The 60,236-nt window shown below is 44.0% G+C and overlaps 1 pseudogene; it reads right to left on the reverse strand.

Annotated features, from left to right (window-relative positions):
• Positions 1-33,721: 33,721 nt before the first annotated feature.
• Positions 33,722-33,974, reverse strand: LOC129069831 (cytochrome c oxidase subunit 6B1-like; annotated as a pseudogene).
• Between the last annotated feature and the right edge of the window lie 26,262 nt (positions 33,975-60,236).

Raw genomic sequence — 60,236 nt, forward strand, 5'->3', positions numbered from 1 at the left:
ATAGCTCCAGATACAGCAATCATTCAAACAGCTTATAGGAGAAACTAAAGTCAAGATTTTGAATTTTAAAAAACCCTATTCAGGGACTTTCTAAATGTCTGACTCTAGGATCATCTGACAGATGATAGAGATTGTAACCTTATAGCATTTGTCTCAAATATAGCTGAAATGAAGGCCTCTTAATCTGACCAAGGATGCTTCACTTCCTAGAGACCCATTTTGACATGTTATTGATGAGCTGCAGAGTGCCCAGGAGGCTCATATTTGATTTTCTAAATCCCTGGTCCTGGATCACAAAGGTTGTTAGCTCCTAGCCCAATGCCTGTGCATTCTGGACATCCTCAGAAATGCTTCCAAGGGTACATATGTGTCCTCCTGTTATAATAATAAACTTTATGAGGCCCTTTGATCTAATCAGTCAGTATTTATTGAGTGCCTAATAAGAACAAGGTGTCACTCCTGTGGTGGGCGTAGAATTGAGGTAGAGTACAGCATAACCCTTGCCCTCGGGGTCCTTGGGAGACTTTCTTGTGGTTGGGGATTTAGGCCATAACAGAGCAAGCAGTTAAGTGCCAGGTATTATCTGAACATTCCAATTATAAATATCATGAGGGTGTCAGAGATGTCTTCCTGGAAGAAGTGGTCCTTGTTTGAGCTTAGGGGAAGGTATGATTTTGAAAGGGGATCATGGCAGAAACGCTATTCCTGGCGCTTGGTTGTGTGTGCTGCTTTTACGGAAGGGATCAGAGCTTCCTCCAGCCTATTATTCCCCAGAAGCTTTGACCAAATGCCTGTGGGAAGATAGGGGGAGGGAGGACAGCAACCCTCTGCCAGCATGTATCTAGCAAACTTGAGGCATCAAAGGTACACACAATAGTTACACAGTCTCCTGGAAGCAACACCCTGGGGAGTTATGCACAGGAACCAGATGCGCTTATAACATGGAGCAGATATTGATGATGGCGTCAGGATTTGGGAGGAGAAGAAAGCTTACCCACTCCTGATCCTGCACATAGGGAAAACTGGCCTTTGAATGTGTTATTTTTCAGATCCCATTTCCTATAAGCAGCATGTATCTGTTGGAGAACAACTGCTTTGCAGAGACAGGGTTTAAATCCCGCCTTGCCATGTACTGGCTTTTTCCACAAACAAGTTACTTAACCTCCCTGAGCCTGTTTCTTCATCTGTGAAGAGACCATAATGCCTATGCCAAGGGCAGTGGAAGAATTAAGTGAGATAATGCACACGTGGCCAACTGAACTTCTCAAATATGGTGTAAACATATCTCCCATCCCACATGCGCTGAGAACCTTTCCCCCATCCCATCAAGACGTGGTGCCTAATTCCCCTGTTTTTAAATCTGGATGGGCTTGTAACCCACAGAACGTGGAGGAAATGATGCGATTTGACTTTGGAGTCTGGGTTATAAAACAATGAAGCTTTTGCTTTGTGAACCTAAAGTGCCACGTAAGAAGTCCTAGTAGCTTGAAGCCACCATTCTGTGAGGAAGCCCAGCCTTTGGTGGACAAACTCCGCTGAGATCCCAGCCAAGAGCCAGCACCAACCAATAGTCATGTGAGTGGTGTCCCCACATGATTCCAGCTCCCAGCTGTCAAGTCACCACCAGCGATCAAATCTTCCCAGCTGAGGCCCTGGACATTACGGAGCAGAGAAAAGCCAACCCCATGATCCCGTGCCCAAATTCCTGACCCACAGAACATGTATGCATAATAAAATGGTTGTTTTAAACAGCTAAGTTTTGGGGTGCTTTGTCACATGGCAGAGTATGGGGAATCGGGCTTTTGGTGCTTAACACAGAACTGGCACAAATTTAGCACTCAGCAGGTGCTAATGGATTCCACACCCATAATACTGAGTGCTTTTGGGTTGCACTCTACCTTTATTGTCTTAATATAATTCATTGCCACTTTCTTTTTAAAGGCCCTCTCCTGTTTTCAATACCTTATTAACATTCTTACTCTGTGCCAGGCACTGTGCCAAGATCAGGGATGCAGAGATTAAAGACTTCAACTCTGCCTTATTTGTTTTCATAGGCACACTGACTCTTCAAGTTAACGAACCCACTCTAATTTGGCTAAAATCTGAGACCCAGAGATGTGAAGCAAGTGGGGTGAGTTGGGCTGCAATCTGAGTGTCCTGACACTCGGTCGAGTCCATGGTCCATAAAATGGTGCTACCCTTCAAAACCTCCCTCTTCATTTCAAACCTGGGATTGTGGATGGGGAGAGAGATGAGGAGTGAGGAGATGGACTGAGAAAATAAATTTTAAAAAGACAAAAGAGAAGGACAGATAGGTAGGGTCCACTTTTGCAGAAACTGACTAGTTTTTTCTGTGAGTTGCCCCATCTCCCTATATCCCTCATCGAGCCTATACTGTATCACTCTGTCTCCTCTCCAGCCATGGTGATTGGATCTGGAGTGAACTCCTGATCCAGGTGTTCAACCCAGAGGCTGGGCTAGGCTCAGCCTGTACCAGTTCAGTTCTCCCTCCTGGATACTTAGCATCAGAATAGCAGAGGCTGTGTATTAGCCATAGGCACCCAATTTGTAAGGTGATGATCTTAAATCGGGTTCTCTTGAAGCAGCAGGATTTACTAAGGGAGTGCCATCTCTACACCTGAGAGGTAGTGAGAGGAGCAAAAGGCAGGGGAAGATGCTACACAAAGATGCCACTTGGAAGTCTGCCTTCAGTCTGCCCCCATGGGGAACTCGCGAGCATGATTTGTACCACAGAGCATATCCTGCCTTGAGGCAATGAGGATGGACTCTAATAGCCCCCATCTTATAGTCAATATCCAGAAAGTGTGAGGTATGACCTCTCAGGCATCTTCAGCAGGGAAGGTTCCAGTTGGCTAAGGGCAATGCTCCACGGAAGGGTGCACACCTGAGCTGTTATTTACTAGCACCCATGTCAGCTGCAGGATGAGTACATCAGCCTAGCAAAGGACATGTGGGTGGGACACCAACAGCATAAGCCACAGTGACGGGGACTGAAGAGCTGAAGACACAATTCTGGAGCAGCCATGATGGTCCATGTACCAGAAGAGCAGAGAAAGTTGGTCTCAAAAGCGAGAAGAGAATGAAGTAGAAGCTCAGAAAAAAGTCTGAGGGAAGGAAGAAAAGTGAGAGAAGGGAGGGGATAAATGGGGTAAGAAAAGGGAGAGGGAGGGAAGGAAAAAAGAGAGAGGAAAAGGAACCCAGGGAGGGAGGGTGGAGGAGAGGTACAGTGTCTCAGGTAGGGTCACCTGAGAACCAGACTCTGAGAAGTTAATGTTCAAAACTTTATTAGGTAGTATTCTTGAGAGCAACACCTGGAAGGGAGGAGAAAGAAGAATTTGGCAGAAAGAAGCTGAGCTGTGATGCAGTTCCCATCAAAGCAACCCGGTAAAGAGCTCTAGAACTGAGATGTCTCTTCCTAGTTGTCCCAGGTTGGAGCAAGGGGCCAGGCTTCTATATCTCCATATTGGTAAGTCATTGGATGTGGGCTGTCCTCGGAAGAAAGTGAGGCCATAGGTGAGGCTGGTTTTTTAGCCAAGACAATCCCCAAAGAGGGCAGACAGCAGAAGGCCATTTTCTGGCCACAGCTGGACAATAAGCCCTTTATTCCTGAATGAGGATCTGAGTAGTGCAACACAGCTTCCATTGCAGAGGGAAAGAGAGAGAAAGAAGGGTGGGAGAGAGATGGGGGGTGGGGAGAGGCAGCTTTGATTCCATCTCCTGTGCCATCCCCCATTAGATCCAATGACACTTCCTGCCTTTGAATTCCTTGAAGTGTTTCTGTAGCCTCCTAAAAAAACCTTCCCCCCTGCCTCACACATTTTATTTTATTTTAGGTTAGTTTGAGTGGCTTTGTGTATTTGCCATAAAATGATCTTCAACTAAGTCAGAATATTTAGGCACAATGTACCAGATATTTCCATCTCTTTTCTCTCTGCTATTCAGACTGTATAACTTCTATTAATCTATCCTCAAGTTCATCAATTCTTTCCTCTGTCATCTCCAGCTTCAAATTTCTTGAAAAAGTAATATTATTTCAACTAGATCAGTGCTTTTCAACTTTAAGAAAAATGCCAGCATTTAAAAAAGCTTGGACCACAGAGACTTAAAAATCTCCAGTGTATTTCCACTTTTATTGTGGACCAATATTTTTGGAAATTAGAATAAAAATGAATTACTAGAAAAATGATCACATGCTTGGTTATTGTGGCATGTCAAATTACTAGAAAAATTTCTAAATGTTTCCTCTCAAGTTCTGTATAATCTCATCCCAGATTGATTCTAAACTTTCCCTAGACTGGCGCTGGTCCTAGTACCACATCTGTGAATACACTGAACTACTCAATGAGAGCTCAACTCATTCACCTCAGCTCTTACAGTTAAACATCAGTCATAAAGTGGGATGTATATGCATTTTAATGTGATAGCTATCAAGGGCATGGGGAATCCAGGGATACAATAAGCCCTTCAACAGCCCATGAAAGTCCTAAAGGTGGAATTCAAAATCTAGCCCACCTTCTCCTCCCACTCCAGTTACCCATACAACTTGATGAGCCCTATTTATCGAAGCACAACCTTCTAGGCCCAGGCTATTCCAACCACCTGCAATGCTCTTTCCCCATTCTTCCACCTTTAAAAATCTTAGTCCTTCTCCTCCAGTGGGTTGGATTTCTCCTTTCTCTGGCTTTCTCAGCCCATAGCTTTACCGTGAGCAAGGCTCATAATTCGCTCTGCCTTGCGTTACAGTTCACTGTTATATCCATCTCTTACACCAGGTCAGGACTGTGTCTTGGGCATCTGGCATTCTTTCTTCTATCCCACTCCACCCTTCATCCCCTAGAACAGTCTTACTTCACAGAAAATCCATAAAGTTAGCGGAAATGAAATATCTTAAAGCAGCTTCAGTCTTCCTGTTCGCTTATCGGAGAAGCAGCCACATGCCTTACTGAGAATTTCCAGCCCTACAAAGAATCCTGGCTATTGATTAAGCCAAAAGAATAGCCCTGCCCATGCCTACCTGCTTCCCAGGGGTAATGGGTGGGGGAGGGGCTGGAAAATGAAAGAGACAAAATATATTTCCTGAGTAAATCCTCATTAAAACTGTAGGCCCTGGCCAGGTAGCTCAGGTGGTTAGAGCATCATACCAATACACCAAAGTTGCAAGTTCCATTCCAGGTCAGGACACATACAAGAATCAACCAATGAATGCATCAGTAAGTGGAACAACAAATCTCTCTCACTCTCTCCCGCCCCCTTGCTCCTTTGTCTCAAAAAAATAAAAAATCAATAAAAAATAAAATAAAGTAAATGATGATAAATCTACCTGGTCCACAGAACTAAAGAATGGGAACTAAATTAATTAATCCATGGAGACGTAAAGGGCAAGAAGCTTGATACTTTCTGAAAGTCGATGCCCTTTGAAATTTTTATCCCTAGAGAAGGATTTCTATCCATGGTCAACACCGTTCAGAGATGTCCCAGAGGGAGAATCTTCCCCAGCTAAAGCTTTTAACAATAATTCCCAGCAAAACTGCGTCCCAGAAATCAGTCCTCTTAACAGTGCCAGATCCTAGAACAGCTGTCCTTTGTACCTCAGTCCTCTTGATCCTGTATACCCACACATATTAAAAAATTCTTAAAAAAAAAAAACACCCAGAACTTTAATATGGAAATATTCTTTAATATTTTAATTTAATTATAATAATAGGTGGCGTTTACTAAGCATTTACTGTGAGCCAGGCACTATACTAAGTGCTTTATCTATATTATCATTCCATCTTCCGTATTGTTTTACAAATGAGAAAGCTGAATCTTAGAAAAGCTAAGTAACTTGTGTACAGTCAAGACCAAGAGAGTGTCCAGCAGAGGCACCATGCTATGAAGTGCTTAAAGACCTGAGAATATATTAAAAATTGAGAACTCTGTAACCTGTCAGATGGATACCCCACTTAGCAGCCTGCAGTGTCCCCAGTAGCCTAAGGCTACTGATTGGTATTTATACCTATGGATACAATGAGCTCAATTTCATTGAAGGTGCTTACTGAACACTTACTATGTTCAAAGCATTATGGTAGATGATACAAAGAAAACAAAAATGAGCAAGTTGTCCCTACGCTTAAAGGATTTACATGCCAGCAGGGCTTATTTCTAAATTTCTTATCTGCATCATGCAAAAATAAGTAAATAAATAAATAAAAGAGACAAAGTAAGCTCTATAGGGATCTGTAGGAGAAGTGAAACATGATCCATATTTTCCTGCTCTGAAGGTCTATCGTGTTGGTGCCTACAATATTTCTCTCTTTGGGACAATGGACATAGTGCTTAACAGCCTGTGTTTTAGACTCAGGCAAACCTGGATTTGCATCTCAATGTGGCTACCTACTAGATCCATGACCTTGGGCAAATAAATCAATTTCATCTGTAAAATGTGAATAATGATCATCATACAGCAGGATCATAGACTTAATATAAACTTTCCAACCATGTCAGGAGAAGGTTACTATTAATACCCACATTTTACTGATGAGGTTAGGAACTTGCCCACATACACACAGCCACCAAGCCTGACCTGGGGGCCTGTACCTCACCATTCCATTCTGCTAAGTTCGGGAGTATTGCAGGAAGTGGTATACTGTTGTGTGAGAGCTGTAATCATTGATCAGGTTAAGAAGAGGACTCCTATGCACCTTCACATCCTTCTCTGTGAGAACTGAGGTTGTCTGTAGACTTCTGGAAGAGCTGAGACAAAAATCCAGGTGATCCTGCCATAGAGGCAGCTGAGCCCACTAAGAGAGCGGCAGACAGATGGCCAGAGTGAAGTGAGCAGATCAGCCCAGCAGCATCCCCAGCTCCAGCATAAACAATAGCAGGGTCATGCATTCTCACTGAGGAACATTGAGGGACTTTGGCCCCTAGGAAATTACCTATGTTTTCATAAAATTTGCTCTTGTTAAAATGTGGTCAATATTTATATCAGTGGAGGGAACATTGTGTGAAAAGTGTTCCAAGTTCTGTCTGGCTTTTGTGTCACTAAAAGCCAATTATCCCTGAATGATAAAATGAGGCAATTTCACCCACACTGTCAGCAAAATCATATTAAGTGAGGAAACACTGTGGGTGTAAGTTACTGAAATTTGACTAAATTAGTTTAAACACAAAAATGCACCAAACTTCAGAAATACCTGGGCCAGATACTCAGGTGATATTTTCTTAATTTTTCTCTGATTGTTAGCTCTATTTTCCTCTACAATGACTTTTTTGTAAGTGAGCCTCTCATTTCACAGTGGAGAGATTCCCACCAGCAGCTCCACCAACATTATATCTTGCCAGTTTAGAAATGGAGTGTCTCCCTCCCAGTAGATCTAGCAAAAGTTCAGGGCTGATGCTCTTGGCCCAGTGCCTGACCCTGAGACAATCGTTTCGGCAAAGGCTAGAAGGATCTGATCCGCCCAGCTTGGGTTCTGTGCCCACCCCTGAAACCCTTAAATGAGAACCACAAGGAGTGAGAGTAAGCAAGGCTGATTCCCTAAAGTAAAGTTGGAGTGCTATTTAAAAAATGAAAAGGCTGCCGGACAAAAAAACAATAGTAATCATCAGCAGTAGGTGTGGTCTCTATTGAGAACCTCTACTAAGAGTCAGTTACTGAGGGAGAGGCCACACCCTCAGATATGTCTAGAATCCCTTCACTAAAAGGTTTTAAAAAGCCCTTCCAGCTCTTATTTTCCAAAACTTGACAAAATATAATTTCCCATCTTTGTCTATTATTTATGATGATTCACTGTTACAATTCTTATATACATTTTGTATTGGTGTTCTCTTAAATACTCTGTTTTAAAATATTTAAATTGATAGCCTTTGTTTCAAAATTATATTCTCCCAAGTGAAGTTAAGCTGCAAATTCTGAGTCATTGGTGTGACCCATGCGTGGGAGGTGAGGCCAGGGGTTCCTAGGTCACTTTCTATTCTTGTAGATGTGTGTCTGTGATAAGGGCAAGATGACTTGGGAGGAGCAGCCTAGCCAGAGACCCCTCCCAGGTTAACTGTTAATCATTGCTTATCTGTTCCTGTAGCCCGTTTTCACATCCCTTCCCCCGCCTGGGTAGCACATCAATCTCATCAATCTCCCACCTGAATGCTAATCCCTTCCCCCACCTGGGAAGCCCATCCGTTTCCCGCCCGGAATGCTAGGGCTTATAAACCCCTATCTAACCCCGATTCGGGGCTCAGAATTTGGAGACTGCCTCCTCTGAGCCCGCGCGTGTGAATAAAGGCTTACTCCGTTCCCTGAATCGTGTCTTGAGTCTGGCTTTCCGTAACATTTGGTTCCCTGACCGGGAAACGACTCACACGAGCAGGCCGTTTGCCTCCGGTGAAGATGGCTGGGGTCGGCCGGGTGAGCCCGGACTCCAGAGGGAAGCACGTGCCCCGGTGATTTCGGGTCCCAAGGGGCTGGGCTCCCCTTGGCCCCGACCTCAGGCCGTTCCATAACCCGGGCACTCGGGGAGCGGACCCAAGCCTACCTGAAGGCGCCAGACTGGTAAGTGCCCCGGGGACCAGACCCAAATCAGACCCACCTATAAGTGGTGGAAGGGGAGGCTGATCACCTCTCAGGCCTACCGGCCTCTGGCATGGTTTCCCTGTCGGGAGGGAAAGTGTTAACCTCTGTGTGATTGAGTGAGTGACTGACTGTGTGGCTCCACAGGCCAGCGGTGTTCCCCCGAGCCTACGGAGTCTGAGTGAGCCCTAACCTGCGGGTCCTCGGTCTGTCATACGGCATAACGGTTGGGAAGCTAACCCGGACTCTACTCGGGCAGCCTTAGCTAAGACAGACCCAAGTCCCTCGCGAGAGGAGAGGCCAGGCGGGCGAAAGTGAAAGTATCCCTGTTGCCCCCGTTTGTCTGCGCCGTTTCGGGAGGGATCATGGGGGGCAGTCTACTGTCTTAGATTGCATGTTAAGGAATTTCGACCGGTTCCGGGGCCAGCAGCCCGATATGGATCCGGGGCAATTAGAAATTTTCTGTTCCGCTGAGTGGCCCAGGTTCGGGGTAGGCTGGCCTCCTGAGGGAACCCTTGACCTAGACATAATTAGGGCTGTCCATCTCATAGTCACAGGAAGCCCAGGACACCCGAACCAACTCCTCTACATAGAAAAGTGGCAGGAGCTAGCGCAAGAGATGCCCGACTGGCTCCGGAAGTGTGCGGGGGTCAAACCTCGTCACCTAGGCGCTACGGGAGGGCGAGCCAGGGGAGCCCGGAACTGTTGCTCCCGATCAAAGGAAAGGGATGTAACCCGCATCCTAGTTGCCAAACCAGTGGAGAGACCCCCTATCTATCAGGGCCCGCCAGAGGAAGACCCCCCGGTGCAGCCTCCCCCTTACCCAGCTAGGAACTTGGGAGGTCAGGCAGAGGCGCCTGAAACACCACCCCCTTCAGTCTCGCTCCCGCAGCCCGAGGCAGCAGCGCCCCCAGAATCTCCTATCGCCTCCCGCTTAAGACACCACCAGTCCCTCCAGATGCCACTGTGGGAGACCCAGGGCCCGCCACGAACGGGGCCTGATGGGACCTTATACCCGGGACCGGTCGTGTTTTACTATCAGCCCTTACCACGACTGACCTCTTGAACTGGAAACACCACACACCCTCATATTCGGAGAAGCCCCAGGCACTCATAGACCTAATGGAGTCCATTATGCAAACTCACCGGCCAACGTGGCACGATTGCCGCCAATTGCTCCTAACCCTTTTTAACACGGAAGAGAGGCGCAGAGTCTTCCAGGAGGCCCAGAGATATCTAGAAGCCAACGCTCCAGTGGGCACAATAGACCCAGCTCAGTACGCTCGGGTGGCAGCCCCAGAGACCCAACCCGACTGGGATCACAACACCGAACAGGGAAGAGCAGCCCTGGACCGGTACAGGGAAGCCATCCTCCAGGGGGTCAGAGCTGGGGCCAGAAAACCGACCAATATGTCAAAGGTGGCCAGTGTTGTCCAACGGCCAGATGAATGTCCCGGGGACTTCTTAGAAAGGCTCCTAGAGGCCTACCGGATATACACCCCCTTCAACCCAGAAAGCCCAGATACACGGCTAATGGTAAACACTGCTTTTGTCTCCCAATCGGCCCCTGACATCCGCAAAAAGCTCCAGAAGCTAGAGGGCTTTGCAGGCATGAACATCAGTCAGCTGGTTGAGGTAGCAAATAAAGTCTACAATAACCGGGAGGAGGCCGCTGAGAAGGCAGCCCAGAAAAGATTAGAGAAAAAGGCCGCACTGCTAGCAGCCGCCTCAGTCAGCCGGCAGCAAAAGGCAAAGGGGGACCGAAAGACCAGAATGGGCACGCCAAGGTAGAGAGAGACCAATGTGCCTATTGTAAGGAAAGAGGACATTGGAAAAGAGAATGCCCGCACCGGAAAAAGAAGGCTGGTCCGGGGCCCTCTGAGCGGCGCCCACCATCCTTAGCCTGGCGGGCCTAGACTCAGAATGAGGAAGACCGGGCTCCCTGAATCTAGGCCCCCATGAGCCCATGGTCGAAGCGATTGTTGGGGGCCAGACTCTCTCTTTCTTGGTAGATACCGGGGCAGAGCACTCGGTCGTCACCACCCCTGTAGCTCCCCCATCCGGACGAGAAGTCACCATCGTAGGGGCCACTGGTCAGCCAAGTAGCCCAAAACGCTTCTGCCAGGCCCAAATTGTTGATCTGGGAGGCCACCGGATTAGAAATGAGTTCTTATACCTACCTGAATGCCCTGTCCCACTGTTAGGGCGAGACCTCTTATCAAAGCTGGGAGCTCGAATCACCTTCCAGCAGTCAGGGGAGGCCTCACTGCAAGTGGACGGCCCTAGGCTCATGGCCCTCATTTTGCCACGAGAGGAAGAATACCAGTTGTATTCTGGGGAATCTGGTGACCATGGCCCCAGACCTGAGGCTAGAGACAACCTGCTGCAGGAATTCCCCACGGTCTGGGCTGAGGACAATCCCCCTGGACTAGCCAGAAACCAGGTCCCAGTAATAATTGAACTCAAACCGGGGGCTAAACCGTGCCGCCAGCGACAGTACCCTATCTCAAGGGAGGCCCGCCTAGGAATATCGGAGGTCATCCGAAAGCACCTCCAAGAGGGTATATTGGTCCCCTGTCAATCAACGTGGAATACCCCGCTCCTGCCAATCAAGAAACCTGACGGAACGGGGTACCGTCCAGTGCAGGACCTCCGGGTGGTAAACGAAGCCGTCGTCACACTGCACCCGGTAGTCCCGAACCCATACACCCTACTGAGCCGACTCCCGCCAACCGCCGCCTGGTACACATGCCTAGACTTAAAGGACGCCTTCTTCTGCATCCCGGTAGCTCCAGCCAGCCAACCTATCTTTGCCTTTGAATGGGAAGACCCGCATACGGCGGTAAAGACACAGTTGACATGGACCCGGTTGCCACAGGGATTTAAGAACTCCCCCACGTTATTCGGCGAAGCGCTAGCCCGGAACCTGCAATCTTTCTCAGACGAGGGAAAGGATTTAACTCTACTCCAATATGTTGATGACCTCCTCTTAGCTGCCCCCGACCAGAGCCGATGCCTAGAGGGGACAAGAGTTCTCCTAAAACTGCTAACCCAACAAGGGTACCGAGTCTCACGGAAAAAGGCACAAATCTGCCAACAAGAAGTCAAATATTTAGGGTTCCTAATTTCCCAAGGCAAAAGATCCCTAAATACAGACCGGAAAATGGTCATTACCTGTTTCCCAGCCCCGAGCGGACGAAGACAATTACGTGAGTTCCTGGGAGCAGCCGGCTTTTGCAGAATTTGGATCCCGGGGGTTCGCAGCCAGAGCAAGGCCACTCTACCAGGCCCTGCGTGGGCCAGACACCTTACCCCTGGCATGGGGAAAAGAACAGGAACAGGCCTTTGCTCAAATAAAGGACCTCCTTAGTAAAGCCCCAGCTCTGGGCCTACCAGACCCCAGCCGGCCCTTCTATCTACATGTGCATGAGAAGGACAAGGTTGCTCTGGGGGTCTTAACTCAATCAGCCAGACCTTGGGAGCGCCCAGTGGCTTACCTGTCTAAGCAACTGGATAACGTTGCGGCCGGGTGGCCCCCTTGCTTGAGGGCAGTTGCAGCCGCGGTATCCCTGCTACAAGAAGCGGACAAATTAACTTTGGGGCAGGAGACCACTCTATTCGTTCCCCATAGCATCCATAGCCTCCTGGCAGGACAGGGGCACTGATGGCTGTCCAACCCCAGACTGACACAATATCAGGGCATACTCCAAGAGAATCCTCGGGTCCAGGTAAAGACTGTAAAAAGATTAAACCCTGCAGCCTTCCTGCCGACCGAACTAGGGGACCCAGACCACTGCTGCCTAGAGGTTACTGAGGAGGTCTATGCCAGCCGACCGGACCTGCGGGACCAGCCTCTGCCCAATGCTGACGTGACCTATTTCACAGATGGCAGCAGTTATATGAGAGAAGGGGTCCGAGTGGCAGGGTACGCAGTAACCACGCTTGACCAGGTGGTAGAAGCCAAAGCCTTGCCCTCTGGATGGTCGGCCCAGAGAGCGGAACTCTGGGCCTTAATAAGAGCACTGGAGTTGGCCCGGGACCGGAAAGTCAATATCTACACTGACTCCAAGTACGCCTACGCCACCCTGTACATCCACGGGGCCATCTACCGAGAACGCGGGCTGCTGACAGCAGAAGGAAAGGAAATTAAAAACAAGACAGAAATCCTGCGTCTCCTCGAAGCAGTGTGGGCCCCAACTGCGGTGTCCATCATCCACTGCAAAGGCCATTCCAAACAAGACACCATACCGGCCCGCGGGAACCAGAAGGCGGACTTGACAGCAAAGGCTGCCGCAGTATGTGGTGAGATGGCAGAAGTACAGCCCTCCCTTCTCGGACCCCTGCTGGGGAACCCCATTAACCGTCGGGACTATGAGCCAGCAGAAATGAAATGGGCCCAACAGGCCGGAGGACAAGAAACCCCTGAGGGAACTTGGAGGTTACCTGATGGGCGCGTATATGTGCCCCAGAGCCAGGCCAGCAATTTAGTCAGAAACTGCCACCATCTGACCCACCTGGGTAAGACCTCCCTGGAAAACTTGCTCAAAAGGTATTTCTATTTCCCCAACCTGTCAACCCTGTGCTCAACAGCCTCGGCTCAATGCGTTACCTGCGCAAGGAACAATGCAGCCCCGCATCAAGGAGCCCCACCGGGAGTCCAACACAAGGGGTCCCAGCCCTTCGAGGACCTCCAGATTGACTTTACAGAAGTCAAGACCAGCCGAGGATTTAAGTATCTCCTGGTCCTGATCTGCACCTTTTCGGGTTGGGTAGAAGCCTTCCCCACCAAAACTGAGAAAGCTCGGGAAGTAACCCGAATCCTACTCAGGGAAATTATACCCAGATATGGGCTCCCACTCACCATTGGTAGTGACAATGGCCCGGCGTTCATCGCCCAGGTGGTTCAGGAGGTCGCCCGGCTCCTGCGCATCGACTGGAAGCTACACACGGCCTATCGGCCCCAAAGATCTGGTAAAGTGGAACGAATGAACCGAACTCTCAAGGAAACCCTAGCTAAGTTCCATCAAGAAACCGGCCTGCCATGGACAGACCTGTTACCACTAGCCCTGCTACGGGTTAGGAATGCCCCGAACCCCTCGGGGTATACTCCCTATGAGTTAGTTTTTGGAAGACCCCCACCTATAACTAGAATAGGAAGTCCCAATGACCTTCGACAGAAGGGGGAGTTACAGCAGACCCAGTACTTACAACAGTTGGGTAAGACCCTAGACAGGATCTATGGGACCCAATTGGGCCAGGAACCCAAACCCCGAGGGAGGCCAGCACACCCCTTCCGTCCAGGCCAGTATGTATGGGTAAAGGATTGGAAAAAGGAACCACTCCAACCCATTTGGACGGGCCCATATCTAGTACTATTAACCACCCCTACTGCCCTTAAAGTTACAGGAATAACCCCCTGGATCCACCACACTCGGGCCAAGGCAGCGGCAGATCCAGACGAGCCAGGACTTCGGAGCCACCGAACCTCCACCTCGAAGGGAGCCCCCACAGTCCGGCTGAAGAGAACTGAAGGACAGTGGGCCGTCTACCCAAGGAACCAGAGACCTGATCCCACCCCAGAGTAGTGACCAACCATCTTAGTCGGCAACCAAGGCATGATCCCTGCAGAAGAGGCGAGCCCTAGATCTCCTCACAGCAGAAAAAGGGGGGACTTGCCTATTCCTAGGCTGGAATCTTAACCCAGAAGGTTAAGGAGCTGAAAGATGGTGCGAAGCGCTACCGAGAGTCAGGGCAAGGGACATGGAGCTTAGATACCCAAATCTGGCTCCGCTGGCTGGCTCCATTCCTAGGCCCCCTGATATTACTCCTCTTAGGAATAAGTCTAGGACCCTGGCTGCTGCGCACCCTCATTAATAACCTAGAGACCGCAGTCACCAGACGAGCCGCTGCTCGAGTGCTGCTCCTCCAGCATCACCGATACCAAATACTCCCGACCCAACCCCAACAGAGTGACCACCATGGCTTGTGTGATGATGCTAAGACTCAGGCCAATCTCGTCTAGCATAAAAGGGGGGAATGATAAGGGCAAGATGACTTGGGAGGAGCAGCCTAGCCAGAGACCCCTCCCAGGTTAACTGTTAATCATTGCTTATCTGTTCCTGTAGCCCGTTTTCACATCCCTTCCCCCGCCTGGGTAGCACATCAATCTCATCAATCTCCCACCTGAATGCTAATCCCTTCCCCCACCTGGGAAGCCCATCCGTTTCCCGCCCGGAATGCTAGGGCTTATAAACCCCTATCTAACCCCGATTCGGGGCTCAGAATTTGGAGACTGCCTCCTCTGAGCCCGCGCATGTGAATAAAGGCTTACTCCGTTCCCTGAATCGTGTCTTGAGTCTGGCTTTCCGTAACATCTGTTTCAGATCAATCTCCACCTGGCAAGGGCACCTCTCTCCTTGCTCTAATCACCTTGAGGTTGGCTTTGCAGATTAAAATCTTAGAAGCTCCTTAGTGGCCCAGGACTTTTCCTGACTTAGCTTTCCAGCAAATATCTAGCCATTAGCTGAAGAATCTGGCTGTCCCCTAGAATCACCTAAAGAGCAAACTAACTACACAGATTCCTGAGATCCTCACCTTGGACCTACTGAAACTGAATCTTCAAAGAATGGGACATGGGAAGTTTTATTTTTAAACATCCTTTAGGTGATTGTGGTATTGATAGCCCATCGCCAGTCCACTGACAGGGATTTGGGTGCTCCTGCTCTAAACAAGCACACTAGACTAACCAGCAGAATGTCAAGGGCACCAAGTTTATGGTGAGAAAAGTTGGTCCAAAGCTCTGGAATATGCAAGTGTTAAGTATTACCCTGGGCAAGACAGTTGAGGTTTTTTGGCCTCAGTTTTCTTTGTAAGATTGGAACTGGATTAGGTCATCCTAAAGGTTCTTTCAGTTCTGAAAATTGTGTAACTCTCTTTCCTACTTCTGTTATAATAGGAAAAAAAAATTAGCTTGGAAGTTTGGAGATCATGGCCCAGTACAACCACCTTTATAGCTTTGTGACCTTGAAAAGGCACTTTCACTCCCTGAGCCACTATTTCCTTTCTTTAAAAATGGGTACATTGGAGGACATGATTTCTTTATTTTTATAATCCTAAAATAGCTCTAAGATAGCAATTAAGCCTTAGCTAATTACTTCATAAGAATCTGTTGAGATGTGAAGTCTGAACAAGCTGAGGATGATCACAATTTCCTGTTGACTTAGGTTTGCTGGTTTGAGGATCTGCCAGCAGCATTTGGTATGTTGGTGTTTAGTGGATATGACATTTCATATACCAAATGGGAATAAAATATTTTTAGCACAGAATCCACCAGGGTTCAGTAAAGAGGGCTTATTCTCTGAATGGAGTGTGAACAGCAGAGATACTATTTTAAAAGACCAAATATAAAAACTCCTTCACCTCACTATCACAAAATAGTCATATGTGCACTTACTTCTTCACAAAGCTTAAAGAATTTAACCCCTTTCCATGTCTTCTAAAAGACAGCATTCCATCTACTTTAATAACTGCTGGCTCACACACATGGCCTATCTTTACATGGCCTGCATACTTAAGTTCAATAAGGCAAAAACAATGTTAATCATTAAAAACAATAATAACAGCTACTATTTATTGAGCACTTACTATGCACAGGATATGTGCTGAATATCTTACACTTATTTAGTCCTTTAACCCTTGCAATGATACTATTATTACCATTATATTCTAGAGAAGGAACTGAAGTTGAGGGAGATTCAGAGTCTACCCGCAGCATGTTGCTAATAGATGGCAGAGCCAGGATTCAAACCCAAGCCTGTCTGAAATCAGTGCCCTAGAAATTGACTACTATATTTACATTGATTGTATCAGTCAAAATAGGGTTATTTGGTAACCCTTTGGTAGTGCTCAAAAATCACCGGTTTAAAAGAACAAAGACGTATTTCCTATTTGTGCTACGGGAAGCACCGTTCCAAAGTCATCATATTCTTAAGACACTGATGTCTGCATTGATGGACTATCCACTATATGGGACATTCCTAAGTAACTATATCAGAAGGGAAAAGGGCCAGGACAAAGCACACACTGGCTGCTACTATTATTTTTATTAGAATTCCTTTAGTTGATTTTTTAACTTGGGTAACTTTTTAAAGGAAAGTTTCCCCCAAAATGGAGATTAAAAAGGACTTAACTCTCACCCCACCCCACACAAGTCATCTTGGAGATGTCACTGTTTGATAAGGATTTTCCTGTCTCATCCTTCTAATCTGAAGCCAATATGCCCTGTAGTCATTAATGACATGAGCCAGATGTTTGTGTTTATAATACTTAGACTGTTGGTGGGAAAGTGAAGACCACTTTTAAGCACATGCATTTGCTAAAAGGCTCTTCCATGGCAAAGAAGAAAGCCTACAAAGGAGGTGGACCTTCCCAAAAGTACATCTCAGACACGGTAGTGCCAGCCTGCATCATTGTGCTGTCAAGGGCCAGAGGGGCCAGCCCAACTCTGAGGAGTTACAAAATAAAGTTTGGCATATATTAATGGTCCCTAATAACCCTGCATGTTGGGGTATATAAACCTAGCCTCTTTTATCTCCATGATATCTGATTTCACCTCCATCAGCATCTTTCTAAATCTCTCCTTTGCTTTCAGTTTAAAAGGTTAACCTAATGCTGATATTTGAGATTTCTGCAATGCTCAGCTACCACCTCAAGGACGCTGTAGCTGATGAATCATAGCAATAATTATTATTATGCTATAGCTAGTGGCTTTTTTTTTAGAGGCCCCCAAATAGGACTATCACAATATGTGGAGGCAAGGACAAGAGATATAATTATCTGACAACAAATCAAATGAGAGTCAGAACATAGTTGATGAGCTCAGACATTTTCTGGCCATATTTGAGGGCCCTTCCCAGAAATAACCCATTATTTATTGCCATAGGTGCCAGAATCATTCACCCAAGTATGTTTGATAAACACTACCTGGAAGATGCATCATGGCCTCATGCCCTGGTCCTTAATAGGAGGGTTTGGTGCCTGCTAAGGGCTGCTGAGGAGTGATAGGGGATGAGAACTGCAGCCTTTTGGGGAGGGAGACATGACCCAATGGATAACAGACTGAACAAGCCCATAGTGGCCAGCAGAGGGCAGCAGAACCATGCTGCCACTGTAGAGAGCTCGGTGACTGACGACGTGGCAGCAGCAATGGACAACCGCGCTGCAGGAGACCAGGATCCCAAACCGTCATCTATAGAAAAGGTACAGCTAAAGTGGAAAAGGGGGTTTGGAGAAAAGAGATGTCCTTCCCAGAGCGTGGCCAGTGAGGCTGCTCTGGACATTCCAAGAATAGAGTCCAAGGGCTACCGAAGTTCAAGAACTGTAATGATGATTCAGGTTTTGCTGAATAAGCTTTGCCAAAGTCCTGCTTCCACTAGATGAGCAAGACGGCAGGGGCCAGAGGAAGCGTGTGAATCTGAGGAAAATATTCAGTAATAGCATTCTGCTTTGGTATTCTAAATAGACTTTCCCAGTGGGAAAGCAGTACTCAAAAACTATCCCTCTTGAAGACTGTGTTCTTTCCCGAAATCAGTCCACTGGCCTAACTCCTGAGAGATTAGACTAATCCTTCAAAGACTGGTCATCCTAAAAGGAGCAGTCAGAATATCAGTTTGAATCATGCAAAGCTGAACATTAGAACAGAGACTCCTAATGACTCAACCAAGATACAAACGATTAATTAAATCCAGCCTGAAACAACCATCCCTCTTTCCCTGCACGCAGCAGATTCCCTCTTTCCCAGAAGATTTACCATGGGGTTGCCTGGGTCACATATGTCTGCCACCCCCACAACAAAGGAAGGGTAACAGAAACACTTCCCTCTCATCTTCCCAATAGATCTTCTGCCCTGCGTCCCCTCCTCTGGAAGATCAGTGTTCTCCCTCGGGTGATGGTGAGCATGGCAAGGGTGGTGCACACAGAGAGGGTCTGCTTCACACCAGCGCAAACTGCCTGCCTTTCTTCTTCGGTTAAATCAGAGATGGTTTTAGTTGAATTTTACTGCCCTTGACAACAGCAAGACTCATTGAGCTACGTGTGTAGGGTAGAATAATGAGTACCACTCAGTTATTGCTAGTTGAAATGACTATCTTAACAGGTCTGGGCAAATACTCAAAGTTATCAAACTTTGTTCTAAAAGAAAAATAATGTAAGTGTAGCCAGGCAAAATTGTTGCTGCCAGTGTATTTCTAGCCCTTCCCCTGGCCCTATACACGAAAGAAGGTTCTACTCTTATCTACTCAGTTTCTTCCATTCCCACTGTCCTCCCAGCAGAGTCCTGTTTGGGGAACTCTCATGAAGCAAAATTGGGAGGAAAGTAATACAAAGAAACTCAGAGAATTAGGCTGACAAAAGCTGTCTCAATATGTGTTTTTGAAGAGAGAGGCCCGGAAGTAGCTGTGGAAGGCAAAAGGGTGGGCGGGGACATGGGGCCTCTAAGAGGTGTTTCTGTGGGTGACAGTTCATGACATTTTTTAAAAATCTTGCTTGACTGTATTCATTTGATGCATGTCACCTTTGAGAATGGACCCCATAAATTATAGTTTCAACAGAATTATAGAGGAGACTAACATAATTCTGCTTCTTCCTTTGAATATTTGCATAATTTGAGTAGGTTATCCTGTAGCTCATGTGGAGCACGGAAAAGTATGTAACTCACAGAACCTTGAGTTACCAAAAACCAAGCAAACCACAAACCAAATATTTATCAAAACTCTGCTGTTCTTGCTCTTTGGTTCCATGTTATTGTACCTAAAGCTTTCTGGAATCATTTTTGCTGCTTTAAAATTGTTGGAGTCCTTTCCACTCCACCTCTCTTAGAAAGTCACTTCTTCTGGGGACCTTTGGCTTTAACACCTCACTACATGGCTTTAGCCTGTTGAAGGGAGAAGAGTTTGCCACCCCAATATATGCTTATTGGGAAATTGATTATTTTAATCTGGTTATTTTTAGGAAAGGAAATATCTAAGGAAAAAAAAACCTTTGACTTTCCTCCTAACTGCCTAAAAGGAATTCAGATAGACGACCTGCTCCAGGAAGGGAGATGCTTTCATAAATAACCATAGTTTAATATAAACTAGTACGTGACAGACAGGGAGGAACCCAGCAAGGCTCTTTGGTGTAAGTCTTCTCTGTGGTCCATTGTTAAAGATGGCTGGGCAAACATTTATTTACCAAGCAATTGCTTTCTTGTCTGCCTGTGAATTGCCTTCCTGCTCTTTGAAATCCCAAACTACAAGCCCCCTTCTCCTTAGCTCCAGAATGGCACATAAACTGCCCAATGTGTCTTTCGGTTGTATCTTAGGGCACTCCCCACGCCCGCATGTACATCCATAATAAATGTTGAACATTTTCTCTTGTTAATCTGTCTCTATGAACTGGATTATTAGCCCAGCCAGAAGAACTCAAAACAGTGAAAGGAAAATTATTTTTTGCACCCCCACACTGTCCTCTAAACCTCTCACTGTGGCTCAGACTCTTCAGGATGATGTTTTCTAAGACGGTGTCTCCCTCACGTGACAGGGCTGCTGTTCTTCATTCAATTCTTTTTACAGTTCCAAAGGGACCCTTTTCAATCCCAGAATTGGAGAGATTTAAAGAAGAAAACACTTGCTCACTGTTATTACAGCCACAAGGCCAAAGGGCGCCTTGTTAATCGTTGAACGTGGATTCAGGTTGACACCAGAGTAGGAGGCATGGAGTCAGGAATGGCTTTCTTAAAGAAGAGCAAAAAGAAGAGGTGACATTAGCTGGAGAAAGATTTCTGGTTACAGATAGAAAAAAATCTTGATATCTGTTCTGCTGGGTTGCCCTCTTTTCTCTCTCTCGCTGTCTCTTTTTTCCTTTCATTGAAGGAGGATAAGGGCAGAGATAACTGAGAAGAGTTGGGGTTTACTGGGAAAATTACCTTAGAAGCAGGCTATTGAGAAAGGCACCACAGAAACAGTTGTAACCATGGTGACGAGCTGAGGAAAGAAGGAGTAGGAGAGAGGGAGCAAAGAGACTGTGCAGAGAGGGGACCAGAGGGAACGCAGGGAGAGGAGGGAACCCCCAGGTGCTGGGGTCCAGCCTCGGCGGGTCTCAGGGTCCCCAAAGGAGGAACGGCTCAGTGAAGAAACAGAGGAAGACACTAGGGTGGGGTGCGAGAGGACAGCCAGACTTGTGAGTCTGGACTGACACCTTTAAGCTTAGGAACTTTATTTTTATAGGGATAAAACAAGGAACTGATACGTGGCGTCATTACATAAAAGGTTTTTACAAAAAATAGCACAGTGTAGTACAGGGGAACTTAAATACAATCATTTTAAGTAAAAGTTACTTTGATTGGAAAAGCACCATTGTTTGCAGAATAATTGTACTAAGCAAAGGTTATTCTGACCAGGTGGGCTATTCAGACATTCAAATAGAGCAAGAAGTACAGAATATTACCTCCTACTAAATGTCTATCAAAATTCTTAAAAATTAACAAAGGTTAAGAGAAGTTCAATAGACAGAGCAGTTTTTCTGTAACGGGCAGTCTTCAGAACCAACCAAGTTCATAGAGGGTTCAGCAGCCCTAGTGGCTGTTTTGTGGAGGTTTAGCTTTAAGCCATACACAGAGGAGGATTTCTTTGTATTTGTTCCCAAGTACTTAAATCATAATACCTAACTGACTTCCCTTGCCTTTTCACCCTTATGTCTCCATGAATCCATGCTCCTACCCAGAGTATAGGAGGGATAGTGGTCTCCATAATTCTGGGAGGTAGTGTCCTACCAGGGGGAATTCTTAGTAAAATATTTCTCCACCCTTCCGGAAGCTGGTCAGCCCAATGTCTACTGTTAACTTTCCAGACAGGGGGAGGGGGAAGCAGCGGGGTGGCCAGGGCTTTTGCTCTGCAATTAATAATTCTTTCTGGGCAGTATTAGGGGAATTGTGCAAGTTTTTAGCAGTAGGATACAAGTGCCAGAAAATCCCACCACCCACCAATCTATAAAAGCAGGCATGCAAGGAGAGATGACCAAGAGATCCAGGCATGGCTGCTCTTGCTGTGCAGTCGCGCCTCATCTGTCCCGACTGTGTCAAGGGTCAGCTTGTTGGTCGGCTCAGATACCAAGATCAACGGGGTGAGTGACAGGAGCTGTGAGTCTTTTAAGCCAAATTGAAGTTTTTAAAGGAAGAAAATTAATTTATGACTGTAAGTAATTAGAAAGGCAGGAAGCATATGTTACATATTCTTTTTACATATAGTAAGGGTTTTAAATGCTTCTTTAGAGTTCAGCTATTTTAACAAAGCAAGATTAGAAGAGAGCAGTGGAAAGTTGTGGTTTAGCTAGGGATGGGTGAGGGGAGGGCTGGAGAGGAAGGAAGACAGACTTAGAGCAACGCAGAAACCCAGAGACTGCCTTCAGCTTGAGCGAGCACAGCACCCAGCTGCCTCCTGGTGGCAGCTGTCTTACAGGAGATTTTCTGGCTGAAGCTGGAGTGGCAGAACCAGAGCCACAGGGGCAGGATGGCCAGGCTTAGCAAAGAAAAATAACAACACTCAGTTAATTCTGGATGTCAGATAAAGAGTGAATAATATTTTAGTATGTCTGTTCCATGACAACCCTAGTAAGGCATCCACGGATTAAATATCTTGTTCTCTCATCCCCTATATATTTAAAATTGAAAGGAGAGAAGGAAAAGGTAGCAGGAAGGAAAGAAGGAAGGGTAGGAGGGAGGGAAATCTGCACCCCAAATGGTTAGTTTCTTTCTAATTACCTATCCACACTCCATCCTTCTTGCTCCTCTCTCTTTTGAACATCACAGGACATGCCCTAAATACTCCCTACAATATGTCTTAAAAAAACCACACACAATCAAGCCAAACCTCTCTGGTTCCTTCAACCTCAAATAGTCTTTTCCAGGCACTAATTGTGTGCTATGAAGGGGGATCCAAAAAAACCCAGGATCTATTTATAAAAAATTGTGTATTTATCCTTACATGTTTAAACTTTGGTCGCAAAGTACCCTCTGCTCAAAACAGTTTTTGAATTTGTCGATTTTGATACCTTTTAGTGCTTCTGCCAGTTTTTTGTTTCACCTCTTCCACATGGGCAAAACATTTCCCTTTGAGGACTTTTTCATCTGGGGAAACAAAACAAAGTTGCTCCCAGCAAGATCAGGTGAACACTGAGGGTGGGGCACAGGGGCAGGCCGTTTTTGGTCAAAAACTGCTGAACACTCAGTGCAGTGCGGGCAGATGTGCTTATAAATCACCCGTGATGAAATGGGCAAACACGTTTAAAGAGTCTTCAAAAAAAAAAAACCTCACTGAAGCCAGATACAGCCTCTCACAACACCAACCAGTACACTGATATAGATGGGTCCCTAGAACACTCACTTAGCTGGGGAAGTCTGTCCTACATACAGGGAGCCTGCCCTCCAGAAGGTAATTGCATTTTTTTTTTGGTCCCCCTTTATATGTCACCCCCTCCAGCCTCACCTGTGAGCCTCCACTCCAACCCCACTGCTTATTGTTCTTGCTGCTGCCAGGTCTATACCTGCTGGTTCACCACACCTCTGAACTCCATCCTGGCAATTTTTAAGGTTCTTATCTATGATTAACACACAATTCTTAAAGTGTCAACTAATTAAGTGACAGGTGGCAATAAATCCTGTAACAGTAACATGTCAAACAAGCATTTTATAAAATGAATCAATGTCTATGGTTCAGCACCTGGTGGATGGTAATGGTGTTTGTTCTTCAATGGGTTTTTCTCGCACATCCCACCACAAGTCTAGCTGAAGCCGGATGCTCCCAGCCCCCAGCTCCTGTCTCCAGCCACAATCAAACACCACGATAGAAAGGACTCGAAACAAGACAAAATTGGTACACAGAGCTCCTCAAAGTTTCAATCAGATCATGACATTCATTCTGTTTAAAACCTACCTTTGCTCTCCTGTTACATTTAAAATACAAAATGTTCACAATGGCCTATAAGCTCTGCAGGATTTTCCTCTACCCACACAGCTCAGCCTATTCCTCACTCCTTGAAATCAGCCATGTGGAAGCCCTTTTTGTTCCTGGAAAATGCCAGGCTTTTCCTGCCTTAGGATCGTGCCCTTGCTTTCCCTTCTGCCTGAAATGCTTCCCTGCCCAGCTCTTTGGATGGACAGATCCCTCTGGTCCTTCAGGACTCTGTTCAGGGGCACTAGAATATTATAGCTTGAGATTTGTGCTACTTACTCTATGGCTGTCACACCTCAGTAAAAGATCAAACATAAAGTGGGCCACCTACAGTAGTTCACCACCACATCACCCTTTTTATTTTTCTCCTGACAATGATCACAATCTAATATTCATGTTGATTTGTTTACTTGGTCACTATCTGTCTTCCCCCTAGATCAGAACTTGGGAAACGATGGCCCACAGGCCAATCCAGTCCCCCATCAGTTTTTGTAAATTTTTATTGGAACAGAGCCACACCCATTAATTTACTTTTGTCTATGGTTTCTTTTGCGCTATAGTGGCAGAGCTAGTAGTTGTGACAGAGACTGCCCAGCCGCACATGACCAAAAATGTTTGCCAGCTGCCCTAGTCCAAAGAAAAATTTGACAACCCCTGCCTTAGTCTATAAGTTTCATGAACACAAGAACTACGTTGAGTGTCCACCTGAATTTTCAGGGTCCAAACAGTGCCTGGCACAAACTGAGCAACCTGTCAATAAATGTTGGTTTCCCATTATGCCTCCAGCCAAGGACCCCCAGTGCCATCCCCTAATTTGCCCTGTCCCTCATCAAAGCCTGACTCCTGGCCAGCTGCCTGCAGGCCATCTGCCATCCCCTCTTAGTCCTGCCTCGTTGCTCTGTGTCCCTAACTGGTGCTACTTATGCCCTAATGCTGAAAAGCAATCTGATCACAATGAATAATACCATAACATCAGCTTCCTCTGGGGTTTGCGGCCTATCAGACCATATTTTATAATCAATCATTTTGTGGCATGCCAATCCATTCTCTATAATCACAGAATGGATACTTATTTAAAATTTCATCTCTGTCATTCAGTTTTTTCAATTGATCTTAGCTTCTTGACAACACATTTATTCAGGGTTTTTTTGGTTAAAAAAATGGCTTATACACCTAACATAAAATTTTGAAAATATAGATAATAAATAGAAAAATAACCAAGAAACCCATTTTTAGCTTTTCGGTGCAGTTTATTTCCATTCTTCATTCTCTCTATGCTTTCTTTTTTTCAAGCATACTTGTATAAAACAACAAAAAATGGTTAAGGACAATTTTTTCTCTTGCATACATTCTTTGTAAATTATTATTTTTAGTAGCTGCACAATATTACATTGAGTAGCTATATTTATAAAATATTTCCTTATTGTTGGGAAATATTTCCAATATATGCAGATTTTTATAATCAAAAATTATCATGAGCATCTTTATGCATAAAGCTTTTCCCCTACCTTTTGTACTACTTCCTTAAGTAAGACTTTCAGGAGCAGAATTACTGGATCAAAGGATATTTTCTTTGAGTTCATATACATATTGTCATTCTTACTTTTTAAAAGGAATGAAAACTTCTGGACAAAGGTCGCAAGGTAAATACACTCATACTCTTTCCTGTGCTCCAAATCTGTAAGAATGAGATATGATATTAAAATACATATTTATATGCTCCTTTCAAAATGTAAGAAGGGCATCTCAGCAGCTCAAACCAAGAGCTTAAATAATAAGCAAAATGTAAAGTCACAGGGACAAGAAGTAGGATTGGAGCTGGGTAAGGAGGGCTGTAACTAAATGACTTCTATAACAGGATCCTGAGCTGGCTTCCCACCGAAGAACAGTGGGTGATATAACTCCATCCATGCATCTAGAATTGTGGCAGAAATACACTACTTGCTCAGGGCCAATCTCCACAGCAGAGTCCCCTTCTGGTCTGTGATAGGTGAGTTGTGGAGAATTGTCATCCAGAAATGGAGAGCTCTGAGCTGAGCTGCAAACATATGGCATGGGTTGAGGCTGGTCAACCCAAGAAACCAAAGCTAAAACAGCTAAGAAACTGCTACATAGATAAGAGACGTATGGAAGAGAAGTCTCACACACTATGAATTTTCCAGGAAAAGTTAAAAACCATACTTAGTTACAAAGGAGAGATTTTTATCCTGAAGTGACAGAAAAACAAAAAGAATCTAAAAAGAACTTTAAAATAAAGTTGTCTAAAATCTTCAAGGAAATAAAAGAAGATAACATCAATTATGAAACTGGAATAGGTAAACAATAAAAAGAACATAAAAAAGATGTCTACCTCCTAACTTAAAACACAAATGAAACCGTCCTTTAAAGGAACTGTATTTCACTCTGCTGACAGAAGAGGGTGATCTTGAACTAGGAATGGTAAATTATTCTAACCATGAAATGAAAAGAAACATCATAAAGCCACACAAAAATACTATAAGGGAGGAAAAAAATGAGAATCAAAGCATCTTCGCTGGAAAAAATTCTTATCAAACAACAACTATAAGCAACTATAAAACACAAAATTCCAAATGGGATTATATCTTAAAACAAGAATTTGGAAATAGGAAAAAACACCCTTTGCTGGAAATTCAAATTCAAGAACAGAAGTGAACAAAGCAATAGATAGGTAGATCTATTGTTGGGAAGTGCCCTGCCTCACCGGGGCAGAGACTGTAACCTCACCAGCAGGCAGAAGGGCCCCAAGCCTGGAGCTAATCAAGGAGACCTTGGGAAAACAGACCACTAAGGAGATAAAACCTGTCCCCCTGGCAGGGGCTGCGCCCCTGCCTCCCTCACATCACCTTGCTTGGCCTTGTGATGGTCAGTTGTTGATGACAGGTAAGTTCTCTCAAGAGGAGGGACAACCTAGGCCAGACATCGGCTGGTATGGGCAGCAGGACAAGGACTTGGGGGGACACAGAGAAAGGGCAAGAAGGTCTGCACCCCTCAGCTCGGCTTGGACATGGCCAGAGTCCTCATTCTATCTGAAAGAAGTCTCCTTATCTCTTGGTGGCTCTGCCCCACCCACTTGGTTCAGGCTTGAAACAATACTAAAGGCAGGTATAGCCCTAAACTGGATTGGGCGGTTCCCCAGGACAATCAGGCCTAGAAGTAAGTTCCTCTAAACAAGCTGGTTCTTCCCTCAAAAGTGATGATAACTGGCTCATATTGGGAAGGAGATTTACATTATTCATAGACCCTGACCTGACGCAGATCTCTTGTGTTCCTTCAATTGTTATCCATGATCTTTGTCTGTTTTCTGTAAATATAGCCTTTAGACATTGATTGATGAGCTTTGCTATATACCCCTGTACAGATGGTTCTCAATAAAAGCCTTTGGACATGTGGGTTTGGAGACTTCTCCCTTAGAGGGGAGAGTCATGTTCCCTCTTCTAGCAAACAGAGAAGTGTTAACGATGACTCATGTTTATTCCTCTCATCAGTAACAACCCCAGGACAGGATCTGCGGAATCCAGAGCCCCTCTCCCTCCTCACCTGGCTCCAGACAGTAACCCTCAGATCCAGAAGCGCCCGTGCCCCACACTCTCCATGACATATACATAGAGAGAGATAATTGATAAACTGATAAATAGTACTCAGGAAGAAAAAAGAAAAATCATCTTAGGAATTAAGGCTCAATTATAAGCACCCAATAGAGAACAGAGTTCAATGAAATTTTTAAAGAGTATTGAGGAAAGGTAGGAATGTAACGGGGCACATTCAGGGCCCAGGGCCCCCCCTCCAAAGGGTATTTGTGAAGGGGCATGGAGATTGGGGTGTCCAAGAAAAATATATTCTCCTCTTCCCAGGGCAGGCCGCCATGGGGGATGGGAGCCTTGACCAGAGCCATTAAGAGTCATTTTGCATGTCAATGACAGGATAGCTTTATTCCTCATATGCAAAAAGGGTCATTTTGCATATCACCAAAGCTAATCAGGAAGGTTTAAAAGACTTAATGTAGAATGTAACTAGAGAGGGAAGAGGGGAGATAGGGGCCTGTGGGAGAGGAAAAGGGACACAGACTCTGGGGAACAGTGTGAAGACCACGTGGGAGGAAAGAGGGGAGAAAGGACTCTTGCTAGTGGGCCATGAGAAGGTGCCACATGGTTATGGATTAAGAGCTGGAGATCACAGCGATGCAGTAGATGGTGCTGAGACCCATGAGAGGCCTGCCTAGCCGAGCCCCGGACTTCTGTTCTTTTTCTTCTGAAGCATAGTACCCTTGACAGGCCTGACTGGCCTAACTGGGCAAAGCGGGGAAGGCAGGACTGTGTGTGCTGGTGATTGTTTTAAAGGAATTTTTGAGGTTTAAGGGTGACATTTAGCCATTAATCAAATCTGTATAACTTTTGAATAAATAGTTCCTTTCCTTTTCACCAAACTCTGCCATTCAGAGCCATAATTCCAAGGGCAGCGGGTAAAGCATCTGCAACCGAGGGACCCTGGGGAAGGGGGGTGTCGTTGTTTTGGTAATAGCATCTGGGCACAACTCCTTCCCATGGGACCATTTGTTCGGTAACAGGAAAATAAACACAAATAAAAATGAAATAAAGAAGTAAAAAGATTGAGGAAAGAAATGATTGCATTGGAAGACAGAAAATTAAGGATACAGATAATTGGAACTCCTGAAGAAGACATATGAAACAAACAAAATAAACTTATATTTATATTTAAACCTACAATTGAAAATGGAGATATATATGATATTCAATATTGTTAAGATTCAATTCTTCCCAGAGTGATCTATAGACTTGTCTAGGAAAAGCTTGTTTCTCCTCTACTCTCACATTCACAATACCTCTGACATTACAAGTGTGGGTTTATTCCCATGCCAACCAAGTTGTGTATCCTACAGTTCAATTCAGTACTGACACTATCTCCCTGGAGTCAACATCAGATACTACAAGTTAAGGGATCAATCCCACAAGACTGACCCCACTGCAGATTCCACTTTCACGTCCCAAGTTGTCCCAGTACTTCTGACCAAACTGCTACAAATCAAGGTTCCCACTGTCACCAGAAAGGGGCCAGGACTGAGACAGGTCTGCCCCAGCATGGTCTGGAATGTGTGGGTTCTTGACATCATGCAAGAAAGATTTCATGATATGAGTTCAGGTGGTCTTGAGAGTACATTTATTAAAGCAACAGGAGGGAGCATAGGTGGAGCTGTCTTCGCCCTTTGGAAACAGACATAAGGAAGAGTTGAGCCCAGGCCAGGCTGCCTCGACCTTTTTGAAAGAAAGTCACAGAAGCAAAAGAAGTGAGCCAGCTGGGCTCAGTGGACTCAGATAATAAGTTACAGGGGCAAAAGAAGGCCCCCTTAGAGACAGGTTCAGGGGGTTAGCTCTGGACAAACTGCCACGCTTGCTGTTCCCTTGGTTGCAAATCTCATGGGGACCTTTAAAGCTTAGAAGAAAGACAGCAAAGAGACATGCCTGAGGAAAGAAGTGGGGCAAAAGATATGGGTGTGGGTCCTTGAAACCAATCTTATCCCTAGGCTAATTAATATAAACAAGAGTTAAGTTTCTATGGCATCTCATCAACATCAGAATGAAACAATGTAAAATGAAATGCCTTTATTCAAGGACCTGCTGAATTTAAAGATAAAAAATTTGCCCTGGCCTGGTGGCTTACTTGATTGAAGCATCATCCAATTCACCAAAGGTTAAGGGTTCAATCCCTGGTCAGGTAACATACCTAAGTTGTGGGTTTGATCCCCAGTTGGGGTATGTACAAGAGACAACCAATCAATGTTTCTCTCTCACATTAATGTCTCTCTGTTTCTCTCTCCCTCTCCCTTCGTCCTCTCTCTTTAAAATTCAATAAATATGTCCTCAGATGAGGATTTAAAAAAATGTATAAAATTTGTAGGGAAAAATATAGCAGAAAATATTTATGACTGTAGGACAGGCAAAAATATCCTAGATTAGGCATCAAAAACTCAAAACATAAATTGGAATTTATCAAAATTAAACTTTTTTTTAATAACAAGATTTGTTTAAGGATTTTATTTATTTTTCTATTTTTAGAGAAGGGAAGGGAGAGAAAAAGAGAGGGAGAGAAACATCAATGTGTGGTTGCATCTTGTACTTCCCCTACTGGAGACGTGGCCTGCAACCTAGGCATGTGCCCTACACTGGGAATCGAACCACGACCCTTTGGTTCGCAGGCCAGCACTCAGGCCTCATCAGCTAGGGCAAAATTATAAATTTCTGCTCTTTCAAATACATCATTTCAAAAAATGGATAGCCCTGTCCAGTGTGGCTTAGTTGGTTGGATGTCATCTAGCAAAACAAAAGGTCACAGGTTCAATTTCCAGTCAGGGTACATGCGTGGGTTGCTGGCCACATCCCAGGTTGGGTGCATACAAGAGACAACTGATTGATGTTTCTCTCTCACATCAATGTTTTTCTCCTTCTCTTTCTCCCTCCCTCCTCCTCTCTAAAAAAAATAAATAAATAGATTTTTTTAAAAAGGAATATTCAATCCATGTAATAGGAAAGTATACACAAGACCAAGAACTTGTATCTAAAATATGTAAAGAACTCTTATGACTCAATAATAAAAAGACAAGACTACTTAATTTTAAAAATTGGAGAAGAAGGCAGATTGGGGAGGAAAAGACACAGATAAGTTGGTGTGAAGGCCTCAAGCCAAAGTCATACTTCTCTTGATGAAATGGGCTTGCCTTTTGGTCTCTGCCATGCTCAGTCACTGGAGAAAGCAGTCCTGGGAAGCAGAGATCAACACAATGGTGACAGTGGATCTACAAGGGCAGGAGTTGGGGGCCAGTCAGGCAACTTTGCTTTCACAGTAGGAAACCTGAGTGGTACATTTTCGTGGCCACCCAACTCCTTTCTCTACTTTATATAAATTCTGGCTTTGCTCCCTCTTTCTCTAAGCCTGTATTCCTCTATAAAATCAGAGATCTGGTAATCATTAACCCAGGTAACCTTAACATTCTTTCGTCTGACAAAGATGAGGAACTCGAGCTCTGTGACCCAAGAGGCCCCCTTGAAACTTCATAGCAGAAAAATATTAATCTCACTGTTTCTGGGGCCCAGTCCTTTTCTCTAGCCCCACATCCCCTAGCAAGGTGTGATGGTATGTACCTCTCTCAGGGAATTCTGTCCCATTCCTATGCTGTAATGAAATGCTAGAATGCAGAAAATCCCGCATTACACCATCAGCCAAATATGTGTATGTGTGTTTATATCCTCTCACAATGTTAAGTTTTTAAGTGTTTTAAGCATATTTTCTTTTTTCTTGGAAGACTTGGTGATTCTATCATAAATAGTTTTCTAAAGATTCCTCTGGCCTCTGGCCTGGATGAGCTGTTAACCTTTGAAGTTGCAATGGGAACCAGTGTTTTGGTTTTTTATTTTGGTGAATAAATTATTGATGTAAAGGAAAGTGAGGCTGTGATGCCTGTCTCAAAGAAAAGTAAATGAGGCATTGGAAGATACAAAAAAGTGAAAGAAAAAAACCCTAAACATATTAAGTAACAAGAACAGCCTTTCCATCTTTACTCAAATTGTACTAATGGGAAGCTCTCAGAGATTCTATGTGAGGAATAAGAGTCCTTGTTTCTATGGACAAGGTCATAGTACTTGGCTGAATGAATGAATGGATAGAGAATGGGAGACAGGGTTACCTTGAGACAGTGTTGGGTAAACTGGTCATGCTTTACTACTCATATGGGTCATAGAAATGAAGAGGGTTCATCACCCTGTGATTAGCCAATGATCCCAGCTTTTCATCAGCTCTGCTCCTTAAACCTTGAGAAATTTCACTATGAATTACTCATTCACTTCTCAGAATTCTGTTTGCTGGACTACAGGTGTTTGAAAGTTGCTATCTACAAAAATATCATACTGTAGACCAGCTCAAAGAAGCCAAGGGCAATGTGTAAACCAGAGGCTTCCTGTTAAGCAAATGTAACCACTATATTAAGGTATTGCAGTCTCTCAAATGTCAAGTAAGATCATATTATTTTTTTCATGTCCACACGTGAATGGCTGGAACTACTGGGCTTATTGCTAGATCTCAGGCTCTGGTAGTGGACACAGGGATGGTGAATTCCCAGTTCTCCCTTCAGGGAAGGACTTTCCAGGCTTCTGGGAGTGTTGTCAGCACAGAACTTTCAGGTGTCAGCCTCAGCTACAGCAAGCTGCCTTGCCTCAGGTCATACCCTTCCTGGGGTGGCTTATAGTTGATGATGGATGGAAACAGAAATATAAAGTTCCAGCAATATTTCACCTCAGTATGGGACAATTCTGATGCTTTTGGGTCTATAGCAGCCTGTAGGGTTAGTTGCTGCTGTTGGGTTTATATCTCAGTTCACCCTCTTTCTCAGTCCAGTCCAGCCCTTCCACGTGTGTTGATCTCAAGGGAACTTTCTTTTATATTTTTTTCTTGTAAAGAGTTTTTATTTATTTTTAGAGAGCAGAAAGGAAGGAGAAAGAGAGGGAGAGACATCAGTATGTAGTTTGCCTCTCACATGTCCCCTACTAGGGACCTGGCCTGCAACCCAGGCATGTGCCCTAGGCTGGGAATTGAACTGGCAACCCTTTGGTTTGCAGGCCAGTGGCCAATCCACTGAGCCACATCAGCCAGGGCTCAAGGGCACTTTCTAAGAAATATCCTACACACTAAACTCCATCTCAGAGTCTGCTTGCCAGGGGACCCAACCTACAACAGCTCCTCCCACCTCCTGCAACCTAGCACTGCCAGATAAAATATAGAAAGCCCAATAAGTATGAATTTTGGATAAATAATAGATAATTTTTTAGTGTTAAGTATGTCCTAAATATTGTTATGGCTCTACTCCCTATGTCTTGTATGATGCTTGGTCTAAGTAAATGTTTGTTGGATAAAAGAGAATGCTACTATCCCATCTTAAAACAGAGTACCCTTTTATACAAGGATAAAAGCAAAAGTGGACAATGGTCCCTTACTTTTCATCATGCAAGTGTCTACAGATAAGCAACATCCCAATGACCTGAAGGAGCTTGTTACAAATGCATATTCCTGGGCCTCACCAGACTTACTGGACAAGGACCTTTGGGGCCAATCCCTAGAAATCCACATTTGTAACAAGCTACCTGGGTGATTCTTCTGCCCTCTGAAGTCAGAGATCCTTCTACATTAGGAACTTGACCTAGAAAGACCACTTTCATCCAAATGGAGAAGGCCTCCCTATAATCACCAAAGAACTATAGCAAACAAGGGACCAACCCTGTCTCTTTCCTGCTTGTTCACTCTTTTTTCCTTTCCTCTTGAGTCTCCTTTGAATGGAAAGAAAGTTTTTGGACCAGACTAATCATTATAATCTCTTGGAAAAGAATATTACAAAAATACAGATCTAGTAAACCAGAGACTCAGAGAGTAATATGCTGAGCATGGTAGGGCCTCAGAGAAACCACAGTCATGAGAAAGGCATTAGGGAAGAGATGGCTTTGAATGATGGGAAATGTTTGCTTGATCAGGTTGGAAAGGTTTGAGTGTTCTAGAATAGTAGAATCTAGGTGCTTAGAAGCAAGAGCAGCATGGCATGGGAGGACATTTACTGTGAGAAGGCTCCTGAAACTCTGAGATTGTTGTTTCCGGATCTGGGTGTCAAGTTCAGGAACATTCTTTCCCAGCTCTAACACACAGTTTCTAGTTTCTGCTGCCAGATGTCCTTCTGGAAATAAGCCTAAGAATTGTACTACAGGGTTTAATCAAATCTCAAATGTATCAGCTCAATGTACTAAATGATAATCTATCTGGAGTTTACAGGGTGGTGTCCCAGTTGGCTGGACACTGAGATCCAAAAGCTCACATTCATGTTTTATACCACTGGCGAAGACCTCCTCTGCAACCCTCCACTCTCTTCCCCGCAGGATGAAGGTGCATGGAATGGGTGAGTGGTTCTCCTAGATGTAAAGCAATGCCATGAAATTTGCCTCTCCCCCTATATTTATTTATTTTTTTTTCACTTTTCAAAAAGTACTTATTATAAGTTAAGCCATGATTCAGAATCCCAGGGTAGGATGTACCCAGGTCCCCCTTCACCTCCCTGGGAGGACAGAGGACCGAGGACGGGTGGAGTGCAGCCAGTTCAGACCTTCCCAGGAAAGGTGCCTTCTGCCCAGCAGTTATCCCAGGCTGAAACCAGGATATAGCTCGGAGGGGCTTGTACACCCACCATTAGCACATGGAGACATCACCCCCTATGCAGGCATTGCCTTCTCACAGTGGTGGAAGTCCAGATAGTTCTGCCAGCAGTTCCTGGTCTGGTTCTGGGTAGGAAAATTGGCTGTCAGCAGGGCAGTCTGGAAGTTCTTGATTTTGGTCTTGATGTCTTCTGCCATGCTGCTGAATCCTCAAGAGGCCCCTGAAGCAGACTCGAAGCCCTCAGCAAAAACCTCTCCCTTTTTATTTAATCATTTAGAGAACAATAGGAGTTGTGATAAAGTATAGATATTTGGGGTTTGTGAAAGTGATTTGGGGCTTATGAGGACTATGTTACCTCCTGGAGTGGGAGGTTAAGGTTGTCACTCTTTGCATGGTCCTGGCTACAGCAGCAGGCACATGTGGGGAAGAGTGAAAAATAAGGTTGGATCATTGACAGCAATTTGCCAACACAGAATGCTGAGAGCTGCAGTTCATCTTCCCAGCCCATTTTTCTAGACTAACTTTGTTCTTGTCATTCAGGTGTCGGCTCACATACCACGTCCTTAGAAAGGCCATCTCTGAGCACCCACTCTAAAATGACTCCATTCCAACCCTGTCTGCCACTCTCCATCACATTACACTATTTGATTTGGTTTAGAGTACCGGTCATATATTTAAAATTATGTTAAGATTTATCTGTTTGTTATCTTTGACCTCACTAGAATGTGAATTCCATGAGAACTGGGTCTACATCAGCTTTGATCATAGCTGTAAACCCTCACCCAGCATAATGCCCGACACTCAGTAAGTACTCCATAAAGTAGCTGTTGAATAAATAAGTGAGCTTACATTTTTCCAACAATTGTTAACCACACCAGAAACATAAGCATAAGTGTTATGATGACAGAAGTACCATTGCTCCGGTCCGCCGAATCCACGGGGACCATTTTATGAATCCTTAACTACATTTGGAAAGCCAGTGGCAAGTTCAGCGAAGAAAAAGACAAAAGTGATATTTGCAGAGTTTTTATCGAGTTGTTTCTCAGGGTTTTCTCATTTGACACTCGTAGGAAAATCAGCAGGTCAGTCTATATCCAACAGAAATCCAAGAGGTGGCAGGCAATAAGTATTCATGACCTTTACATTTTAAAGCCATTAGCATGAAAAAAGTCTTCAGACAGGTATGTTTATCTCAGAACAAAGTTAACTAAGCCTTCTTAGCAAATAAAAACTTATTTTTAAAATCAAATAAAACTTGCCACAATCTGTTTGTCTAATGAAGATTTTTATTTTTATTAAAATAATAAAGATTTTTATTTTTTATCAAAATAATATTTTTTGTTTTATTAAAATTTAGGTGGGGGCCCTGACTAGTGTGGCTCAGTTTCTTGGGCATCGTTTCACCAAGTGAAAGGCCACATGTTCAGTTCCTGGTCAGAGCACATGCCTGGCTTGAAGGTTCTGTCCCTGGTTGGAGAGTGTATGGGGTGGGGGTGGGAGGGAGGCATAGATGACTGATATTTCTCTCTCACATTGATGTTTTCTCTCCCTCTCTTTCTCTCTCCATCCCTTCTCTCTAAAAAATAAATAAATAAAATCTTTTAAAAAATAAAATAAAATTTAGGTGGGGAAGAAATCAATTCAATTAATCACTAAGAACACAATCAAGGACAAAAGTGAAAAATAGTATTTTTAAAGCTCCCACATGTCAATGAAGATTGACAGGCTACATAACCAATACAACAGAATGGATTGGTGTTACGATGGGACAAGCCCAGGGTGTTATGGGAGCCCAAAGAAAGGGTCTCCAGCTCTCACTGGGAGATAAGTCAGTGAAGACTTTCCAAAACCAAGTCTTATACTTCTGGCCTCTTCTGTTTTGTTTTGTTTTGTTTTTTTTCCCTTCAATTTCACCATCATAGTGATGCTTTCCTTCTGACCCAATTTCTCTGACTGATGCCCTAGACTTTGGCATCCTAATTGGTGGTTGGTGTTCTGGATTCTCCATAACTCTAAAAAGACCCACACCTCTTCCCCCAAGAATAGGCAAATATGAACAGCAATGGTCATAATAACATCATGATAATAAATATTCTAGTCCCCATTGCCTTCAGAGTAAAAGCAAAAGCCCTTATCAAGGCTGCTAAGGCCCTACCCCATGTGGCCCCCATCATTCCTCAGCCGTCTCCTGTCAGGCTCCTCCTTCCTCACTCGGCTCCAGACCTCCTCTCTGTTCCTTGAACACACCAAGCACACCAACGTCTCAGGGCCCTTGCACTGGCTCCCCACTCTGTCCACAGCACCCTTTCCCAGATATCTGCAAGGTTCACTCTCTCACTGTCAAGTCTTTGCACTGACCACCCTATTTAAAATGCAAACCCTGCCCCTAGTACTTCCAAGCCCCCTTATCTCATTCTACTTTTCCCCAAAGCACCCATCATATTCTATCATTCTCCATAATTACTTACTTATTGTGTTCATGATCTCTTTACTAGATTCTAAACATCAGAGAAAAAAAGGATAATTATTTTATTCCCTGAACAGCCTTTATCAATAGCTAGCTCATTGTGGGAGCTCAATAAATATTTATTAATGAGAGGGTATTGGCACTAGCATCCTAAAACTATATCTGAGGCCCCACGAGTTAGAAAGCACAGAACAACCTCTCTGCCTTTTAATTATTAAGCTTGACTAGTGTAAAAAACTCATTTTCATTTTACCCTTCGGTCAACAAAGCAATAAAGGTCCCTAAACTTGCTTAATGAGTCCATCAGAATGATGGCTCATTGATGTGAAGCAGCCTAGCTGTCTGCCAGCTAGCTGCCAGGGTGGCCTGAGGAGCTCCTCAGAAGTGGAGCAGGCTTCTCTCTTGCTTCCTGCACATCTGCTCACCTGTCTGAGCAAGACCTGGGGTGAGGTTACTTTTAGTCTGTCCCTAAACTTGTACATAACCCCTTTTTCATCCACAGAACCATTGTTTTACAGTCTTCTATTGTGTCAAACACCTTCCAGTATAATTTACTTGGCTCCTTTCCTGCTACACCTGGTTCTTAATCTGTAATCCATAGACTTGTACAGGGATGATCAGGGATCAGGGATCCACAACTAAGTAAACATTAAAAATGATTTATCCTGCCCTTACTGGTGTGGCTCGGTAGGATTGAGCATGGGGCTGTGAACTGAAAGGTCACTGGTTCAATTCCCAGTCAGGGAACATGCCTGGGTTGTAAGCCAGGTCCCCATTTGGGGGCATGTGAGAGGCAAGAGATCGATGTTTCTCTCCATCTCTTTCTCCCTCCCTTCCCTCATCTCTAAAAAGAAATGAATAAAATATTTTTTAAAAATCATCTATCCCTAGTCCAGGAGTAGCTTGGGAAGAAAGCCTGTGGCCTATCTATTGTTGTGACCTCTGTGCTAACCTCTAGTCATTCATAATGCAACATTTATCCAATGGTCAATTGGCTACTGGATGACAGCATCTCAGGAGGCACTGTCCAGAGTTTCTTCAAGGAAAATAAATTAGAATTAGGTTAAGAAATAAGCTAGCAAATTCACATACACAGAAAAAGGGTGCACGGGGGGATGCGCCCCCAGACGGGTTTTATTTATTAAAAAATTGTGTATTTATTCCTACGGTTTAAATTTCGTTTTCAAATACTCTCCATTTGATGTCATACACATATCGAGACTTTCTCACTGCTCAAAACAGTTTTTAAACTCATTGATTTTGCCTTTTAGTGCTTCTGCCATTTTTTGTTTCACCTCTTCCACATCAGCAGAACATTTCCCTTTTAGGACTTTTTTCACCTGGGGAAACAAAACAAAAGTCACTCTGGGCAAGATCAGGTGAATAGGGAGGGTGGGGCACTGGAGTCATGCAGGCTTTGGTCAAAAACTGCTAAACACTCAGCATGGTGTAGACAGGTGGGCTTGTAAATCACCCATCACAAAATAGGCAAATGCATTGAAAGAGTCTTCAAAAAAAAAAAAAAAAAATCACTGAAGCCAAATGCAGCCTCTCACAACAACGCCAGCTGGCACACTGATACAGATGGGCTCCAAGAACACTCACCTAACAGGGGAAGCCTGTATTATAAGGAGTCCACCCTTTAGAAGATGATTCAGGGTTTTTGGGGGGGACCCCTCTCATATATATGAGTATATTCTGGAGGGTCCAGAATGAGGCACCCCAAGATGTGCCTCAATGATATGCAGATTACTTTGAGCTAAAGGCAACTTTAGCAGCAGGCTCAAGAGAAATTTCTGCCTCTTCCCCCCAGCTGCCTAGAGCAATTTGAATTAGGGGCCTTGCTCATAGTAAACCATTATCAGAGATAAATTCTGTTGACCTATCTATATGGCAGGGAAAAACTTATTTTTATTCCCAGCAAAGACCCTCTGAAGCCTCCAAGGTGTATTATCTCATCCCTAGCTTAGGATGTCTTATACACCTCAATCCTCCTTTCTATCCCTGAACTTCTGTGAAGGATAAAGTCAGTGCCATTTGCCAAGCAGTCTTATGGCCTTGTTAAACATGATTGCCATTTAACTTTTCAGAGCTTAGGTTCCCAGGAAATTAATTAGAAAACAAGAACAGAATGTGACCAACCGGCCCCTACAACCACAGGCAAAAGATAATATTTAGCTTATGCAAAACCAACCGAAACCTCCTGGGTTGCAAAATCCCTAATGACCCAGGTGCCACACAACAGCACCCCCCCACTTTTATAACCCAATAAAAACTCAAAGCCCCTACATTTCTCTGCACCTAGCCCATTTCCACTCTTGGAAAGTGAATTAAAACCTTTCCCTCTGCCTTTTCTTTGTGAATTCTTTTACAGCCCACTTCATCAACCACCCTAACATTCTGTACATGGGGTCTGACTCATGTATGTAGAGTTCCCATACATATGTATATATTATTTGGTTATTTTCTCTTGTTAATCTGTCTCAAGTCTATTTGATTACTAGACCTACCAGAAGAAACTTGGGGGTAGAATATATATATATATTTTAATTTCCCCTGACCTGACTGGTATAGCTCAGTGGGTTGTGCGTCATAATGAAAACAAAGTTTGCCTGTTTTATTCCTGGGCAGGGCACATGCCTGGGTTGCAGGTTTGGGCCTGGATTGGAATATGTACGAGAGGCAACCAATACGTGTTTCTCTCTTGCATGGATGTTTCTCTTCTCTTTCTCCCTTCCTTCCCCCTCGAAAAAATAAATAAAATCTAATTTCCCCAGTATTTGGTCATATATGCACAGGGGAGGAAAAAAATCTTTTTTTCTCTACTCTCCTAGAATCAGAGTCTAGGGTCTATGTTTCAAACTGATAAAGAAAAAAAAACAAGAAAAAAGCAGTTTTAATTACATAGATACACATGAGAGTTCACATACACACACACTAAATGTGGCTCAAGCAAAAGCCAGATGATTGAGGCTTATATACCATCATAGGCTAAACAAGTAAAAGGGGTTTTGGGCTTCCAGTCAAGAGAGGTAACTTACAGGAAGGAGGAGGAAATTTATGGCTTGCAAGTGTTGTTTTGGTATACAGATAAGAATCTCTCAGGCGGTACCAGCTGACACTGGAAGTAGCTGTCTTCTGGTAGGAAGGCTTTCTGTGGAAGTTTCCTTTATAAATGTAAATTTCCTTTACAAAAGGGGAAATTTGCACTCTATTTTAGTCAGTTAGGGGGAAGTAAAGAGCTTTTCCTGTGTCTGCTGAAGCTAGATGGCCTTAAACTCAGAATAATCCATATACCCAAAAGACTTATTTTGGGATAGCATATTCTGATAACCATCATGTTTATTGTGAGGTTTGATTCTCACCAAATTGTAGTTCCCTGAAACGGTGTGGTGCCTGAAGAATTATCCAAGGTCCCATATGTTCTGCCTACTTTAAAATTTTTTAAATCATATTTTAAATAGAACTATTTATCCATTTTCCTTTTGCTTTCATTTTATTAAGATAGTGAGAGGTGAAGAGAAGTTCTGAAATGGAAGTACTTTAAAATTCTTTCTCCATATTTGAGTCTGAGCAACTAGGTTCTCACTATTGCAGCTGGCATGTAATGCGGTACAAATTCAGAGATCAAAATGATCACATCTCTGCCAATTTTCTAATTATTTGCTTGAGGCCTTACTAGCAGGAAGCATAGTTACTGCCTTCCTTCAATTATTCAAGAACCATGGGGGGAGAGTGGTTAAGTAGGAGTGGGGGCACCTATCTCGCTTCAGCCAAAGAGGAAACCATTCCAGCTTCCATATTCTGCCTGTAGTAGGGAGTACCTGTGTTAATCATGTCTTTTTATTTGCTACATTTCCAATGCTTTGACATATTCAGACCCTGAACCTGGAGAGACTGCCCCTCCCAGGGCCAGCCTAGAGATAGTCAAGACTTGCTTGGAGGGCTCCTTTCATATGCAAACTAACCAATCCAGAGCCACACCCAGCTCCGTTCTCTATCAGGCTCTCACACTCATTCCCCTGCACTAACCGCCGGGGGCCAGGACCAGACAACTAGAGATAGCCACTACATCCCCTCAGCCTGCTTACCATGCCTCACCTGTTTCTTCCAACAGAAACCACAACAAATCCTTTTGCCCGGGTTCTCCACCCCCACCCCACCCAGTTCCCTTTACCTCTGATCAGTCCTTCCCTTTGTACCCTTCCCGCACCATCGTGTGTGTACCCCCTCCTATTGGGAACTGTGAGTAACTATCTTTTCAATGGCAATCATCTTCAGATTTGTTGGCTTCACCATTCCTAAATAATAATACAATTTACAATTTAAAACCCTTCCATGGCCTGATGAATCCAGCAGCGTCTACTTTCTGCTAAGGAAATCAGTGTTGAAAACAGGTTTTGTAAAGTCCCAGAGGCCATCCCAGTCCCCCACTGCCATCATGACAATATTTTCCAGATCCCAGCTCAGCCAAAGATTCCAAGCACCTGGGCTACCAAGAGGATAGAAGCTCAGCACTTTCAGTTCACATATCCAGGCACCTCCTGGGGACAAGTACACCTCCTGCGGGGGAGGCTGAGGTGTGGCATCAGCTACGCTGAGATCCGTATCTTGTGAGGAGGCTACTTTCTGATGTACTCTAATCCAGTGACTTATTGCACTAAGGGACTATTTTACGGGAGTTACTGGCATTTCTTTTGCTATAAAGACAGAACCATCCCCCCAAAACTACCCTTATTCCATAGATGCATTTTACAACTTAGTAGAACATCCAATTTATGAAGGAACAGCTTGTAAACAATAAGCTTTGTTCCTTTCCTATCACCAGCCTCCCGTGGCCTCGTTATTCAACTATTCTCATCCCTGAAATCTCCTTTTTTCCCCATCTCCTACCCACAGTGGCTAAAGCTACCCACTTGACCCCTTCTCTGCTAGTCATTCCCAAAGCCTCCAAAAGATGCCCCAATAATTCCTCTGGCAGCCTCATTCTCTTTCCCCTACTCGCTGGTCCATTTGGGGTTCTCCAAAACCTTAAAGTTTAGTTCTCAGAAATGCTTAGGACCCAGGGTCAGGCCCAGTACCTGAGTTTTAGTGGGGGCTTGGGCTGCTTTTGAACCGGCCAGAGAACACAGTCAATATTTGAACAAGCATATTTCTAAGAGAAAATGTGTCCTGAGTTCCAAACAAATGACATGAGATGCATCAGAATACACATCCCAGAATGCACTGCTTTGGCACATGTATTATTTCAAGCTGAAGACAATCAGGGCCTAGCAGACTCAGGAACAGCTAAACTGCCTACAAGAATTGAGGTAGAGGGCCTGTACCAGGAGAACTATTAACAAAAAGAACACTTATAACAGAAAGACATAGTTGCATGGCATTGTCATAGGTGGGCACAGGTAACCAGGTTCTTGGTGATCGCGGACAAAAAACTGAACCAAACTCCGTTTATAGCAGAAAGTGAGAAAAAGCAGATTTATTAAGCCACAAAGAACATAGGAGCAGGCCAACTCTGAGCAGAGCAGAGCAAAGAGCAGAGAAGATCCTAACAGCAGCAGCCCTGAACTCAGGGACTAGAGGGCTTTTATTCCTTAGGGTGGGTCTCCCATGATTTCCCTGATTGGCTACTGGGAAGAGGGGCCCACAATGCTAATTTATTATAATGAAGTAGAGGTCAGGTAGCATCTTCTGCGCAGGTGCAGTTTTGATTAACTAGGATTTAATGCTTTTCCAGAAGCAGAAACTACCAGATTTAGGACAGGGTCTCAGCCCTTCATCCATGTTCTTTTTTTTATCCCTGGGGCACCTCTGGAGTTGCCTCCTTCCTGACTATCTCCTGCCTCAGCATGAAGCTTTTATTTACCAAATATTTGCTCTTCTCATTTTCCTGTCAATTGTCTTCCTCCTCTACTACCTTCTCCTTAACTCAAGATAGCATATAAACCTAAATTGTATGGCTGCCTGAGGGTGTCCTATATTTATAAGGCTCCTGTAGGTACAAAATTTGTTTTCTCCTGCTAATCTCTCTTATGTCAGTTTAATTATTAGACCAGCCAAAGAACCTTCAAAAGAAGAAGGGAAGAGTTTTTACCCCTATGATGGGGTGCTTAAGAGTTGGAAAATTTTAGTTTAGGTAATAGCTAATGAACATAGTAATCAATACATGTAAAAAGCCATTGTTCCAGGAACTGAAGGTATGATCCACCTTGACTCCAGGAGACAATAAACAATTCCACCTTTGTACCTCAGGTAGATTGCAGGCAATCAAGGTGGTATCTGAAGCCATCTTACTCCAGGGTGAGATGCCCACCGCTCAGGACACAGGTAAAGACCACTGCCCAGGACAGAGATGAAAGAATGCTGCAGCTTTTGTCTGATTAACTTTTTCCCTGAATTCCAATCCCATTACTTACACTTTTCTTCTTATAAAAAGGGTCAGTTTAAAATGGAATTTAAGACAGCCTGTTAAGGTACATAACCCACCCGTTTTCTCAGATCGCCGACCATCTGAATAAATCACCCGTAAAGACTCAATCTCTGTCTTTGCTTATTGGTTGTGGTAATGTAACAGGGCACATCCAGGGCCCCCACAAAGGGTATTTGTGATGGGGTCCAGAGATTGGGGTGTCCAAGAAAAACATATTCTCCCCATCCCAGGGCGGGCTGCCATGGGGGATGGGAGCCTTGACCAGGGCCACTGAGAGTCATTTTGCATGTCAATAACAGGATAGCTTCATTCCTCATATGCAAAAAGGGTCCCTTTTAAACCTTCCTTATTAGCTTTGGTGATATGCAAAAAGGATATGATTTTGCATATCACCAAAGCTAATCAGGAAGGTTTAAAAGACTTAATGCAGAGTGTAACTGGGAGAGAGGAAAGAGGAGAGACCAGGCCTACAGGAGACAAAAAGGGACACAGACTCTGGGGAACAGTGTGAAGACCACGTGGGAGACGGGAGAAAGGACTCCTGCTAGTGGGCCATGAGAAGGTGCCACATGGTTATGGGTTAAGAGCTAGAGATCGCTGCAATGCAGTGGATGGTGCTGAGACCCGCGAGAGGTCTGACAAGCCGAACCCTGGACTTCTGTTCTTTTTTCTTCTGAAGGACGGTACCCACAACAGGCCTGACTGGCCTAACTGAGCAAAGAAGGGGAAGGCAGGACTGTGTGTGTGCTGGCAATTGTTTTAAAGGGATTTTGAGGTTTAACAGTGACATTTAGCCATTAATCAAACCTGTATAACTTTTGAATAAATAGTTCCCTTTCCTTTTCACCAAACTCTGCCATTCAGAGCCATAATTCCAAGGGCAGAGGGCAAAAGGACCTACAACTGAGGGACCCTGAGGAAGGGGTCATTGTTTTGGTAAAAGCATCTGGGCACCACCCTGCCAGGGGTCCATTTGTTCAGTAACAGTAATGACAGGCAGCATGAATTTTGGCTTTTCTGGATTCATCTACACATACAAATGAACTTTCAGAATACAAAGCTGTTTGCAAACTAAACAAGCCTCCAGCTAATGTCAAATGGGATACAGTGAAGTAAACACTACCTTAGGAGACTAGAGTTCTAGTCCCAATCTCCCACTCATTTCTCTATGGAGACTCAAGATACTCATCAGTAAAATGGACATACCATCTTTAATATCTCTGTGCCAGAAATTAGGAAAATGGGCCCAGTCGTCTCTGGCAGTTCCAACCATGATGTAAAATTAAAGCTGAGCTCTAAGAGATTCATTTCCTGCTGTGGAGAATTCCTGCATTGAATGATTTATGAAAAGTTTTGGAAGTGGGGGTGACTCAAGGATCTTCCTTCCCAGTGGAGTTTATTAATTCAAGGATCACAGCAGAAAGGAGAATGGGGACTGAGGTGTAGGAGGGGGAGGCTGGCTGTGTGGCTGGACCCAAGGTTCACAAAGGGACCACGGGTGACCAATTTATTTCTTGCTGCCATAGTACATTTTTCTCAAATCAAGAGCCCTATGTCATCTGAATAGTCTCAGAGTAGCCCTTTGCTTTCTTTCCAAAGGCAGTCATTTGCCACCTGCAGGTTTGTATTAACGTAAACTTTGCAGCCAGCTTTTTGTTCTAAGAAGAAAGCTGCTCTGCAGGGCTTAAGGCAATCAGACATTCTGCTGTAGAAAGGCAGAATTAATTGACAGCAGAAAATAAGCTGGCATTCTGCTCCAAGTACTTTTGAAGTGAAATAATCTTCAGTGGGTTTGTAACTGGTCCATTTATACAATTTTTGTTATTTTAAAGGTTTTGGTGAGCTTTTAAAGTCCAGGGGCCTCAGTTTAGTAAAAATGCCCTGGGCGAGATATTAAACATCGACACAAATGTGCATCGTCCCCCTCTAGTGTTTAGTACAAACATTCAAGCAGCTGCTGATGGTTCCTTAAGGGGCATTAAACTGTTAAATGCCAAGTCTGATTTTTACATCTCTATTTTCATTTTGCTAATTATGTCTTAACAGTAACTTTCTTTATGGGCTTTTGTTAGCCAGTTGGCAATGGGGCAGATTTCAAACAGAACTTTTCTTTAAACAAATCATTGGGCTCCAGTCCACTCAGTAGTGAGCCTTGGCAAAGGCCGGGAGGTGGGAGAGACAGTGACACAGTGACGGGCGAGCCTGGGATTAATAAAGCTGGAGTAGGTAAAGCAGTGCTCAGAAGGTATAGGATCAAGCCCCTGCTATGTAAGATAAGATGATCAGATGACTTATTATTCAAACAATAAATAAAAGGAGTTGCTAAGTGGACAAGGTAACAGGACAAGCTGAGACAAATTAAGGGAAATCAGGACACATGGTGACCATAGTACTTGGCTCCTTAGCCGTTTTGTGACTGAAAAGTCACTTTGAGAAAGGATAGTGAGAAACTAGGAAAATTCCTTGGCAAGTGGAATAGGGAAACGGACAGAGAGCTGAACACAGTTGTGATGGGGTGTTCAGCCAGGGGTCCCCAAAGTTCCCAATGTCCATAGTTGGGGCCTGGTGGGAACAGCCGATATAGCAGTTAAGATACTTTGCATATCTATGCAATTCTGGCATCTAGATAACAGCTGTGCTACTGCCCCTGGGCAAAAAGTATATATACATGACTTTCAAATAGCTAGGGTTTTGTACAGCACCTGCACAAGAGACAGGAAGGCTGGTTCCTCTGTGTCACTGAGTCACTCTTGCCCTGACTGAAGGTAGCAGCCAAGAGAATGTAAACTATATGGGAAACTGGCAAATGTAGCTCATTGTGGGAGGAGTTGCATAGGAGGTCACATAGGAAGCTCTGGGTCAGGATTTAAACTAAGGGCAGGCAGCCACGAGGAAAGAAGGCCACGACGCAGCAGCAGTGCTGGGGAGATTCAGTCATGCTGCCTATAGTGAGATAGGAGCCACGCAAGCTGTAGGAACTGGTCCGCTATAGAGGAATGATGTGGCAGCCATGTGAGAGGGAGCCATGAGCAAGCAGCTATGCACTTTGTAGTCAGTATTCGGCCATGCAGCCTGGGCTAGTAAGAAAACAGTCATACTGATGCTTTGGGCCATGCGGCCTAAGCTAGTGAGAAAGAACGGTATGCTGTTGGCTCTGATCGTGCCTGCTCTAGCTGACTCAGAAGCCACCAAGGATCCTGCCTTGCAAGATGCTGACCTGTTGCCTCACCAATCAGTGGAGATCATGACCCTAAAAGGGCACACCTGGAGAAATGATGACTTTTCTACTGAAACCCTCCCCTGAGACCTCCCCTAAAATTCCCACCTGCAAGAAAGAAAAGCCTCAAGACAAAGGACCCAGCACACACGTGCACTCCCTCTGGGGAGCAGCCAGCGCCATTTCCTTTCCGCCCCCTTACCCCACTTCTTTCTTCACAGGCATGCATCTCCTAAACTCTAAGGCAATGGGCATCTGGCTAATTCTCTGAACCTTTCCCCAAAACCCCCTTTTCTCTGAATACCCAGTGAGATAAAGCAGGCCAGCCAAGGCTCTCCTGTTGCTTCCTCTATGCTAAGCCTTTCCTTGTTTCACTGTCCCAGCTTTAATAAATGTATCCTCATAGTCACCTGGACTCATGTTGTGAAATCTTTCCTGAACGAAATCAAGAGTCCATGCACTACATCTGGCCCTAGGCCAACCCACTCAGGGCCAGGCCCCTGTCCAGTAACCACCTGACTTTTCTGAACTATTTCTTAGCTTTACAATGAAAAAAAAAAATGTCCTGCAGGACTTTTATGCTTATTATTGCCTGGGACAAAAGTTTTCCTCTACCCTTTCAGGTTTTTCTGGCTGCTCTAATAATTAAATTGACATGACATAGATTAACAGAGAAAATAAAATTTAATTACATACATTCAGGGCCCTTATAAGAATATGAGTCCCACAGGCAGTCAGGCAATTAAGGCTCATACACCTTTCCTAGCTTGACTTGAAGCTTAGTTGCCATTCCTTGCCATTGGGAAGGGGTAGAGGTCTGGGACTTCAAAGGGGAGGAAGACAACAAGAAGAGGAAAGAACAAATATTTGGTAAACAAATGTTTACCACGCTATGCAGAGGCAGTGGGACACAGAGAAAACTTTGAACAAGTAGGCTTTACTAAGGTTCCCCAAGTGTTCCACACCTAGATCATATTCTTCATAGTTGTCCTTGGTGATAGTTCTCTTCCTCCACCAAGCCCTCTAGCAAAACTCTTTTAGGAGGAAAGGGGGAGATAAAAGCTCTTCCTGAATCTTTCAGGTCTCAATTGTCTTCGGCTCAAAATAATCTTCATGCTAAAGTGACACATTCTAGGGAGGATTATTTTGAACGCCATTAGTCTTGGAGAAACACATAATACATTTTAACTTATAATATAAATGTGAAATGCTATCATAGTTCATAAAGCAAAGCCCAGTTTACTGCTTGCTACTGAAAGACTGCATATAAAAATGGACAATGGCTGGGTCATATATAAAAAAAATAGGACTTTTACCTGAGATAGGTTAATAAGATGCTAGGAGAATTCTTTGACAAGTGGAACGAGGAAAACTGAGACAGATAGTTAAAGGGCCAAGCAATTTACAGCCAGATAATAAGTCCCAAGGTCTTATCTTCCAAGAACACTTAGGAGCAAATGGTTTACACATTTCAGGCCATTTGGGGGTTGCAGGGTAGGGAGGTAGACCTGCCAAGGTCCCAGTGACACTCTTTGAAGGTGAAACTGACCAGAGAATAACGCTGACCCCTCTTAACACTCACTTTGATGTATCAGCATGTTAAAGGACACATCTAGAAAGCTGATGAATACTGTATTGAGAGCCTCACCTGAAACCTTCCCTAAAATTCCCACCTTTGGAAAACGGATAAAAACCCTTAAGACAAAGGACCTGTGCCTGCTTTCTTGAGCATGCCCAAGCCTTTCCTCCACTTCCTTCATCAGGCATGTCTCTTTTCTCTTTTTCTCCTATACTCTAAAGCTCCCCATGAGGCTTGCAACCAGGGGAGCAGCAGGCAGCAGCAGCTTGTCCAGGGCTAACCTCCTAAACCTGTCCCCAAAGGGCCTCTTTTTGCCTCTGTAATTTGTTTCCTGAGTTCACACAGCCCAGCTGACTCACCTCTTCTGCCTCTGTGACTTTCTAAAGAACCAAAGCAGCCTCACCTATGCTCGATTCTCCTCATGTTTCCAAAGGTCCAAGGCTGTTCCACCTAGGTTCACTCGGTTGCTATGATCTTGACTCTTCTATCTTAAGCACTTTCTTTGTTCCACTGTCTCCAGCTTTAATAAATGTACTCTCAAAATCCCCTGAACTTATAACATGAAATCTTTTCTGCATGAAATCAAGAACCCACATATTCCAGACTAAGCCAGGGCAGACCTGCTTCGGTTGTGGTCCCATTCTGGTGACAGGCCTACAACCTGCAGCAACCTGTCCAAGAAATCAACCTTGTACCTATTATAAACGGCCTAATATGCCAGCCTGCTGTAAATCAGACTAGTAAGAATCCAGTTTGCTATCTCTAGTAACAAGCCAGGAAGTTAAACAATAACCTCTGTAACAATTAGCCCCAAATGGCCAGGACTTGATTAATAACTGAGAGCTTCCTTAATTTTTATCTCTACTTCCAACTTAGGACCAATGAAAGGAAACTAAATATGCACCCCTAGCCAACCATAGAGGTGTTCCACTTCTACTTAGCTAGCCTGCAGCTTCCTCGTGCCAACAGCCTTCAATTAGAGCACTTGAAGCCTTTTTTTCCCCACTAAAAAGCTATCCCACGCTTCTGCCTGCCTTTGAGTCTCTGTCAAAACACAACTGACATAGCTGACTTCCTAACTATAGCAAGCTCTGAGTAAATAAGCTTTGTTTTTCTTATTTGGATGGTCTTCATTTATTTCCACATCTGATATTTACACAGAGGACCTTAGGTCACATGATATAGAATGGGATGTTCCAGGTTTTCTTGGATTTGTCAATAAAGCTTTAAAGATGAGGAAAATAGGTGCTAATAAGAAGCTAGGAAAATTCCCTGGCAAGTGAAATAGGGAAACTGAGACAAACAGTTAAACGAATGGCCAAACAATTGGCAGCCAGCTAATAAATCACAAGATCTTATCTTCCCAAACTAAACACACTTAGGAGCAAATGGTTTATGTCTCTCCTCCCCAACCAGAGAGTAATAAGCTTAAATTACCCTAGTCAGGGAGAAAGATAACAGGGACCCAGTTTGTGCCAGATAAGCCCAAGAATGGATGAAGGCAGGTGAATATATAACAAAAATACCAATTAGAGCTGGACAAATCCAAGACAGAGGTGAAGCTGACTAGAGAATAATTACAAACCCCACTATATCCTCATTTGGATGCATCAGAATATTACAGGACACACCTGAAAAGCTGATGAATATTCTAACTGGACCTCCCCTAAAATGTCTGCCTGCAAAAAAACCAGATAAAAACCTTCAAGACAGAGGACCAATGTGTGCTCTCCTTTGAGCACTCAGCGCGCGCCTCTCTGCCTCAGGTGCCTGCTTTTACGTTATTTCTCCTGAGCTCTGAGGGCCCTCCTCTTGCCTAACCTTCCTGAGTTGCAGCAGCCCTGCCTCAGCTCACTCCTGTTGCTGTAATCTTGCTTTTTCTATCCTAAGTCCTTCCTTTGTCTCACTGTCCCAAACTTTAATAAATGTATTCTCAAAATCACCTGGACCTGTGTCTTGAAATCCTTCTTGCACAAAGTCAAGAACCTACACATTCCAAACTGTGCTAGGACAGAACAGCCTTGACCCAATCCCTTTCTACACTAAGTACATTTGCAGAAGAGAAACCCAACAGGCCCTGTTACCATTATGTCATCAATCCATACAGACTAAATTAGAGTAGAAATATTCCTGGAGTAGTAGAATTACCCTGGAGGATAGGTGCTGAGGCATCTCAAGCAAGGATATCTGCATTTCCTATGATGCAAATGACTCCATAAACATTAGCAGAGCTTGAGCCTTCTCACTGGTCTCCTGGGTAAGCAGCTGCCTACTGCTAAGATGACCCAGCCCAGAAGGAGCAGAGGGTGGTGTTCAGAAAAGGGTATGCTGGAAGAGGTCATCTCATCTTGGGTGCATGCTCATTCAGAATAAAGACTACATTTTCCATTCCCCTAGATGGGCTAAGTTCTGGTAAATGAGATAGGCAGCATATGTACACTACATAGATCCTACAGGGCTTTTTTCCCTGGAGACGTTTTTGTTTTCCCTCTTTAGTCCTTCCTCTGCCTTCTCCATCCCTAGTGGATGCAAAACAAGAGTGGGAAGGAGTGGCAGTAGTACTGTGTGCCCTTCCAAGTGTAGGCCCCTTCCTTACATGCCAGCGGGGGAGGAGAGCCAGGGCACTGAATTAGGTGTGAAACTGAAACTTCTCCTCAGACCCCTCTAGCCTAGACCAGAAAGCTTTGGGAGCTTTCAAAATGTAATTAAGGAACAGAAGATAAGTACTCCATGGATATAAGTTGAATAGCACTAAGCTATTTAGTACACCCAGATTTTCACATGCTCTGTTGTTTTTAAATGTTATGCAGAATATTTATAGATTGGGGATGGGGGAACCCCGAATTATGGCATTCACCAAAAAAGGTACCATTTTACCTTTCTTCTTTCTATTTTTCTTAATGCATCATTTTAAACTTCAGTATCGTATACCCACCAGGATCCTCTCCTAAAGACTCCTAGCTTCTTCATTATTGTTGGATCCACAGAGTAAGGTCATCATTTAATGACTGATGGAGCAATGAATAAATGATTTTAAATAAAAATTGTTTTTCTTCACTCTGGCTGATGTGGCTCAGTGGATTGAACACCAGCCTGTGAACCAAAGGGTCACTGGTTCAATTACTAGTCAGGGCACATGCCTGGGTTGCAGGCCAGATCTCCAGTAGGGGGCGTATGACAGGCAAGCATACATTGATGTTTCTCTCCCTCTCCTTCTCCTCCCCTTCCCTTCTCTCTAAAAATAAAAATAAAATCTTTTTAAATTGATTTTCTTCATCTTTTTATCAAGCAGGCAGCTCTATCCTCAAACTTTTCCCTACATTTTTGAAAATTTAAAATATAATTTCTGTATATATATACCCAGCCCAATGGAAGTTTGGAAATGGATTATAGCCTTCTAAGCATTAATAAAGTAGGAAAATAATTTGTTTTACATAATTTGAGTTTAAAACTAAAAGTGGTTTAAGCACTCTCTCATTTTGTGATAGATGCTGACACCTGCTGGCCATACTTAATATTTAGCGCTTGGTAAGTTTTCACCAAAAGAAAAAAAAATGTTCTCAGTTCTGGAGGCAGATTGTTTGGAGGGGGAAGAGGGGAGAAATACTGGCTTCTGAGTGTGGGAGTGGAGCCACAGGAAATGGAGACCCAAGGATTAGAAAAGACCTAAGGAAAAGAATCACGGGCTAGCTTCTGAGATGTCAGCAGTTAGTCAGCTCCAGAACTCCTGACTTGCTCATATAAACCTTTCCTCTCCTTGAGTTTTTCATTTGGTGTTCTAAGAAATTTTACTCCAAGTGCACAATTCCATTTTCAAGGCAGACTTTGGAAAAGAACTGAGGCAGTATAGTAAGAAGTTAGAAAAATTCCTTGGCAAGTAGAATGGGGAAACCGAGACAGATAGTTGAACAAACTGGCCAAGCAATTTATTGCCAGATACAGAAAGTCATCAGGGCAGAAAGCCTAGCAACAGGCAAACTGGCACAGGACTTTGCCCCCAGGGTGGCCTTTCCATCCCTGGCATATCACTGGCCATTCGGTTTAGACTGCCCCCCTGACCTTTCATGTTGCTGGTCATGCAGTTTAGACACCCCTGACCTTTCCACCCTGGAAATAACTTCTAGGCTTCAATTGTATTTCCGCTCCAAGCCCAGAAAAGCAGCAAAACCAGGCTGGAGAAACCAGGAACAGCTGTGTGACGACCCCTGCCTTGGCACTGACCAATCAGTGGAGACTATGACCCAGAAAGGATACACCTGGAAAAGCTGATGACTATGCTATTGAGATCCTTCCTAAGATTTCTCTGAAACGCCCAGGCTTTAAAACCCTCAAGACAAAGGATGCAGTTCACGTTCTCCCTCCTAGGAGCCCGCCAGTGCGTTTCCTTTCCTCCTTGTCTTCCCCCTAAACTCTGAGGGACCTCGTGAGACTTGCAACCAAGGGAGCAATGAGCAACAGCAGCTCATCCCAGCGTAACCCCCTGAACCTGTCCCCAAGACCCCCTTTTCTCTGACTTCTCAGTGAGCCAAAGCAGTCCCACCCAGTCTCTTTCCTATTGCTTCTTCTACCCTAAGCCTTTCCTTGTTTCACAGTCTCCGGTTTTAATAAGTCTAATTTCAGAATCACCTGGACTCCTGTTGTGAAATCTTTGCAGCACAAAGTCAAGAACCCACCCACTACAGGCCAGACTAATGCCTGTCTGGACTCTGGTCCCTGTCTAGTAAGAGAACCCACCCTCCAAGCCACCAAACATAAGTGTTCCTGTATTATTTTCTGGGCATTTCTATGGCACCTGATCATCAACACTACTATTGCTGACATGTTTTGGACGCTTACTCTATGCTACCAGACTAAGTGCTTTTTAAGTGAACAGACCCTGGAGTGAGACTACCTTGGTTCCAATATTGGCCCTGCCATTTACAAGTTCTGTGACTTTGTAAATTACTTAATCTCTCCTTACCTCTAAAATGGAGAGAGTAATAATGCCTACAGAGTTCTTGTGGGTTTTTAAGGAGTTTATGTATGTAAAGAGTTTAAAGAGTTTACATATCTGAAAAAATGACAAGAAAACCTGGTACATCCTAAGTGCTATACAAACATTAGTTGTTACTGTATTTTATTTTTACAATAACACTCTGAAATAATTATTTTTAAAACTAGGGAGCTGAGTGTATGAGTTGGAAATGCTTTCTGCTTCAGGTAGCAGAAAACCTGACTAACAATAGCTTATAATTTGTTCCCTACCTGGTCCCCAGCCCTCTCTCCTAACAAGCAGTCCAGAGTAAGTGGCTTGTGGCTTACAGCTCATGGCTCATCACTCAATGCTGCCAGGGCCAGTGTCTTGGAAATTATTTAGGTCTTTCCCTCATGGTCATAAGATAATTGCCTCAGTTCTAGGCATCATGTGTTTTCAGCTAAGATCGGGGATGCTCAAGGAAGAGGGGGCCACTGGCTTCATCTGTCCTTTTATCAGAAAAGCAGAAACCATCCCAGAAACTCCCCTTAACTTTTACTTATGACCCATTGGTCAGAACTGTCACTTTGATGGGGGACTCAAATGTTGGAAAAATTTTAGTTTCAGGTAATAGCTAATAAGCGTAGTAAGCAATGTATGTAAAAAGCTATTGTTTCAGGAACTGAAGGTATGACCCACCTCAACTCCAGGAGATCATAAGCAGTTCCACCTTTGTGCCTCAGTAGGACTGCAAGCAATCAAGATGGTATCTAAGCCATTGTACTCCAGGGTGAGATGCCCATATCCAGGACACAGATAAGGACTACAGATAAAGACCACCTTCCGGGACACAGATGAAAGAATGCTGCAGCTTTTATCTGATTAACTTTTTCTCTGAATTCCAAACCCCTTACCTACACCTTTCTTCTTATAAAAAGGGTTGGTTTAAAATGGAATTTAGGATGGTCTATTAGGGTACAAATCCACAGTGTTCTCAGATCGCCAGCCATTTGAATAAAGCGCCATAAAAATTTGGTCCCTGTGTCCACCTATTGGGTCTGGTAGGTGACAGGCAGCATGAATGCCAGTTTTTCTGGTTTCAACTTGACCATTCCTGGCTGAAGCATGGGGAAGGGGCTTTTTAGCTTTTCTAGACTCTACAGAAGAAGCAAGGGAGAAGGGAATGTGAATAAAAAAGGGATCCTGTAATAACCTTACAAATCCAGATACAAAATGTAACCTAACAGGGTGATCTGATCATAAATTCTTATCTGGGCAGGTCACGGTGGGTAGTCACATCCCAGGTATATAACTTTTTTTAGTAAAAGGTCTATTTTTGCCTTAAGCAAGCCCTGCCCATTGTCCTTGTGCATCTAGGTTAGCATACCTTTGAAATGCCAGAGTAATCCTCTTTTTCAGACCCTCAACGGAGCACATAATCTTGTTAACTACCCTGTAATCCAATCCCTACTTTGCTCTCTCCCACCTGCAGGTAATCTTCCTTAGTTCCCTCTTTATTAAATGCCAAAAAGAAGCTGCTGTTATTCTCCAGAGTATTTTAGATCTGGCTTCCTGGCAATTGTCATCAGTTTGGCTCAAAAAGTTTTATAAAGATCCTTACAAATTTGGATGTTTCTTATGATGACAGGAATGACTGGTGAATCAGCCAGCAATGTGTATCTACCACATTTTAGAGAGGACAAATCACTTGATGAGGTCATATCGCTACCAAGTGGTGGTGCCAGCATCCAAAGGCAGTCGGCCTGGCTTTTGGTGTCTTAAATACTGTCAACATAACAAACATCTAAACCTGTAAGAATTTTTTAGTTTATTTGAGCCAAACTGATGACAACTGCCAGGAAAGAAAATCTAAATGGACTGAGAAAATGCTCCTGAGAATGGCAGTTTCCCCCCTTATTTTGTACATTAGAAACAAAGGAGAAAATTTAAGCGGGTTCCATGAAATCCACTGGTGATAGATTAGGGAGGCTAGAGAAAGCAAAGCCTGGAAATCTCTGGAATTGAATAAAAAGTAAAACAAATAGACACATACTTCTTTTACAAGAGTGGGTATGGGGTAGTTAACAGTTAACACATAACAATGAGAGTTCTGTGGTCTCCTGCTCTGGTGGGAGACTGTGCCCTTCAGGGGTCTGGTAAAAGGGCATTACCCTGGCACTCCAAAGCTATGTTATCCTAGATGCAAAAAGACAAATGACTGACTCAGTTAAGGTAAAGATTGACCTTTGTCAAGGAAGATACTAGTCTAGGATATGACTACCTGCCGTGGCTCACGTTTAGTTAATGAAGTGTTAATTTCAGACCATCCTATGTGGTTACTTTAGGTCTCTGAGTTTGTAAGACCTACCACGCAGGTCTCCCTGAGCTTGTCAGGGTAAGTATGTGGTCCCTTCTTTGTCCACAATACCATATTATATTAACACTGTGCTGCATAGTCTCCTTTGGTCCCTCCAGACCTACCCCGTCAAGCTCCCTTATGACTCTTTAATTCCATGGGGGGCGGGGAGGAACTTAAACTGAGAAATATGAAATGTATTAATAGAAAATACAGATTGGTTAAGTTATTATGGCCAGTATGTTCACATGAGTTACTGACAGCTAATGTCAGATTCATGAATAATAATATTGACAAAAATCAAATCTTTTGATTAAGGCAAATATTCTCCACTATGCAGCCACCCTCACAAAGAAAGCAAGAATGATCATTGTAGAAGTGGTGAGGGTAGACAATGTTCTCTACGGCAAAAGTTACAACTACAAAGCCTGTAGGCCAAACTCCAAGGAGACTTTTCTTGCTCGGCCTGTCTGATATGTTTTAAAATGTGATTAGTTGGCATATTTATTCTGGTTTTGTGGTGTTACGGAAAGCCAGACTCAAGACACGATTCAGGGAACGGAGTAAGCCTTTATTCACACGCGCGGGCTCAGAGGAGGCAGTCTCCAAATTCTGAGCCCCGAATCGGGGTTAGATAGGGGTTTATAAGCCCTAGCATTCCGGCGGGAAACGGATGGGCTTCCCAGGTGGGGGAAGGGATTAGCATTCAGGTGGGAGATTGATGAGATTGATGTGCTACCCAGGCGGGGAAGGGATGTGAAAACGGGCTACAGGAACAGATAAGCAATGATTAACAGTTAACCTGGGAGGGGTCTCTGGCTAGGCTGTTCCTCTTAAATCATCTTGCCCTTATCAGTGGTAGGCAGTTATATAGACAGGAGCAGAGCAAGAACAAGAGGCCAGGCACAGAAGGTCACCAGGGTGGAAAGCCCAAGGTGCCTAGCAGTGGGCAAAACTGGGAAAACAAGAACCTCAGCTCCAGGAGAGCTTTCCTCCCTAGCTTATGGCTGGTCAGGCAGTTTAGACCCCCTGGTCTTTCATGTCATGTTTTTCAGAACCTCAGCTGACCTTTCCTCCACTGGGATGTCATGCACTAGATCCCTTTGGAGAAGGAACAAGGGACAGAAGAGTGACTTTATGCAACACCCACGTGGGCCCTTGCACAACCACTCTCTTAAGAATTAACTCCTAGGGATAACTTGTAGGCCTAGTCGTGTTTCAGCTCCAGGCCCAGAAAAGCAACAAAAGCAGACAAGCTATGCCATGGCTGACATCAGGAATAGCAACAATGATTAATGACCCTTTGTCCTGGTGCTGGCCAATCAGTGGAGACCATGACCCTGAAAGTACACACCTGGAAAGCTGAGGAATGTTCTATTGAGATCTTCCCCTGGGACCGCCCTAAAATACCCACCCTTAAAATCCCATAGGAAGAGGATCCAGCACTCTCCCTCTTGCGAGCATGCCCAACCCAGAGCCTTTCCCATTTTCTACCTCTTCCTCCCAGGCATGTTACCTTTACCTTTCACTTTCTTAAGCTCCAAGGGCCCTTCTTTTGCCTCTGTAACTTATTTCCTGAGGCCATTTCTTCCACAGCTCACTTCTACCTCTGTGACTTTAAAATAAACTTCCTCTTATAGGTTGTCTTGGCTCTGGATTCTTAACCAGAATTCAAGTACCGAGGTTGCCGAACCAAAGTCTGGTCTGACTCCACCAATCTAACACCTAGGGCTGCCTCTCTGCCAACAGTTCCAGTAGAAAAATTTGGCAACACTGGGCCTTGAACCCTGCCTGGTAGCAAAATAAGGCTCCCCACTCCTCATTCTCATAGAGTCACATTTGCAAGGCCTACCCTTTGGGATTTTAGGGCCATCCTTAAGGATACATTTAATAAAATGTCAAATGATTATTATTTTTAAATATAATTTTTAAATAGAGGAAGTATTTAAAATGAATAGATTACACCTGTGTTATGAAAAGGGAGGTTAAACTTAAAGAATCAAGTAATGAACGGACAAATAAGTAGAACAACAAATCGATGAGTCTCTCCACCGCCCTTCCACTCCCTCCAAAGAAAAATCAATAAATAAATAAATAAGTAAGTAAGTAAACAAAATTAGGAATAAATCAATATCTGAGGGGAAAAGATCAATGCTACATATTCATTGGGCACTTGCAACACTCCCTACCACACCCAATCCAATCCCTCCTCTGTTTTTCCATAGTACTTACCACTATTTAACATACTACATGGCTTTAGTTACTCATTATATTTATTTACATATGTTATATATAATTATTCATTATAGCTTAACAAACATTGTTATATTTTATTTATTTAACTTAAATTATTTTTAGAGAGAGGGAAAGAGAAGGAGGAAGAGACGGAAAGAGACGTTGACCGGCTGTCTCTCATAGGTCCCCAACTGGGGACCTGTGGGGACTCGGCCTGCTACCCAGGCATGTGCCCTGACCAGGAATTGAGCTGGCAACCCTTCAGTTTGCAGGCTGATGCTTAATCCACTGAGCCAAACCAGCCAGGGTCCATTGTTTATTTTTAAATACAATTGCTTGTGATAATTTGTTTTTTTTGTCTCTATTCTACTGGAATATGAATTTGCCAGGGGTAGAATTTTTCCATCTGTTTTATTTACATTCGTACAACTTTTGTTTATATCTTTTAGCCTATGGTAAAGTTGGTTTCATTACATGTTGTTTCACTTGAAGTCCCAGTTTCCAAGAACCAATCAACGTTTAGTGCAGATTACTGTATTTAGCTTTTTTAGACTTTTAGTCAATGGAGAAGAAAGCTGGAAAACACTACTGTGCAGGTAGTTAATTAATAGCATGTGCACATAATAGGTGAGCACATTATCCATATTAGCCAATTAACATATTCCATCCTCCCAGGCACAGAATAGGTATATAGATAGATGAATACATTATCTTACATGGTTCCTTGAAAGTTAGAAATACCATGGCCATCTTATCACAATTAGTAAGGAGTCTGCTTAGGCATGGTGTCAACACAGAGTAAGTAGTGATGAGAAGTAAAAAAAATATTACTGTTGACTTCACTTGAGTGCCTTGTTACTGACATGCCTAAGTCAGCTATACTTCAGGGACTGGCCAGTAATGTGAACCAACAAAATTCCATCCCTAAGGTGGTCAGACTATTTCTTAAGTAACTCCCAATGAACTGTGCCTCCTAGTAATCACATCTTTTGTAGTCTCTTTCCTTGAATCTGGGCTGGTCCTCTGCCTTACTTTAACCAATAAACCATGGTGAAAATGACATTGAGCAAGGTCTGGGCTTAGGCCTTAAGATTTCAAGAAATCCAACTACCCTGAGACTATTGTGCTGTGTACCCTGAGACTATTGTGAAAATCAGGAAAGAGCCACATGGGAGAGAACCAAAGAACCCAACTGTATTACTTAGGGTTCTCCAGAGAAATAGAGCCAATAGGACATATAGAAATATATAGAAAGGGATCAGCATACACAATAATGAAAGTTGAGAAGTCCTATGATCTGTCGTCTGGAAGTCCAGGAAAGCTGATGCTGCAGTTCCAGTCCAAACCTGAAGCCTTGAGAACTAAAGAGCCAGTGTAAGTTCCTGTCTGAGTCTGAAGACCCAAGAACAAGGAATGCCGATATCCAAGGGCAGGGAAAGATGCATGTTCCAGCTGAAGCAGAGAGAGCAAATTTACCCTTCCTGTACTTTTTTGTTCTATTTGGGTTCTCAATGGATTGGGTGATGCCCATCCACACTGGCAAGAGTTATGTTCTTTATGGATTCAAATGCTAATCTCTTCCAGAAACACCTTCACAGACATACTCAGAAATAACCTTTTATCAGTTTTCTAGGCATCTCTTGAGCTGGTCATGCTCACATATAAATTTAATCACAAAGCAAGAACTGAGGCTCCCAGCTAAAAGCCAGCACACATTTGCCACTGTGAAAGTGAGCATCTTGAAAGTGGATGTTCTAGCCTTAGTTGATAAGCTTTCCCCACTGAACCCTGTCTACACTGCAAATTAATAAAGTGGTTGTTGTTTTAAGCTACTAAGTTATGGAGTAGTATGCTACACAGCAATATAAGCTAAATATCAGCCATATAATCTTAGAGAAATTGTAGTATCTGTCTACAATTTAGTTTCTTCAGCTATACAAGGGCTGTAATTGACATTCAGTATATATTTAATTCTCTTCCATTCACTGGGTTATTTTTAGGATTAAATGAAATAATATATGTATAATTACCTAATAATGCTAATGATTTTTGCTGACTCTCAGTGACCACTCTTTCCCCACCTGCCTTGCTGAAATCCAGTAACACTGTCTTCAGCTTTGCCTTGATCTTCCAGCTTTGTAAATCATAAAAAAAAAAAAAAAAAAAAAAAAAGGATAAGATTAACTCTTGATGAATCACAGAGACCACTGTTTTCCCAAATGGGTAAAAAATTAATTAAACAGATCTTTCTAGAATTTTGCAGTAGATAATGGTGTAGAAAGCCGTTTAAAACATCATTTTGTTCATATCTGCATTTGTTTCTTGTTTATTCCTGTTTCCTCCCCTTTCCCCTCCCACCTCTTCTACCTGCCATCCCCAGACTAGATAAAGTTTCTCTGACATTGACCAATGATTAGATTGGCTCTACTTTGTTCTAAGAGGAATATTTCACCTTGGTTTTCCCCCTCAGCTGCCTGGGCACAGAAGAAGGGAGTAAGAGAAATCCCAGATAGGTTTGAAGTTCTAAATGCAGAGGGGACCTAAGCTGCTTCTCTCTAGTAGAGCCCACGAGGGGCAAACAGCAGGAACTCTAACTAGGTTTGAAGTCCTGAGATGCACAAGGAGATACTGGAGGCAAGATCTCAGACTAGAAATGGTTATGTTGTCCTGGGCAAATGGGCCCGAGAGATGTTCACTGGAGTCCCCTATACCAACCTAAGCATGGGGACAGTAGATTATTCCTCTGAATGCATCCCAGGTCCAGTGAAGGGCAGCAACCATCCCATGGGTTTCTTGTGGGCCTGGCATGATGTGCAACACCAGAAGCCCCATGCTCCTGAGAAGGCACCCTGTGAGCTGAGAGAGCCCAAGATCTAAGGAGAGATGACTCCACTGGCACCTGTGTGGATTAACAGCTACAGACAAAGTGAGAATGAGGACTTTCTAGATGATGCCAGCAAACAGAAACCAGGCATTTCACTTGCTCCTCTCTGACATCCTCTCCTACCCTTTAGCACTAGATCCCAGAACTTTGATGCAATGCTGGGGAAGAGGGGAATCCCTGATTGCCTAAGATTAAATGGCTACCACTGAAATCAGAATGGGGACTAATAACATAAATTAAGTTCATTTAGAGAAAGCTAAGTGCTCATATTTTACATACCTGAGTTTGTGCATGAAACACATTCTCTGCCTTGATTTTGGTACAATCATTTGCAGAT

This window comes from Pteronotus mesoamericanus, unplaced genomic scaffold (assembly GCF_021234165.1).
Source record: "Pteronotus mesoamericanus isolate MK-2021 breed Mesoamerican mustached bat unplaced genomic scaffold, CSHL_Meso_final contig_24, whole genome shotgun sequence".
In the NCBI taxonomy this organism is placed as follows: domain Eukaryota; kingdom Metazoa; phylum Chordata; class Mammalia; order Chiroptera; family Mormoopidae; genus Pteronotus; species Pteronotus mesoamericanus.